The sequence below is a fragment of the Triticum urartu genome, chromosome 5 (assembly GCF_003073215.2).
Source record: "Triticum urartu cultivar G1812 chromosome 5, Tu2.1, whole genome shotgun sequence".
NCBI classification, from domain to species: Eukaryota; Viridiplantae; Streptophyta; class Magnoliopsida; order Poales; family Poaceae; genus Triticum; species Triticum urartu.
Genome location: NC_053026.1, coordinates 465,547,054 through 465,619,142, shown reverse-complemented (window position 1 = coordinate 465,619,142; position 72,089 = coordinate 465,547,054). Strand labels below are relative to the sequence as shown.

At 45.1% G+C, this 72,089-nt stretch overlaps 1 protein-coding gene and 2 long non-coding RNA genes across 3 annotated transcripts; 2 read left to right on the top strand and 1 right to left on the bottom strand.

Annotated features, from left to right (window-relative positions):
- Positions 1–33,203: 33,203 nt before the first annotated feature.
- Positions 33,204–36,988, top strand: LOC125556304. The gene is made up of 7 exons (XR_007305053.1): positions 33,204–33,420; positions 33,494–34,050; positions 34,140–34,568; positions 34,726–34,917; positions 35,012–35,137; positions 35,240–35,366; positions 36,829–36,988. It is a non-coding gene; the product is annotated as an uncharacterized LOC125556304 (long non-coding RNA).
- An 8-nt stretch (positions 36,989–36,996) lies between these two features.
- Positions 36,997–38,504, top strand: LOC125556305. Its single transcript, XR_007305054.1, has 4 exons — positions 36,997–37,285; positions 37,375–38,064; positions 38,137–38,212; positions 38,292–38,504. It is a non-coding gene; the product is annotated as an uncharacterized LOC125556305 (long non-coding RNA).
- Positions 38,505–39,545: 1,041 nt separating this feature from the next.
- On the bottom strand, positions 39,546–40,682 carry LOC125556303. Its single transcript, XM_048719062.1, has one exon. It carries the CDS (start codon positions 40,502–40,504, stop codon positions 39,617–39,619), a length of 888 nt encoding a protein of 295 aa, XP_048575019.1. The 5' UTR covers positions 40,505–40,682; the 3' UTR covers positions 39,546–39,616.
- Between the last annotated feature and the right edge of the window lie 31,407 nt (positions 40,683–72,089).

Below are 72,089 nucleotides of genomic sequence, written 5' to 3'. Positions count from 1 at the left end.
CCCCCCCAAGCAAGGGTGGCGCCCCCTTTAGGGTTCCCCCAAACCCTAGGCGCATGGGCCCTAGGGTGGGATGGCGCCCAGCCCACTAGGGGCAGGTTCCCTTCCACCTACAGCCCATAAGGCCCTCCGAGGCAGGTGGACCCTCCCGGTGGACCCCCGGAACCCCTCCGGTGGTCCCGGTACAATACCGACATACCCCCGAATATTTCTGGTGACCGTATGATGACTTCCCACATATAAATCTTCACCTCCGGACTATTCCGGAACTCCTCGTGACATCCGGGATCTCATCTGGGACTCCAAACAACATTCGGTAATCACATACAAATCTTCCTAATAACCCTAGCGTCATCGAACCTTAAGTGTGTAGACCCTACGGGTTCGGGAACCATGCAGACATGACCGAGACAACTCTCCGGCCAATAACCAACAACGGGATCTGGATACCCATGTTGGCTCCCACATGTTCCACGATGATCTCATCGGATGAACCACGATGTCGAGGATTCAAGCAATCTCCTATACAATTCCCTTTGTCAATCGGTACGTTACTTGCCCGAGATTCAATCGTGGTATCCCAATACCTCGTTCAATCTCGTTACCGGCAAGTCACTTTACTCGTTCCGTAACACATCATCCCGTGATGAACCCTTTAGTCACATTGAGCTCATTACAATGATGTCTTACCGAGTGGGCCCAGAGATACCTCTCCGTCATATGGAGTGACAAATCCCAGTCTCGATTTGTGCCAACCCAACAAACACTTTCGGAGATACCCGTAGTGCACCTTTATAGCCACCCAGTTACGTTGTGACGTTTGGCACACCCAAAGTATTCCTACGGTATCCGGGAGTTGCACAATCTCATGGTCTAAGGAAAAGATACTTGACATTAGAAAAGCTCTAGCAGACGAACTACACGATCTTGTGCTATGCTTAGGATTGGGTCTTGTGCATCACATCTTTCCCTTAATGATGTGATCCCGTTATCAATGACATCCAATGTCCATAGTCAGGAAACCATGACCATCTGTTGATCAACGAGCTAGTCAACTAGAGGCTCGCTAGGGACATGTTGTGGTCTATGTATTCACACATGTATCACGATTTCCGGATAATACAATTATAGCATGAACAATAGACAATTATCATGAACAAGGAAATATAATAATAACCATTTTATTATTTCCTTAGGGCATATTTCCAACAGTACGGTGGTGAGGCTTCGTCCGGTGATCCGCCTCACCTTTGAAATGCTTGCCTTTCTTTCTTACGGGATGCCTGCTCGGAAGAAATCGACGATGTCCCAGGTACACATTCTTCTTACAATTCGCCAAATATATACCGTCGGTATCGTCCAAACAGTGCGTGCATGCGCAGTATCCCTTGTTTGTCTGTCCTGAAAGGTTACTGAGAGCAGGCCAATCATTGATGGTCATGAACAACAACGCCTTTAGGTCAAATTCTTCCCCCATGTGCTCATCCCACACACGTACACATGTTCCATTCCACAGTTGTAAGAGTTCTTCAACTAATGGCCTTAGGTACACATAAATGTCGTTGCCGGGTTGCTTAGGGCCTTGGATGAGCACTGGCATCATAATGAACTTCCTCTTCATGCACAACCAAGGAGGAAGGTTATACAAACATAGAGTCATAGGCCAGGTGCTATGGTTGCTGCTCTGCTCCCCAAAAGGATTAATGCCATCTGCGCTTAGACCAACCATACGTTCCTTGCGTCATCTGCAAACTCCTTCCCGTACTTTCTCTTGATTTTTCTCCACTGCGACCCGTCAGCGGGTACTCTCAACTTTCCGTCTTTCTTACGGTCTTCTCTCTGCCATCGCATCGCCTTGGCATGCTCTTTGTTTTGGAAGAAACGTTTCAACCGTGGTATTATAGGAGCATACCACATCACCTTGGCAGGAATCTTCTTCCTGGGGCGCTCTCCCTCGACATCACCAGGTTCATCGTGGCTGATCTTATAGCGCAATGAACCGCATACCGGGCAAGCGTTCAAATCCTCGTACTCACCGCGGTAGAGGATGAAATCATTAGGGCATGCATGTATCTTCTGCACCTCTAACCCTAGAGGGCAGACAACCTTATTTGCTGGTTCGGTAACCGGCACTAAAGTGTGGGCACTAAAGCCCCCCCTTTAGTACCGGTTCAGCACGAACCGGTGCTAAAGGGCAACCACGTGGCACGAGCCAGCTCCGGGGGCAGGGAGCCCTTTAGTACCGGTTGGTGACACCAACCGGTATTAAAAGGTTGGGGGGTTTTGGGTTTATGATTTCTTTTTCATTTAATTTTGTGTTTTCCATTTAATTCTTTTTCGTTTGCTGGTATTTTACGATACTACATATTGTACACGTTATGCATATATGTAAATAGAATTTCTAGTAGAACCGATCATATATATATATATCATCGAATGTCTCACAACCACCATTAATTCACACATATATACACACATGTATATATATACAATTAAATAGCTATATACAATTTCTCCTAATTGGTGCCTTCGGAGCCAGTGGCATTAGCCTAATTGGTGCCTTCGGAGCACGATGGCAATTGGAAGTGGTTCATGGGGGCGGTAGCGGGTAATAGTATTCTCCTTTGGGATCTATGACCTGGTCGAGCAAAAATCCCGCTATTTCCTCTTGAATTGCTTCTATGCGCTCCTCTACTAGGAGCTGCTCCCGCACCTCTCTGAACTGTTAAGAAGGAGATCAATATGCATGTGTATTAGTTGTGTGACTAGATATCGATAATGGTGTAAAAATAGTGAATAGTGTTCTAACAAACGTACCCAGTCCTGTCTTTGAGATCTGCTCCTTTTGGACGCCATCATGCGAATATTCTCGCAAACATAGTATGCACACAGATTATTCCCCGACGCCTGCTTGAGGGCCTTAACGAGAATGGAATTTGATCAGATAATAATTAATCAAGCATGATAATTAAAGAGATGGCAGCTAGCTAGCTAGTACTACTTAATTACTTACCTTGGGCCTGGAGTGACGCTGATGAACTTTCCCCAAGCCCTGCCCGCCGACAAAGAAAATGAATAAAGGGGTTATTAAATAGTTCATATCAGGAAATGACGAACTAAATAGGCCGAGATATAGTTAATAATGATTGAAATTACCTGTTGACTATCCCAAACAAGATGGTGTAGTCACTTTCTTTTTTAAGTAGTGAGTCCAGTATTTCAAATGTTCCTTCATCAACTTTAATGATTAACAAGATCCAGTTAAATCTGCATGCACACACGTTTGCATGTCTTAATTAAGCAGGCATATGTAAGCAAAAACATGTAGCTAGCTAGTAGGAAAAAAGAGAATTTGTAGTGCAAGACAGTGTGACTCACTCGAAGTTGTAAGGAAGTAGTATATCTTCATTGGTATTGAGGAGCTTGAAGAACTCTAGCATGCTTTCCTCTACACTTTTTTCATAATATGCATCTAATTTCCATGTGTATTCGTGCCAGTAGCGTGAGAACTCCGTGAAGAACAAAGCAGGAGACGGTGATTGTTCGAGTACAGACCAGTAGCGCGGAGTGGTTGTGCTGGCGCCCTTCTAGCAAGGTAAAATTCCACGTCCTTCGCTGATCCGTGTACCTTGGGGGCGTGTGGCTTTGGCGGCGGCATGATCTGGAATTGAGAGGCTGGTTGCCGCATCTGCGGTGGTAAAATTCACCCTCTCTCTTCTAGATCAAGGTGATGGGGCGCTCGAGAGCAGTTGATGAGGACGAATGGCAGGAGATCCTCTCTCTTCGAGACGAATTTGGTGCAGTTCAACAGGAAAACGCAGCGATGCACACTGATGTGTCAAAATACAGGAAGATGTTCAGTCAATTAGTTCCAAACAAGGCGAAATAGTCTACAAGTTGGAGGGATTGAAAGAGCAGTGTTAGATCTGGGAAAGCAATTGTCCATGATGAGTTCGGTCTTGCAGAAATTAGTGGCTCCATCGGGGTCTGGAACTAGAACAGAGAATCAACCTGAAGTTGACAGTGTTGTTAGATCACCAACATTGCAACAGCAATAGCAAGACAGACCTCCTAGCAGAACAGAACTGCTGAGACAACAATTAGAAGCAGAAAAGGAAAGGACCAGACAGCTGGAAGAGTTACACATGCAGCAATTACCTCCAATCAGAACTGGCAGAACTGCAGCACCACCTGGTTTTGGAGCTCATGCTAATTTGGAAACAGCAAGTGCTATTGGAACACCAGTTACACAAAGAAGGGGAGGTCAGACTCCTGTTTTCCAACAGTATCAGCAACCAGCTCGAGACAGACAGTTGTGGCAGGGTTACTTCAGAACCTATGAGCAGGATATGCAGGCTCAGTTCATGAAAGCAATGACAAAGGGTCTGAGGATGGACTTTCCTAGATTTTCTGGTGAAGACCCTGTTGGCTGGATTCGACAGTGCAACAAGTACTTCCAAATGGCAGTAGCACCAGAAGAATATAAGGTATCACTCTCTCAAATGTACATGACAGGAGATGCTGATGTATGGTTAAGGAGATCTGGTTTACTCAAGAAACAATTGTCATGGAAAGAATTTGAAAAAGAAATCATCAAGAGATTTTCTGCTCAAGGCTCTTATGACCTCACTGAAAAATTTACTTCTCTGAAACAAGGAAGCACTACAGTGTCAGAATATACCAAGCTGTTTGAGGATTTAATGGCTGAACTGCAAGAGGAAAATCCTACATTATCTGAACTCTGGTTTGTAAAATGCTATGTGAATGGGATGAGAGATGGAATTAAGTACCAATAGAGGCTTCTTAGACCCACTTCCCTAACTGATGCCTACTGTTTGGCAAAAGAGATTGAACCCTGTCACCCTCCCCCTGTGGCACAGGTCAAGAAGTCAGCAGTTTCTTACAACAACTACTGGCAGAAAAATGTAGTGCCTGCAGCAGGGAAACAAGTGGTAAACACTGCAACAGTTCCAACAATTAGTAACACAAAGAGCAGTGAACATGTTAACAGCCAAATTCAGAAAAGCAGAAAAGCAGGTGAATGTTACAGGTGTGGAGATAAATGGGTCCATGGCCATAAATGCACTCTAGTTCCTAATGTGCACATGTCACAACAAGAAATGGAAGAAACTGGTCTGTATGAAACAGACACTGATCAGCAAGAAGTAGTAGAGGAAGGAACAGAACAGCAAGAACAAGCAATGTTTATCTCTGCACATGCTATGGGCCAGCAGTTTGCTGTATAGTCTCCTACAGTAATAGTGCATGTCAATGGAAAAAGAGTAGTAGCACTGCTGCATTCGGGCAGCTCAACTTCTTTTATAAGTGAACAGTTTGCTATTAAATCACACTGTCTATTGCTGCCTGTCAGGCCTAGAAAGGTCTCTATAGTTGGAGGAGGCCTGCTGCTTTCTGCTGCTGTGCCTCTCAATTGTGCATTTCAACTAGCTAAATTGAAGTCGGAGCATTCTTTCAGAATTCTCAATCTTCCTAGTCATGATATGATTTCAGGATATGATTGGTTTTCCCTGGTCAGTCCTGTGGCTTTTGATGTGCCTCACAATCAGTTCAGCTTCACTCTCCATGGCACAACAACAGTAACAACAGCAGTCTACAATTCCAATGAGGAAATTTTGGAGATACCAGCAGAGCAAGCCACTAAATTATTGGACAAAGGTGTAGAAACCTTTCTTCTCCAAATTCACAATATAGTGGCTCAAACTCCTGAAAAACACTATATACAAGCGGCAATAAACAAACTGTTGCTGGAATATGATGATGTTTTTGCAGAGCCAACAACATTACCTCCCAAAAGAGAATTAGATCACAAAATTCCTTTAATGCCAGGAGTTGAACCACCCCATGTCAGACCATATAGAGTACCTCATCATCAAAAGGAAGAAATGGAGAAGCAAATAAAACACTCACTGGACAATAACCTCATAAGAAGTATCCAGAGTCCTTATGCAGCTCCTGTTCTTCTAGTTAAAAAGAAAGACAGTACTATGAGGCTTTGTACTGATTTCAGAAGGCTGAACACTGTGACAGTGAAAAACAAGTTTCCAATACCAGTAATTGAGGATTTACTAGATGAGTTGCATGGAGCTAAGGTTTTCTCCAAAATTGACTTAAGGTCAGGATATCATCAGATAAGAATGGACCCTGCAAACATTCATAAAACTACATTCAGAACCTTTCTAGGGCATTATGAATATTTGGTCATGCCCTATGGATTATCTAATGCACCAGCAATATTTCAAGCTCTCATGAATCTTTTATTTGCTAAATACAACAGAAAGTTTGTCCTGGTATTTTTTGATGACATTCTAGTATTCAGTAATCCTATAGAAGAGCATGTGGAACATTTCAAGCAAGTGTTGCAGATCTTGAGAGAAAGTCAGCTATTTGCAAAGAGGTCAAAATGTGCATTTGCAGTTCATCAGGTGGAATATTTGGGACATGTACTTTCTGCTGCAGGGCTAGCTACTGAACCCGGCAAGATCAAAGCAATTATGGACTAGCCTACACCTACTGACATCACTAAATTGAGAAGTTTCTTGGGTCTAGCAGGTTACTATAGGAGGTTCATCAAAGATTATGGGACAATCTGCAGACCATTACATGATGCTCTTAAGAAAGGGAAATTTCTGTGGACAAATGAACAAGACAAAGCTTTCAGAAAATTGCAACAAGCCATGGTCACAGCTCCAGTTCTGGCTCTTCCCAATTTCAATGTTCCTTTCACCTTAGAAACAGATGCATCTGGCTATGGCATTGGGGCTGTACTTATGCAAGAGGGCAGACCATTGGCATATTACAGCTCTTCACTTTGTCCCAGAAATGCTGCTCTATCTACATATGAGAAAGAAGCCCTTGCAATTTTGGAAGCTTTAAAGAAGTGGAGGCACTATTTATTGGGCAACTCTGTCATCATCAAAACTGACCAGCAATCTTTAAAGTCCATTACTGATCAAAAGATTACTGAAGGAATACAATACAAATTAATGATGAAGTTGTTGGAGCTTAATTTCACAATTTAGTACAAAAAGGGCAGTACCAACAGGGTAGCTGATGCCCTGTCCAGAGTACTCCCAAAATGCATGTCTATGTCAACTGTTACTCCTGAGTGGGCAAAAGAATTACTCGCTAGTTACCAAAATGACCCCACCACAAAGAAATTGCAGGAAAAGTTGCTGTTGCAATCCCCTGAAGACAAATCTGATTACTCCATACATGCTGGCATTATCAGATTTAAAGGGAAGATTCTGGTGGGCAATGACAGTAAATTGAGAGACAGACTAATTGGTTCTCTACATAATTCACCTGTGGGAGGACATTCAAGTATGAGAGCCACATATCAAAGAGTCAAGTGAATTTTTTATTGGCCAGTCCTTAAACAAATTGTGGAACAATTCATAGCTACTTGTCCTATCTGCCAGAGAGCAAAACATGAGAATTGCTTACAGCCAGGGCTCCTAGATCCTCTACCTGTAGCTGATATGGCATGGCAGCACATATCCATGGATTTCATAGAGGGCCTACCCAATTCTCAAGGAAAGGATGTGATATTAGTGGTAGTTGACAGATTCACCAAATACTCTCATTTCATACCCCTCTCACATGCTTATACAGTACAGAGCGTGGCTCAAGCATTTGTAGATAACATAATCAAGCTCCATGGTCCTCCAACACTTATTATCTCTGATAGAGACAGAATTTTTACAAGTCAACTATGGAGAGACATCTTTACGGCATACAAAAGTGAACTGAGATATAGTTCAGCCTACCAGCCACAAACTGATGGCCAAACAGAGAGGATAAATCAGTGCTTGGAGACCTACTTGAGGTGCATGACTACACAAGAGCCAAAGAAGTGGTTAGCTTGGCTGCCACTAGCTGAATATTGGTACAACACCAGTTATCATACAACATTGAAAATGAGTCCTTTTCAAGCATTATATGGATTTCCTCCTCCATTAATTGCTGAACTAGCAGTGCCTGGACCTGATAATGATGAAGCCCGGGATTTCTTAACAGCCAAGCAGAACATGTTACACAAGTTGAAAGAAAACTTACTTCAAGCTCAAAATAGAATGAAGAAGTATGCTGATGTAAAAAGAGTGGAAAGACAATTTGAAGTGGGGGATTTGGTATATCTCAAAATGGCACCATACAGACTGGCAGCATTTGGATTCAGAGGAGCACTCAAACTCCACAACAAATACTATGGGCCATTCTTGGTTATCCAGAAAATTGGCAACAGTGCTTACAAGTTGCAATTTCCAGCTGATGTGCAAATCCATCTAGTTTTCCATGTAAGTCAGTTAAAAAAGCTCTTGAGTCACAAGTCCATCCCTAGCCCACACCTCCCAATGGTGAATGCAGACAGCACCATTAAGGCCTCTTTTGGTCCATAGGATAGGATTATCGTAGGAATAGGAATTTTGTAGGATATGAGATGGCTTCTACATCAAATCCTATGAGTAGGAATAGGAAAGGAGATTTCATTTGGTTGACATCAAAGGAATTTTTCCATTGAGTCTAGGTTCTTTTTTATTTTCCTACGAAATGTGGAGGATAGGAACCAATCCTATGTAGGAATAGGAATCTATTCCTATTAACCAAAGGGCTCTAAAGGAAAAAATCCTATAAGAACTCTATCCTTTGAAATTCCTATGAAATTCCTGCAAACCAAAGGAGGCCTAAAACAGAACCAGCTCAAGTCTTGGATGTTAGACAAGTCCTTGGTATCTGAAGATTAATCTTTAGTTAACTGTGTCCATTCTGGCACATACTGTCAGGACCCTGATTCCAAGTCACATCGATCTAGCCGGTAACACCTCATATCACATTGCCGCCTCACGCACGGTATCCCCACGGGTGTCGCCTTACCATGGCCCGGGGCTGTTTGCGCCTTTTGGCTCACGTATATGATAGTGTCGCTAGCATCCATATGATAGAGAACTCGGGCCGACATGGCTAGTCGTGAACCCAAAGCGGCACAGACCTATGGGGACAGGCATACATGAATCACATCGAGCATGTCGGTCATCAGCGAGTGAATCCGGGCTGTAGCACTGGGCTAACAGGACTCCGGGGAACCCGGGCTGTAGCAGGCTAGGCAAGACTCCGGAAGTCACCGCGTGACATTTCCCCGAAGGGACAGACATAGGAACGAAGTGAAACACATGTCGGCCAGTCAAGTGTCCTGAGCAGTAGTGCTGGGCTAGCAGGACTCCGGTGAACCGGGCTGTAGCAGACTACTATGGCTCAAGGAGCACTATACTACATTTCCTCATAAGAGAGGCTGCCAAGGATAAACAACTAGATTGTCGGATCCCACACATACCAAGCATTTCAATCATACACACAATATGCTCAATATGTGCAAATACAACATGGCATCACAACAAAACTCTACGACTTAAGTACTTTATTTAAAGGCTCTAGAGAGCCATACATAACATGTTCATACAGGTAGGGGTCACATGACCCGACACTCAAGTCAAACAAGCATACAAGCACATGCGGAAGAAAATAGTCTGGGTACAGACACTAGAAAGAAAGAAGGCTTGTCGACGCCTGTCTATCTACATAGGGCCCTCCATGGCCAGGATCACCACCTGGGTGGCAAGTTACTCATCGACATCGAGGTCTACATAAAACCCATCGGAGGGGGCAGTGTTGTTTTCTGAAAACAGTAATTAAAGCAACATGAGTACAAAGGTACTCAGCAAGTCTTACAACAGAACCTACTATACATGCTCATTCTCAAGAATGTGGTGGAGTTATTGCAGCAAGCCAGCTTTGACTCTTGGCTAACCTATCCTACAAGACACCACTAGTAAAATAGTTTTCGCACACGAGTCCACTAATCACCCACACAATACTCCACCAGGGATCCTCCCTCGTCATCCTACGAGATGGCCATCCTCGGTACTCACACTTATCTTGAGTCTTTTAGTAGTAACCATTAACTTGTCTGTGAACTGTATAGGCAACCAAGTAGTCCTTTACCGCGGACGCGACTATTCAAATAGTTTTATACCCTGCAGGGGTGTACTACGTCACACATGTTTTCACCACTTAGCGTCTGCACACGACATGTGCTCGGCAGACTTCAAGCGAAGCCGATGTGGGTGTAGACCATGATCTGACTAACCGCACAAGTCTCTACTCCAGGTTTATCGCCTATTCTGGTTCCATCCGCAAGGAAATCCGGCCGGGGTGTCCTCAACGGCCCCAAACGATGTGTACAGGGTCCCGAGACGCCAAACGGGCGCCCGGCATACCCGGCCACAGTGTATCTACCGCATCATAGCCCACCCCTAGGGTCAGCGCTATGCACGGCCGCCAACACATAACCTACAAACACCAGAAACTAGTTGCAACTCCTGGACAGAGGACGAGAGGGGTCAGTAAGTCGAGCGGGGTCATATTTCAGGGCCCAATGTGTGGTAGTAGCTGAATCTTAAATCACGCATACAGATCTCAATTCTTATGGACGACCTCAATGAAACAACCCACCATGTACTCCTACATGGCCTCTCATCGATACCCTTACCAAAACATGTTCAACACATCCCTCACATTACCGACATAATCATTTCACTCTAGCCCATCACCCAGATGAACCAGACCTGACCCAACTCTAAGAATAGCAGGCATAGCAAGGTAGGAAACACAGACATGGCTTAATCAACTCCTACACATGCTAGTGGGTTTCATCTAGTTACCTTGGCAATGACAGGTCATGCAGAGGATAAGGGTTCAACTACCGTAGCACACAGCAGTTTGAAACGTTGTTGTCTTAATGCAGTAAACGAGAGCAGAGGCGAGAACATGGGATTTTATCGATATGATCAATGGGGCTGCTTGCCTGATGGAGTGGTAGTAGGGTACTGCCCTTCAGCTGGATACTCGGAGATATCCTCGGAGGCAGAACCTACCATGAAAGACACCACAGAATATAATCAACACATGGCAATATGCAACAATATGATGCATGCTATGACATGGCAAAATGAGGTGTCCTGCCTAATGCAATGTGAAACAAGTTGAAATGGGTCCATTTGAATCAAAGATTCAAATGGAAGCTTAAGTTCTTATGCTTAATAAGTGTATTAGCTTGTTTCACCTAAACAGCAAGGTTAGAGTGTTTTGTCATGCATGAAACCATTACAGATGGAAATATTGAATTTTTTTGATCATTTTTCATATATAATTTGTTTGATTTGGAGCTATGGTTGATTTTCTATGATTTTTAGAAGTTTTGGCTATTTTCTAGAATTTCCTATATAAGAATAAATCCAGAAAATAAATAACTGCGTCAGCACTGCGTCACTGTGACATCAGCGGTCAACGGGGCTGGTCCAGGTCAAACTAACCTGTGGGCCCTGCGTGTTAGTATTAACTAAACTAACTAAAATTAGTTAGTGCTAACCCTAGGTTAATTAGCAGAGGGGGCCCACTTGTCATAGACTCTGGGGGAATGATTCTGGGCCCACCCAGTCAAAGTTAACGGTTCAAACCCGCCGGCGAGGCCAGACACGGCGGTGGAAGTGCATCTACGCGTTCCGGCGACCAAATGGGCGGCGGAGAGCATCAACGCGTTGCTGGGAGCAAGCCGCAGCGTTTGGTGGTAGTGGTTGGGCTCGGGGTTGCCGGAAACGTCGCGAGCGACGAGCTGTGCGGCTGCCGGAGTCGGGTGAAGATGAACCCGAGGCTACAGGGCACGGCGAGGCATGTGGGGTGGTGTGTTAGGCTCCTAGGGATGTGGTGAGCACGTTGGACACAGTGGTGTGGCCAGTGGGTGGCCGGAGCATCGTCGGCAACGAGCTCCGTGGCAGCGCGTGCGGGTGAGCTACATGCAGTCGCTACAGGGCTCGAGAGGGAGGACGGAGAGGATAGGGAGGTGGCCAGGCTCATGGTGGTTGCAACGGAGCTGACGGCGAGGTCGGGGACGGCCTGTTGCGATGGTGACGGCGAAGGGGATCTCCGGCGGTGGTCGACGAAGATGGGGTCAATGGAGGTGGTGCAGGGCGTGCGAGTGCTCGGGGCTCGGCCTGCTCGACGTAGTCGACGACGGCAGAGCGAACAGACACGATGGCGCGGCACGGGGACGACGTAGAACGCGACTATGACGGCGGTGCGGCTGCGGCGGCGGCGGCCATGGTGCGGGAGAGCGAGGGAGAGGAGCTGGGGAGGAAAGGGCGTGTCTGCGAGCTCGGGGGAGGAGTGGGTGACCGACCCAGGGCGGCAGAACGGCGAGGGGAGGAAGCAGGGCGGCGAGCAGCTGCGTGGCACGCGCTGGTGCCGGCGTCGAGCACCTGGCTGCCTGCCTGGCCGAGCCAAGCAGCTCGCTGGAGCGGTGGCTGGGCTGGGCCGGCAGGTGGGCGCCAGGTAAGCCTCTGCTTTGCTTTGTTTTTCTTTTTCTATTTTTCTATAAGTTTGTGGCTTTATTAAAAATAGTTAGGCACTTACAAAAATCCTGAAAATAATCATAGGCTCTGTTTAGATTATTTCCAACAGCCCACACTTATTTCCAGAATTATTTGAGCATTTAAAATATTTTATAGCATTTAAATGCCCAAATGCAAATACTATATGGATTAAGCCAATGACCTTAAGATGTCCTAGAAAAATGTGCACCATTTTTGTCAAAGGTTTTAACCCAAAACAAAAAGGGTGGACTTTTTAGAAGGGCATTTCAGGTTCATTGAAAAAGTTTTTAGTAAACCCTAGTTGTTCCAGGGGGTGCTGGGGGTTCTATCATCCCCATTTCATCTTTCTGGGAAATTTAGACATGAGGCAATCACTCTAATGCATGAACTAGCTAGGGTGTGACAATTCACCCCCACTCAAAAGAATCTCGTCCCGAGATTTAGGATCTGTTGGGAAGAAGGTGGGGTACTCGAGTCGAAGATGATCCTCCCTTTCCCAAGTGGCTTCCTTTTCGGAATGGTGTAACCATTGAACCTTGAGAAACTTGATGTTATGGTGTCGAGTGGTACGCTCGGCTTGATCAAGGATACGAACGGGATATTCCCGATATGAGAGATTATCTTGTAGATCAAGCGTTTCGTGGTCCACTCCACGGATAGGATCCGCGAAGCAACGCCTGAGTTGAGAAACGTGGAAGACATCGTGGACTCTAGAAAGATGCGGAGGTAGTTCCAATTGGTAGGCAACTTCTCCTCGTTTGGCAAGAATGCGAAAGGGTCCAGTGTAACGAGGAGCCAATTTGCCTTTGATACCGAAACAATGGGTTCCCTTTAACGGAGTAACCCGAAGGTAAGCCTTCTCGCCGACTTCATAACTCATGAGCTTATGTTTACGATCAAATTGGCTCTTTTGACGAGATTGGGCTGTTTTCAATTTCTCACGAATAACGCGAACCTGCTCTTCTGCTTCCTGAATCATATCCGGGCCAAAGAGTTCTCTTTCCCCGGTTTCTAACCAGTTAAGAGGCGTTCGACATATTCGTCCATAGAGAACTTCAAAAGGAGCTTTGCCCAAGCTAGCTTGATAACTATTGTTATAAGCAAACTCCGTGAATGGAAGACATTTCTCCCAGTCCATTCCGAATGAGATGACAGAAGCTCAGAGCATATCTTCCAGAATTTGATTTACTCGCTCTACTTGACCACTGGATTGAGGGTGGAAGGCAGTGCTGAAAGAGAGACGAGTTCCCATAGCATTTTGGAAACTTTCCCAAAATCGAGAGGTGAAGAGACTCCCACGGTCTGAGTTAATTTCCAATGGGACACCATGAAGAGACACTATTCGGGAGATGTATAAATCAGCTAGCTGGCTAGCGGTGATACTCTCACGAATAGGTAGAAAGTGGGCCACCTTGGAAAGACGATCGATTACGACGAAGATGGCATTATTCCCTCTTTTGGTTCTGGGAAACCCAGTAATGAAATCCATACTGATTTTATCCCATTTCCACTCAGGAATAGCCAAAGGTTGAAGGGTGCCAGCAGGCCGTTGATGCTCTGCTTTAACACGATGACAGACGTCGCAACTAGCAATGTATTGAGCAATTTCTCTCTTCATCCTAGTCCACCAAAACCTCTGGCGTAGGTCTTGATACATTTTAGTACTACCAGGATGAATGGTGAGAGGGGATTCATGAGCTTCCTTAAGAATCAACTGGCGTAGATGTTGTTTCTTGGGAACCACCAAGCGGTTCTCAAAGAAAACAACACCTCGCTCATCCACGGAAAAACATTTAGCAACTCCGCTAGTGATGTTTTCCTTAATCCGGGGTATGCCCTTATCACGCTTCTGGGCAGCTATGATTTGATCCGTAAGGGTAGGCTTCGCCACCAGGGTGGATAGGAATCCTCGAGGAACAATGTGAAGATTAAGCTTACGAAATTCCTCATGGAGAAGTGGTTGACTTTGTTGTAACATCAGGTTGTTACAATAGGATTTATGACTTAGCGCATCAACCATGACATTGGCTTTGCCCGGGGTGTAAGTTATTCCTAAGTCGTAATCCGAGATCGACTCGACACAACGTCTTTGCCTGAGATTCAAATCCGGTTGGGTGAAGATATATTTCAAACATTGGTGATCGGTGAAGATCTCGCAACGATTACCGAGAAGGTAATGTCGCCAAGTTTTAAGTGCATGGACTATAGCTGCAAGCTCTAGATCATGTGTCGGATAGTTTTCCTCATGGGGGTGTAATTGTCGTGAAGCATAGGCAATTACCTGACGATTTTGCATGAGTATGCAACCTAGTCCTTGTCGCGAGGCGTCACAATAGGTAATAAAGTCCTTGGAGAAATCTGGTGGTACTAGTACGGGAGCAGATGTCAGGCGTCTTTTCAGTTCCTGAAAGCTGAACTCACACTGTGGGGTCCACTCAAACCTTTTATCTTTCTTGAGGAGTTCAGTTAGAGGTTTAGCAACCTTGGAGAAATTCTCGACGAAGTGGTGACAATAACTTTCTAAGCCAAGGAAGCTCCGAACTTGCTTGTCTGTCTCAGGTGGAGTCCAATCAAGGACGGCTTGAACTCGCTCGGGATTGATAGCAATACCCTTACCATAGATTACATGGCCTAGATAGGTCACTTCTGGCAACCAGAATTCACACTTGGAGAATTTGGCATAAAGGCGATGCTCTCGAAGTTTCATCAATACCAGCCTTAGATGTTCGACATGTTCCCCTTCATTCTTGGAGTAGATGAGTATGTCATCGAGGTATACTACGACGAATTTATCCAAATACTCCATGAAGACCGAGTTCATTAACCGAGAGAAGGTGGTTGGGGCATTGGTTAAACCGAAGGACATGACAGTGTACTCGTATTGGCCATAGCGGGTAACAAAGGCCGTTTTGGGAATGTCCCCGTTTCTGATTTTGATTTGATGGTAGCCCAACCTCAAATCCATCTTGGAAAAGATTGAGGATCCAGTGAGCTGGTCATACAGATCATTGATCCTGGGAAGCGGATACTTGTTCTTGATAGTGACCAAGTTGACAGGTCGGTAATCTACGACCATCCGATCCATTCCATCCTTCTTCTTGACGAAGAGGACGGGGCAAGCCCAAGGGGAGGAACTAGGACGGATGAAAGCCTTTTTCAAGGACTCATCGAGTTGGTTCTTAAGCTCGGCTAGTTCTAAGGGTGCCATCTTATAGGGTCTCCTAGAAATTGGAACGGTTCCCGGAACAAGGTCTATCACAAAATCGACATCACTGTCAGGTGGAACACCTGGCAGTTCTTCTAGAAAGACATCCGAAAAGTCTTGGACTACCGGAATATCTTCAAGGTCTGAAAGGGGGTCTGCATTTAGGGAGTAAAGCTGGCGCTTGGCCACTCGAGTTAAGACATTGGCTGTCTTGCCCGATGGGTGAGTAAGTTGAACGGTTCTAGTGGCACAATCAATCTTAGCATAATGAGCTGACATCCAATCCATACCCAAGATGATGTTTATGTCCGAGGACTTGAGAGCTATTAAGGATGCAAGGAAGACAAGTCTATCGACAAGAATTTCATTCTCATGGCTTACTCTAGAGGCATCTAGAGCCAGGGGTTTGAATTTCCATGGTAGTGGGCATGTCACAGAATGTCGTGTTATGCAATCGAGCATAGCTCTCATATACGAATGAATGAGATGCTCCAGTATCGAAAAGAACAGATGCCGGATGGCAAATAACAAGGAGCGTACCAAGGACGATGTTAGGATCCTCATGAGCCTCCTTAGTTGAGACATAATTGACATGGCCACGTGCAGTGGTGGCTAGCTTGGCGTAGAATGTCTTTCCCGCTAGCTTACCACGACCAACGGACTTTCCAGACTGATTGGGGTTGTTGTTCTGGGGACACTCTCGACTGTAGTGACCCAGCTCTCCACACTTGAAACATGTCACAACATTGGGGCGTGGAGCAGCATTAGCAGCGGGGCCACCATAGGGCTTAGACGGTGCAAACTGCTGGTTGGGGCGAGGCGCCTCAAAGGATGGCCTCGGAATGAACCTAGGTGGCAGTGCCGTGCTTGGAATCCACAACCGGCGCTTCTGAGATCCAGAGCCGGATGAAGAACCAAAATCACGAGAGTGCTTGCATGAAGCGTCATAGTCAGACTGGCCTGTCTCAGCACTGATGGCTTTATTGACCAACTTCTGAAAGGAGGTGCACTCGTGCAGACGAAGATCGCGGTGAAGCTCGGGGCTAAGTCCCTTGCGGAACCTTGCCTGCTTCTTAGCATCAGTGGATACCTCTTCAGGAGCATATCGTGCTAGATTCCCAAATTCATGACTATATGCATCCACAGTCAGTCTTCCTTGGGTGAAATTGCAGAACTCTTCCCTCTTGCGATCTATGAGACCTTCCGGGATGGGATGCTCACGGAAAGCCTCACTGAATTCAGCGCAAGTAGTGATTTGGCCGACCGGGTGCATAGCCTCAAAGTTTTCCCACCAAAGGCTAGCAGGGCCTTCGAGGTGATAGGCAGCATAGGTAACCTTATCAGCTTCAGCTATGTTGGCAGAACGTAGCTTGTGTGTGATGCTGCGGAGCCAGTCATCCGCGTCGAGGGGCTCGACAGAATGATTAAACTTTGGTGGGTACAACATGATAACACCAAGTCATTTCGCTGATGGCATGCAGTGTTCTGCTCAATCCGCTCCAGCAAGTGGTTAGTCTCACACTTGTTTCTTTCCGCCTCCAGCATAACTTCGGCCAGAGAAGGCGGATGAGGCAGATTTTCACCCCTAGCTGCACTGGCTTCCCCCTGCTCCGGGGCAGCAGGGTTGCTGCGGGTGTTGACCATCCTAGGGAAAACAAGACAATGGTTTAGACAAGGATGGCACAAACTTAGCAAGGAAGTGCAGAATGTAATGGATAACATGGAATGCTAAGATGTTCATTGCACGACATGGTAATATAGAAACTGCCATATATATACCATTGGTCATACACACCGTACATAGTTTAGTACAAGCCCATGCTAGAGTACAACTACGGTGAAAGACATTACATCTCATCGGAGGCATTCCAAGCTCCTATACATTATTTTTCTACACCTCTGGAGCGTGATACACACACAGTCGTATCCCACGGGTCACGCAGGATGTGGAGAATACAACTATTACAGTACTAGTGAAACTACTACTAGCTCAGACGGCTCCGTAGTAATCCTCATAAAAGTCACCACCAAAGCCTGGAAGTGGAACATGATCATCTGGGAATAGACGGTCCTGCGGAGCCTGCGGACCATAGGGACTCGGATGTGGCCTTGGTCCCACAGACGGTGGCAGACGGGGACCACGAGGAGGGGTGATGCCTCCTACATCATGCCACTCCATACAATCTGGCAATCCAGACCGCACAGGGTACAGGCCCCTCAGGTCCATGTATCATGCCTGTACCGCAGGTGCAAACCGAGTCAAAGTGGCCCAGTGATCAGCACGAGAGTTGAAAAGCTCCATGCGCAAGCTCGATTTTCGCGGTCCTTATCCTCGAGCATCTCGGCAGTGGTGCGGAGTAGTGACTCCTCATGTGTAGAGTCATAGTACAAAGCCTGATAGTACCCCTGTGCTCCAGGAAGTGAGGCTGGCATGTAATGGAAGTCGGTGTTCTGAAGCAAGGCAGTCCTGGCTCGAATGATAGTCATCATTGAGTAAGCTGCATCCTGCACAGACATCTCAATAGTGACCCCAAGTCCATAGGAATAGTGAAGGGGCTCAGTGGCTCCAGGATAAGAGGGATATATCCTGACGGTACAAAGGTACTGGCTCTGGTTGAAGTCTCTGAACTGCTCCTCGACGGTATATTTCGGATACCACTGATAGCCTGACTCGACCATCACTCAAACCAACATGGCCGTGTGGCCGGGCACGTTGAGGCACCGGGTCAGATGAACCACTTGGTTCTGGGAACGGGTGGCCATCTGAAAGCACAGAATAATGCAAAGGCATTAGAATTTTCTAGGTGAAATCGGACAGCATAACGGCTGTAAATGCTCAGAAAAAGATTTGAGACATCCACAACAGTTTGCAACACCACTCAACAACATCATATCAAGGTTCTGATTCAACTGACAACATACTAAAAGTAGTAGAAACTGTACTGAGGCTTGTAACAACAATCCTATAAGCTACTAAGGATTAGTAACACGTGAACCTGATAGAAAGAAGAGAGCCTAGTCCTTAACCCACGTAGAATGAGAAGAGAATGACTCAGATCAGAGGGCATAAGGTAAAGGAGTAAAAGAGCCTTACGTTCCCTCCCACAATCAATTCCCCTACATATAACTAAAGCATTTCTAGACTCGACATCGACCAGTTTGGCTCAACGAACCTACAGGCAGTCCGGCTCTGATGTCAATGCTGTCAGGACCCCGATTCCAAGTCACATTGATCTAGCCGGTAACACCTCATATCACATTGCGGCCTCACGCACGGTATCCCCACGGGTGTCGCCTTACCATGGCCCGGGACCGTTTGCGCCTTTTGGCTCACATATATGATAGTGTCGCTAGCATCCATATGACAGAGAACCCGGGCCGACATGGCTAGTCGTGAACCCAAAGCGGCACAGACCTATGGGGACAGGCATACATGAATCACATCGAGCATGTCAGTCATCAGCGAGTGAATCCGGGCTGTAGCACTGGGCTAACAAGACTCCGGGGAACCCGGGCTGTAGCAGGCTAGGCAGGACTCCGGAAGTCACTGTGTGACATTTCCCCGAAGGGACAGACATAGGAACGAAGAGAAACACATGCCAGCCAGTCAAGTGTCCTGAGCAGTAGTGCTAGGCTAGCAGGACTCCGGTGAACCGGGTTGTAGCGGACTACTATGGCTCAAGGAGCACTAGACTACATTTCCCCATAAGAGAGGCTTCCAAGGATAAACAACTAGATTGTCGGATCCCATACATACCAAGCATTTCAATCATACACACAATATGCTCAAATGTGCAAATACAACATGGCATCACAACAAATCTCTATGACTTAAGTACTTTATTTAAAGGCTCCAGAGAGCCATACATAACATGTTCATACAGGTAGGGGTCACATGACCCAACACTCAAGTCATACAAGCATACAAGCACATGCGGAAGCAAATAGTATGGGTACAGACACTAGAAAGAAAGAAAGCTTGTCGAAGCCTGTCTATCTAAATAGGGCCCTCCATGGCCAGGATCGCCACCTGGGTGGCAAGTTACTCACCGACGTCGAGGTCTACATAAAACCCATCGGAGGGGGTGGTGTTGTCGTCTGAAAACAGTAATTAAAGCAACATGAGTACAAAGGTACTCAGCAAGTCTTACAACAGAACCCATTCTCAAGAAGGTGGTGGAGTTATTGCAGCAAGCCAGCTTTGACTCTTGGCTAAGCTATCCTACGAGACACCACTAGTAAAATAGTTTTCGCACACGAGTCCACTAATCACCCACACAATACTCCACCAGGGATCCTCCCTCGTCATCCTACGAGAGGGCCATCCTCGGTACTCACACTTATGTTGAGTCTTTTAGTAGTAACCATTAACTTGTCTATGAACTGTATAGGCAACCAAGTAGTCCTTTACCGCGGACGCGGCTATTCGAATAGTTTTATACCCTGCAGGGGTGTACTTCATCACACATGTTTTCACCACTTAGCGTCTGCACACGAAATGTGCTCGGCAGACTTCAAGCGAAAGCCGACGTGGGTGTAGACCACGACCTGACTAACCGCACAAGTCTCTAGTCCAGGTTTATCACCTATTCGGTTTCCATCCGCAAGGAAATCCGGCCGGGGTGTCCTCAACGGCCCCAAACGATGTGTACAGGGTCCCGAGACGCCAAACGGGCGCCCGGCATACCCGGCCACAGTGTATCTACCGCATCATAGGCCACCCCTAGGGTCAGCGCTACGCACGGCCGCCAACACATAACCTACAAACACCAGAAACTAGTTGCAACTCCTGGACAGAGGACGAGAGGGGTCATATTTCAGGGCCCAATGTGTGGTAGTAGCTGAATCTTAAATCACGCATACAGATCTCAGTTCTTATGGACAGCCTCAATGAAACAACCCACCATGTACTCCTACATGGCCTCTCATTGATACCTTTACCACAACATGTTCAACACATCCCTCACATTACCGACATAATCATTTCACTCTAGCCCATCACCCAGATGAACCAGACCTGACCCAACTCTAAGCATAGCAGGCATAGCAAGGTAGGAAACACATACATGGCTCAATCAACTCCTACACATGCTAGTGGGTTTCATCTAGTTACTGTGGCAATGACAGGTCATGCAGAGGATAAGGGTTCAACTACCATAGCACACAGCAGTCTGAAACGTTGTTGTCTTAATGCAGTAAACGAGAGCAGAGGCGAGAACATGGGATTGTATCGATATAATCAATGGGGCTGCTTGCCTGATGGAGTGGTAGTAGGGTACTGCCCTTCAGCTGGATACTCGGAGATATCCTCTGAGGCAGAACCTACCATGAAAGACACCATAGAATATAATCAACACATGGCAATATGCAACAATATGATGCAAGCTATGACATGGCAAAATGAGGTGTCCTGCCTAATGCAATGTGAAACAAGTTGAAATGGGTCCATTTGAATCAAAGATTCAAATGGAAGCTTAAGTTCTTATGCATAATAAGTGTATTAGCTTGTTTCACCTAAACAGCAAGGTTAGAGTGTTTTTTCATGCATGAAACCATTACAGATGGAAAGATTGAATTTTTCTGATCATTTTTCATATATAATTTGTTTGATTTGGAGCTATGGTTGATTTTCTATGATTTTTAGAAGTTTTGGCTATTTTCTGGAATTTCCTATATAAGAATAAATCCAGAAAATAAATAACTGCGTCAGCACTGCGTCACTGTGACGTCAGCGGTCAACGGGGCTGGTCCAGGTCAAACTGACTTGTGGGCCCTGCGTGTCAGTATTAACTAAACTAACTAAAATTAGTTAGTGCTAACCCTAGGTTAATTAGCAGAGGGGAGCCCCACTTGTCATAGACTCAGGGGGAGTCAACCTGGGCCCACCCAATCAAAGTCAACGGGTCAAACCCGCCGGCGAGCCCAGACGCGGCGGTGGAAGTGCATCTACGCGTTCCGGTGACCAAATGGGCGGCGGAGAGCATCTACGCATTGCTGGGAGCAAGCCGCAGGATTTGGTGGCAGTGGTTGGGCTCGGGGTTGCCGAAAACGTCGCCGGCGACGAGCTGTGCGGATGCCGGAGTCGGGTGAAGATGAACCCGAGGCTACAGGGCACGGCGAGGCATGTGGGGTGGTGTGTTGGGCTCCTGGGGATGCGGTGAGCACGTTGGACACAGTGGTGTGGCCAGTGGGTGGCCGAAGCATCGTCGGCGATGAGCTCCGCGGCGGCGCGTGTGGGTGAGCTACATGCAGTCGCTACGGGGCTCGAGAGGGAGGACGGAGAGGATAGGGAGGTGGCCAGGCTCACGGTGGTTGCAACGGAGCTGACGGCGAGGTCGGGGACGGCCTGTTGCGACGGTGACGGCAAAGGGGATCTCCGGCGGTGGTCGACGAAGACAGGGTCGGTGGAGGCGGTGCAGGGCGTGCGAGCGCTCGGGGCTCGGCCTGCTTGACGTAGTCGACGACGGCGGAGCGAACGGACACGGTGGCGCGGCACGGGGATGACGTAGAGCGCGACTACGACGGCGGTGCGGCTGCGGCGGCATCGGCCATGGTGCGGGAGAGCGAGGGAGAGGAGCTAGGGAGGAAAGGGTGTGTCTGCGAGCTCCGGGGAGGAGTGCGTGACCGACCCAGGGCGGCAGAACGACGAGGGGAGGAAGCAGGGCAGCGAGCAGCTGCGTGGCGCGCGCTGGTGCCGGCGTCGAGCACCTGGCTGCCTGCCTGGCCGAGCCAAGCAGCTCGCTGGAGCGGTGGCTGGGCTGCGCCGGCTGGTGGGCTTGCCAGGTGGGCGCCAGGTAAGCCTCTGCTTTGCTTTGTTTTTCTTTTTCTATTTTTTTGTAAGTTTGTTGTTTTATAAAAAATAGTGAGGCACTTACAAAAATCCTGAAAATAATCATAGGCTCTGTTTAGATTATTTCCAACAGCCCACACTTATTTCTAGAATTATTTGAGCATTTGAAATATTTTATAGCATTTAAATGCCCAAATGCAAATACTATATGGATTAAGCCAATGACCTTAAGATGTCCTAGAAAAATGTGCACCATTTTTGTCAAAGGTTTTAACCCAAAACAAAAAGGGTGGACTTTTTAGAAGGGCATTTCAGGTTCATTGAAAAAGTTTTTAGTAAACCCTAGTTGTTCCAGGGGGTGCTGGGGGGTTCTATCATCCCCATTTCATATTTCTGGGAAATTTAGACATGATGCAATCACTCTAATGCATGAACTAGCTAGGGTGTGACACATACCGATTCGACCAATCCAACGGTCCAAGAGACTCCTCAAGTTACTTTCGTCGTCAGCCGTTAGATTTACTTTCCGTTTCCGTTACGTTTCACGCTCCTCTGTTTACCGCGAGGCAACCACCTACTTAATAGCCGGGTTGTGGCTGAGTTGGGCATTGAATCTTCCAGCATTCCTCTCAAGGATGAACCCTAAACATATACAGCACATCTGATAGTAATATAAGCCCAGATTGGGGCCTCTTTCCTCACAATTCTCTGAAATTCATCCATACAGATCTCTTCTCTGATGTTGTTGAGTAACTAGGTCCTGACAGACGGGCCAAGCCCTGCGCGCTCCTCCGTCGACCGTGGCTGCCGGTGACGTGCGCATGGCGTTCCATGACGAGGTTGTGGAGCCGAGCGGCAGTCACCACGACATGAGGAGGAGACGGCGACGTGCGCGGATGGGTGCATCTTTCCGCGCGTCGTCCGAGGGACGGCGGCGTTGCCGGCATTGTCGTCCTCATACAACAGTGCGATAGTGCAGATCCTGAAGGCCTTCTCCATCCAAGGTAACCCCCCACCTTTTCTTTGATTTCTGCATTTTGGGCTTCAAAATTTGGGGATTTTCGATCTAGGGTTAGGGTTTTGTATTTGGGGAAAATTGGGGATTTCATAAATTTGCAAATCCCACTCCTCGTTGCTTTCCAAAACGTATAAAGTGCCAATCCATCATAAACATGAAGTATAGTCCCTTAATCATGATCAGATAATCAATCACACAGAATACTTATGCCCTAAACATGTAACTGAGACCATTATGCTTGGACAAAAAACCATTTGTATTGCAATCATATCGAGGGGTGAAACCATTATTGTTAGAATTTAACCGAAATAAGTTAGCAGTAAAACATGAACGTTGGGTGCTAACTGTAAACCATTATAATTTAATCATGATCAGTTAGCACTAGCATCTGAAATTAGACCGTGGCATTAGCAATTAGCATCATGGTCTACCAAACATGCTCATGATACCAATATTAGTATGAACTTTTTAGCTTAAAATCATTAGGATCTAGACCCTTAATTAAGCATCTAGAAATAGGCACTGGTGCTTCAGAAAAACCTGGTTTATTTTTTAAGCACCTCCCTCAGCATCTAGCATTGTACAAGGCCTAAGCGTAGCGGAATATGATGTACTTATCGTGATTTGTGGGGACCAGTAGAGTATAGCCCATGATGGATGCACCTTGGGGTCTCCAGCAAGGGGAGATGACTGGGGAAGAAAGGCAGCAGTAGGGTAGATGGCAGTAGGAAGCCACCGGCACAGCCTTGCGGTTTCCGGCAGTGGATGTTGGTCTTTTGATCTCCTTAGCACCCTTTTAGGATCGGCGGTTAAGAGTTTGTTGGGGTTTAACCCATGTATACCTGTGTATATTTGCCCAAGGGGCACAACCTCCTACTTTTATATCTTATATATCCAATAATCGAAAAGCAGGATGAGCCTACACAAAATTACCTCCCATCAAACAAAGAGAAATATCCTAGACGGACCTACTCCTACATATCTACACTGATTTTCTTCTGCACCTGCTTTTGCCATTCATGGTAAATAGAGAAATGCTCAGATAGAACATTTGGATTGAATTTTGGGTATATGATTATCAAACAAGAGAAAGCTCCCAGATTTTTCAAATTGCAGAATACCAGCAACGAACACAGCGTTTTTCTGGCAGCCAGTGTTTTTTCTCGATGGCCCTGCCATGGAACAGAGTTTGGCTCGTTCGCCTGGTATTCGTAGGAGTTTGGCCCTTTCCCCAAGTGTACTAGGATGCTATTTCTTTTACAGACCAGAAAAAGGGGGAAATATAGTTACATGGGAATTGAATCTGCACACGCAGAAAACATGCAAAACAGAATCTATAGTTACTATTAAAAGACCAAACATTACTTCCCCTACGTGCACCCCACAAAGTGCACACATGATAACCCCGCACGTCCGATCAAACCCACTTAGATGCATCCAACAGTTCACGTTACATCCACCATAATACAAACAGATCTACGGTTCAAAACCAATGTTCTGCCGGCAGACTCCCCCGTCCAGGATGCTACACAGCCCCACCACACCAGAATCCTCCACGATCAATGCCGCCATCACGCCACGAACCTCGCCTCGGCCAGCCGTCCTCGACCTGCCTTGCTTCCCTACCTCTCCTCGCCCCGTCGTCCTCGACCTGCCTTGCTTCCCTACCTCTCCTCGCCCCATCGTCCTCGCCACGCCGCCCTCGCCCTGTCCGCGACGTCCTTGAGCCGCCTTGCTTCCCTACCTCTCCTCGCCCCGCCGTCCTCGCCACGCCGCCCTCGCCCTGTCCACGACGTCCTCGACCCGGTGGACGTCCTCAACCCGGCACGCTACCCTGCCTGCGGTGTCATCACCCCGTGTGGGTAGCACCATCTCAACCTGCCAGGGCCACAGGTTAGATCAAGTTAATTTGCACGTCTTATGATCCGACAAAAGAAAAAGGAAATTGCTCTTTCAATCTGAGTCTGTAATTTGTACTATGGTGGATGATACTTACAGTAGATCATGAAGAAACTGAGTTGATAAAAATTGATACTTACAATATATCATGAACAAGCTGAGTTGACGAAGGGTTAAATAAGTGTTTCACAAAAGGAACCATTGAAAAGACAATATGTCATCCTCTCAGCGTAGTGGGATACGTACTCCCTTTCAGGACCTGACAAATAACAATAATTCAGGTAAATACATATATCACCTACTCTTACCTACTTTGATCATTTTAATTAAGTGTTCTTTTCGACAGGTTTTGACACTTTGGAGAGGCCCAGTGCGCAGTCTGCTGTCACCCAGCAACGACACACACCAGCTGCGGAAGGTCATATCGGCATTTGTCTGTCAACAACTAACATTGTGCATACAAATTATGATGCAGGCATACCTGTTCATGTGATAATGAGTGATCTGACTCCACCTCATGGTCCAAATTCATTAAGAACACCAGATATCACCGTTTCTAACAAGGAAAATGTCAATAATATCGACTCTGCCATTTTCTCCTCCCAACTGACTATGTTACCACCGCCACCTCAATCCTACAGAGGCACCAGTTCATATGGTAATCAATTGTTGCTCATATTAACTACCATACAGAGTAAAAACAACTCTTGCTCTTGTTGTCTTGTACCAAATTAACACTTATTGTACATAAGCAAAACAAGCACTTAAGCGGCAGAGGGAAAATGCTCGCTATGAGCAACATAAGCAAGTGATATTGCAAAGCCTACGTGACAAATGGCGTCGAACCAAATCGTCAACAGTACTCCTTACTACTGCAGAACAAAATCAATCCGATAAAGGTGATGCCAGCTACATGGAACACTGTATATCCAATCTTTGATTTCCTAACTGACGGTCACTCAATGTTTCTTTAGCTGATGAAGATTGTGATTGGCTACACACAAATGATGCATACCAGAGACAAGACTTTGGAAGGAGGATGCTGCGAGACAACATACTCACTGCGTCGTCATGTGGACACAATCCCATCGACAAATATAATGGTGATTTAATTGACTACTGCTTAGGTTCATACCTTTCATTCATAGCTCATACCTGCCCATTTTACCTGACTATGCTGTCAGGAAATGACCACGAAGATGATGTATATGGAATACTGGAGCCCGATGGCAACACAAACAACATTGATGGTTCGCATTAATGCATATATGGTTCTTTGTTTAATTTACGATATCTTGTACATTATTACAAACTAATATTTGTCTACTATAGGCTGCTTGGGAGACGGAAACCAAGTAGAAGTTGAATACCTTGAACCTGATGAAGAAGCTAGGATGTTCTCCCACCAAGGTAGGAATCAAATTCTGTTAGTGTTGTTTCTGCATATCAAAAGATGCCTGAATATTCAAATTCTGTTCCAGGTGTTGAATTTGAATCCTACCGAGTTGAACGATGTCACACTGATGGAACAAACACAAATGATCCTCATGATAGGGTTTACATTAACCTTCCCAGAAATCACCACGTCCTTAGGGAAGTTAGGGACTGCCTCCACTATGGAGCATTGCGGTTTCAATACGAGGGACCTGCATTTTGTTGCAGAAAGGGGAAAGTAGGTTTATTTACACCCGAGGTTCCGGACGAATTGAAACGGCTGTTCACAAGTCAATGTGATGACGATGCTACATATTTTCAAGACAATATTCGGTATTTCAACTCTCACTTCTCATTCGCAAGTCTTGGAGTCACCCTTGATCGTCGAGTAAGCACTGCGACAGGAACCGGCGTATATACCTTCCGTGCATGTGGGGGGTTGTACCACGCTCTTGATGATCTGGTGCCAGCTGATAATGGCCCTAGGCATTTGCAGCTCTATATTTATGATACAGATCATAACTTGGTGCACAGGGCTAAGAGGTCTCCAGATCTAAATATAGATCTCATACAGAAAATTCTGCTAATACTAGAGTCGAACCCTTATGCGCAGGCTTTCAAGAGCCTTGGTTATGTTCCAAATCTAGATGAGTACAAGATCTCACTCAACACAGATATCAAGTTGGATCAGCGTAGGTACAATGCCCCAACGACTTCTCAGGTGGCAGCAATATGGGTTGAGGGGAGGGACCCACAAAATTGTTTTGACAGGAGTGTTGTCGTGCATGGTAAAAAAGGAGAATGTCGGTGTCAAAACCGGCGGATCTCGGGTAGGGGGTCCCGAACTGTGCGTCTAGGTCGGATGGTAACAGGAGGCAAGGGACACAAAGTTTTACCCAGGTTCGGGCCCTCTCGATGGAGGTAAAACCCTACATCCTGCTTGATTAATATTGATGATATGGGTGTTACAAGAGTAGATCTACCACGAGATCAGAGAGGCTAAACCCTAGAAGCTAGCCTATGGTATGATTGTATGTTGTCATTGTTTTCCTACGGACTAAAACCCTTCGGTTTATATAGACACTGGAGAGGGTTAGGGTTACACAAGGTTGGTGACAAAGGAGGAGATATCCATATACGTATTGCCTAGCTTGCCTTCCACGCCAAGTAGAGTCCCATCCGGACACGAGACGAAGTCTTCAATCTTGTATCTGCATAGTCTAACAGTCCGGCCAATGGAGATAGTCCGGCTGTCCGGAGACCCCCTAATCCAGGACTCCCTCAGAGACCGACCCCTGTATATTAGAGCCTACTATGGGTTCTATGACCCATTGTCATATCCACTGTTTTTCCCACGTGGGGAGACTGGTTGGAATCGCTGGATGTCGTATGTTCAGGCCCCCGATGCCACCACCCAAGATCATGCGCATAATTCTGGACTGCAAGAAAACCGGGCCTCTCAACTACATACAGGTATTATGTTCATTACTAATGTGTTAACTACTTACTATCTTTAAGAATATAAAAACAGTTGTCTTTGTTCACCTCTCAAACAGATGGAAACTTGGTTAATGGAAGGGAACAATTTGGGAACTTTGTGCCAGCTAAAGACCGAGGCACTGATTTACATACATGTATGATGTTCATTATTAATTTTTTATTATCTACTTACCATATTTGTGAATAAAAACTTATGTCTTGGTCGACCTATCAAACAGATGATAATTTGATTAATGAAAGGGAACAAGTTGGCAACTTTGTGCCAGATGAAGACCATGCCACTGGTGTACATGCAGGTATCAGTCATCTTTGCTTATTCTTAAGCAAATCTTATGTTGTCAAACATTATGAGTCAATCACAATTCTACTGTTATTTATCTTCGATATTGTAGATGATAATGAGGATAACCAAGATGAGGATCTTGGTGACAATGAGGTGAATGCAACACAATCCAGGAAATTTGTTAGTGCGAGGGAGTACTACTGCTTCAAGCTACAGGTTAGGAAGAAGCTTTTTAACATCATCTTGTTCGGTGGGTGCCTTTTCCAACAGTGGGCTGTTGACATGTATATCAAGATTGAGACTATGAGGCTGGACTGGTACTCAAAGCCAGAAAATCAAAAGGTTATACGAGCTGACCTCTACCAGGTATCGTGCTTGTGGTTATTCCAATACATCCTAATACAACGACTTATTGAAAATCATGCCTTTTCCATAACCTTGTATACTATTACAGGGTCTTGTTGACACCATCGTTGCCGGCGAGTCACGCGGTGATCGAATTGGCAAGAGAATCGTGCTTCCACGTACGTTTCCTGGTGGTGATCGTGACATGCAGCGGAGGTTGCTGGATGCAATGGCAATAGTCCAACGGTCGGGTAAACCGGATTATTTTATCACAATGACTTGCAATCCATATTGGGAGGAGATAACCCAGAATCTGATGCCTGGACAACTGCCACAAGACTGTCCAGACCTTGTGGCAAGAGTATACAAGGCTAAACAGCGAGATATGATGGACTTGCTAACTAAGGGTAAGCATTTCGGAGAAGTCGCAGCTTATGTACATGTCACGGAGTTTCAAAAATGAGGCCTCCCTCATGAGCATATACTTTTAATCATGAAAGCAAATAGCAAGTTAGCGACACCAGATGACTATGATCGGGTGATATCCGCAGAGATACCTGACAAAGAGAAACACCCCGTCCTACATGAGCTGGTCGTCAAACACATGCTGCACGGACCCTGTGGTGAATTGAAAAAAAGTTGTCCTTGCATGATTGATGGACAATGTAGGTTTCATTATCCGCGAGATTTTTGTGATGCCACACAACAAGGTAAAGACTCTTATCCCATCTATCGGAGGAGGGACGATGGGCGTGGAGTTAGGATCAGAGGAGCAAATTTGGACAATAGATGGGTGGTCTCTTACAACCCTTCTCTGCTTATGCGATACAACTACCACATTAATGTGGAAGCATGCTTGAGCAACAAGGCAGTCAAGTATTTGTTCAAGTACATCTATAAAGGCCATGATCGGGCGTCCTTTGCATTCGAGCAGGACATAATCAATGATGGTGAAATCATCAATGAAATCCTGCAATACAGGGATGCACGCTATGTATCTCCTCCGGAGGCTATTTACAGGATTTTTGGTTTCAAAATGTTTGGTGTCAGTCCATCAGTGCTGCAGCTCCAGCTTCATTTGTCGAACATGCATACAATTGCATTTAAAGCTGGTGAAAATCTAGAAGATGTTGTTGCTCGACCATCTTCATCCAGGTCCATGCTTACCGAGTACTTTGAGATGAACCGGAGAAATCCGCAAGCATGGAAATTGTTGTACATAGAGTTTCCAGAGCATTATAGATGGATAGCTGGAAAAAAGAAGTGGCAGAAGAGAAGAAATAACAGATCACAGATTGGAAGACTTGTCTATGCACACCCTGCTGAAGGAGAGAGGTACTACTTGCGTGTGCTGCTAAGTCATGTCCGAGGTGCCACTTCATTTGATGATTTAAAAACAGTAAATGGCAACCTATGCACTTCCTTCAGAGAGGCATGTGAGCACCTAGGCCTCATTGAGCACGACAAGACTCTTGATGATTGCATGACAGAGGCAGCCACATTTCAGATGCCTTGTGCCCTAAGACGGTTGTTTGCGACTATATTGGTATTTTGCGAGGCAACAGGAATCCGACAATTGTGGGAGAAACATCTACCATCAATGTGTGAGGACTACCGCCGTAATGAATCCAACGAATCAGTACTTGAGCAGATGGTCCTTCGAGATATTAGGGATATGTTGCAATCCATGGGAAAGGATATTAAAAGCTATGGACTTCCGGATCTGGTTGAGACCGATGGTTCTTATGATAGTGAGTACAGAGAGGTAACAGAGGAGAGGCAGATCACTGCGGACAAAGAACATCTAGATCTATTTAGCAGTTTGAACAATGAGCAGCTAGCTAGTTTCAATGACATAATTGATCATGTGATGAACAAAAAAGACAGATATTCTTTGTTGATGGTCCAGGAGGCACTGGGAAGACATACCTGTACAAGGCATTGCTTGCAAAGGTGCGTTCCATGAGCCAAATAGCAATCGCAACTGCTACATCTGGTATTGCAGCATCGATAATGCCTGGAGGACAGACAGCACACTCCCGATTCAAAATTCCAATCAAGCTCACTGACAACAGTATGTGTGGTTTTACAAAACAGAGTGGTACAGCAGAGTTGCTTAGACAGGCATCCTTGATAATTTGGGACAAAGTCGCTATGACAAAACGACAAGCAGTTGAGACGCTTGATAGATCACTACAGGATATAATGGAATGTTCTTTGCCGTTTGGAGGAAAGGTTGTTGTCTTTGGTGGTGATTTCAGGCAAGTCCTACCCGTTGTGACACGTGGGACAAGAGCACAGATCACGGATGCTACGCTTCTGAGATCCTATCTTTGGGAGAAGACCCGCAAGGTACGTCTCACGCGCAATATGCAGGCACAGGCTGATCCTTGGTTCTCAGAATACCTACTAAGGATAGGCAATGGAACTGAAGAGACAATTGGCGACGATTATGTCCGTCTCCCTGACGACATTGTCATTGGCTATACCGATGATGAAAAAGCTATTAACATGCTCATCGAAAATGTCTTCCCATCTTTGCAGGCCAATGCAAGATCGAGAGAGTACATGAGTGCACGTGCTATTCTTTCGACCAAGAACGATCATGTCGATGACCTGAATGACAAGATGATCTCCAGGTTTCCAGGCGAAGAAAAGTTATACCATAGTTTTGACTCAATCGAGGATGACCTGCAGAATAATTACACAATTGATTTTTTGAACTCGATCACACCAAATGGCTTGCCCCCTCATGTTTTGAAATTAAAGGTCAACTGCCCGGTCATTCTGCTCCGGAACCTCGACCCTCATAATGGCCTATGCAATGGAACACGGCTTATGATCAGAGCCTTTCAGGATAATGCAATTGATGCGGAGATTGTTGGTGGTCAGCATGCTGGAAAGAGGGTGTTTATACCTAGGATCCCTATGTCGCCCTCGGAGGACATCTCACTTCCTTTCAAACTTAAGAGAAAACAGTTCCCCATCCACCTGAGTTTTGCGATGACAATTAACAAGGCACAGGGTCAGACCATCCCAAATGTCGGCATTTACCTTCCCGAGCCAGTATTCTCAGATGGTCAGCTCTATGTTGCATTGTCAAGAGGAGTGTCGAGAGAGACGACGCGGATTTTGGCCAAGCCAAACAAAGGTGTTGATAAATCCGGGAAAAGCACCAAGAACATTGTCTACAGATATGTTTTGGAGAAATGAGGTAGGTGCATTATTCCATTATTATTTCTTTTCACCTACTATGTCACTTTCAAAACCAACTTATGTAAGCGGCTTCTTACAAGCTTATCATCCTTGTAGCCGTATGTCATGTCATGCACTAATCACTTCACAGTTTTTGTTGATTCAGGTTTGACAAATATTTCGTGTTCAGGAGAATTGAGGCTTTGCTGTGGTTATTGGTCTCCACATGTCCCAACTTGTAAACCTATTTGGAAGAGAAGAACATGGTGGAATGATGCTACGACATGGTGTCAGATCATCCATAATAAGGAACACTTTTTGTTGTATTCTGTACTAGCTAAATTTATCCTTCCGAATTCTGTTCTGTTAAAAGATATTCTTCAACACCTAAGTGCTATGCGCTATGATATATTTGTAATGAAAACTGGAAAAGTCGATGAGATTTCTGTAATATATTGAAGTTAAAAGGCGTTATTACTACTATCTTGCACATATGCCGTTCCCGGATCTATAGCACACGAGCTCACATGCTTTCTTTTTCAGAAAAAGAAAATTGAAAATAATATAGCGTACAGTGTTCAGAAAAGAAGATAAGGTATGTAACAGGCTAAAATGATGGATAACCACACTGTACGAGAATACCTCTTCCAACATGCATCAAACCAGCTTCTTCTTCACCTCTTCACTGATTTCCCCCTTGGCTGGCTTGCTCATCACCAACACATAGCAGGTATGCCTGTTGGTAGTCCCCCCAGTCGCAAGCTCATGTACAAGAACGCAACCACCATACATCACCTTAATTTCAAATGAAACGGAAAAATAAGTTTCTCAAATATTTAAAGGCTGTGCCTTTTCTGAATTACACAAGGAAGGTGGGCCAAACCCAATATTTATGCATATAAAGTGTACTACGAAAATAACTCCATAATTTTGTGTGGGGGGTATAAAAAAAGTGGGGCCTCAGATAAATCCGGGGATGATAGCAATCAGGAGTCCCCAATTATCGCGATAGTAGTTTCCTTTCTCTCACGATTCTTCCTTATATTGCGACATACCATTACTTTCGACCTCTCCTCCATCCTCCCTCGCGAACTCTCAGCCGCATCCCAACATACCTCCACGACAAGTCTCTCCACCTTGCCACACACATCTGCCCTTGGTGCTACCTCCACGACAAGTCTCTCCACCAAGCCGCATACATCTGCCCTTGGTGAAGCACCATCATCGTCCATGTCTGCTCCACCATCACCGGTGCCCCATGCGGGTCAATCTCCAACCAGATCCGGTACTATTGTCCATGCTATCGACACGGTAATAACATATTATATCTCTGTTCTTCCTATGCAAGGTTTCCTATCTAAAAGTGTCATGCTTGGGTTTTCAGGAAAACATCAACAAGGTAGCAAAGGATGAGGATATAAATAATATGCAGATTGAAGAGGAGATAAAGAAAGACGAGGATACAAACACTGAGTCGGCAGAGGTGATACAAGAAGAATCTACAATGGAGGATACAGAGAATATGCAGATTGAAGAGGTGATAACCGTACAAGAGGATACAGATCCCAAGTCCACAAAGGCTACACAAGAGTCCATTACGAAGGGTCCACAAAACATGCTTTTTGATGCTGTCATAACCAAGGCTGGAGGTACAATCCCCGAATCGACAGAGGCAAGTTTTCTTTCCACATGTCATTACTATTCAATTAAAATGCCACAGGTCAGTTTGTAATATATTAGTACAATATCATATAAAAAGATATTCTCTCTATTACAATATTGTACTACCACGTGTTTCAGCTACCGAGCGATGACGAATCAAGTGAAATACTGAACAATAATGAAGTGGAGGAAAGTAATTGCATGAAGAGCTCAGAATATACACCTATTCTTGATGAAAACATAGCAAACAGAGAGGCCAAATATTCTGAACATACACAGGTGGCTTCCCCTTTCCAACTATTTCTTCCAAAATCATTCTAATTATATTATATCCTGCATATGGGTAATTCTTTTAATATTGTTCTCAGAAATTAACCCACAATGAAACAAGTCAACAAATGGTGGTAAATGAGGACAAGGAATTGGCACAAACACCCGGCACGGAAGGTCTTCAAACTATAGAGGACAAGCTAACAATGCTCGTGCATATAAAGAAACATATACGACGGCATAACAAGCCTAAGATAGCACGAGACTATGTTGTTTCTCCACAAGGCACAGAACAAAACCTTCAATGTCCTTGTACTGCTACATTATTGTTTTTGTGTTCATTATCATTAAATGTTATCATGGCCATCATGACAGATTATGCCTGCACTGGCGATGATTGGTCCGTTATACAAAATATCAGATCCGAAACCAGCAAAGAAAGAAATTTAGTGAGCATCGGCGACACATTTCTGAAAAAAAGACATTTACTATCTCTTCTAACTCCCGGAGAATGGGTTGGCGACGAAGTAAGTATATTATTATTATTATTATTATTATTATTATTATTATTATTATTATTATTATTATTATTATTATTATTATTATTATCGCATTAGGACAGGAAGATACTATTTGATTATGAGTATGTGTCATCTAATATACTATGTATACTTTTAATTGTAGGTAATAAATACGTACATAAATTGCATGACTGCTACGGAGCATCTACAAGTAAGGTCAGGTGGAACCGTGTTCTTAGAGAATGCATGCATCTCAAAGATGATAAAGATCGGTAGCTATCTGCCCTCAGATGACACGGATGCTGCACCAGCATGGGTATTACACAGAGCCAAAGCGTATTTGGAAAATGATATGGTTAGTCTTAGTTTTCTACATATTTCTATGAATTACAGCGAGAACGACCAATTCGTCCACATACGAGTACAACTAAAATAATCATTTTCTTCAGATACACATTCCAATAAACATGGACGACGTTCACTAGTACCTATGTGTTATAAATGCCAAAAAACAATGTGTTCAAGTGCTCGACTCGCTAGGCCCATACATGAACCGCAAGGACCTCATTGATACGGTTAGTCCTTAGTCCTACTGCCCCATCGTTTCTACAAGCTTTTTTTTCTTATTTCTTGCTTGTGATGCTTATACTTTTTCCATTTGTTGGTACAACGGCTAGAAGGACTAGAGGATTTATTCAAATATGCATCCAAGCACATGGAATTAAAATCCGACAAGTGGACTAATCTAGATGTTACAACATGGAAAAGAGAAGAATATATTAATAGCGGTCTTCAAACGGATGGGTACGCCTCCTAATATAACTCAGAACATTTATGCTTAACAGGGCACATTTGGTATGCTATTATGTTTGCTTTATCACTACATAGCATTCCTGAAGGACATTTCATCAACAGATCTGGTATGTCAATGCAATTCTTTACCTTATTGTATGCCAATGCAATTGACACAACACCTCTCATGACATCTAGTCTAAATAATGGAGCTCGAGGCGATAGATTTCATTGGGCTGCATATAGTATAGAAAATGTGTTACAATTTCTGGATTTGAACAACAAATATGTTACTACACACATGGAAAGAAGCAGATAGATGGCATACCTATATGCGTTTCACTAACAATCTTCCACTACACTATATCATCCATGCCAACATAGAGAAACATCTCACATATGAATGACAATGTGGCGAAGGCGCCTGTTGTGCATACAATGGCATAAGCATCAGCAAAGGAAAGATGTCAAATGATGTAGTCACATGTATTTCTGATACAAACTATACAGATATCAACTTGGTTGTTACCCTAGAACTCTCAGTTACTTAGTGCCAGTAATAATGTGACATTACAACATGAGAATACCACACAAATCAAGCAACTGCCACAAAAAGCAACGACTCGACATCAATTATAGATAGCTGATCGTGACAAATTAAGCCACCCAGAATACAAATCCATAAATAAAAAATGTCACCTGACTAAATCCCCACTGATAACCGTAGGTGCACTAATAACATCTAATTGAACAGCATACCTTCAGCAACTAAGCACGTATGCGAGCTGTGAACCCCTTCCTGGAGCGACTATGTGAGCCAAGCACGAGGGGCGATGATTGCGGCGGAAGCGTCAACACACTGAATCTCGGTCCAATTTGAGATGCCTCCTCCCACATCGTGTCCAGCAGCTCGCATCTCGATCTGCTTTGGGGCAGTAGGATGGCGGCGGCAGAACCGATCTAGGGAAGATCCGCGGGGTTGGCGGAGAAAGCAAAGTGACGAGTGGAGAAAGAAAAATGAAGTGATGACTTCCTGTGTCTCACGGTCTCACAGTGGAGAAAGCGAAGTGCAACCGGTGCTCTTTCTTTTTATTTTACTTCTCAGCTGCTGCTTGTGTTTCTCTGGTTACTTGTCAACGCACGAGTGAAATCTGAATTAAATTTTATATGAACCCATTTGGTGAAGTAATAATTATATTGGTCCTCTAAAAAAATGATGCGTCTATAAATTCATTTTTTATTGATAACCCTTTTGTTCATTCGATTTATATTAAAAATTATGCGTTCACAAATTCAATTCTTTTGTTCATAGCCCTTTTGCTCATTTCATTTATATTAGCAGCAAATGTTGTTAAATTCTTTTTAATCGACCATCTCCAGTATGACTGTGTGGTTCAATCATCATCATTTTATAATACTAATATTTTTTATTAATATCTTTGTTATTAATCACATCAATATTCCTATCATCCAGGTCATCTTGTGGTCTCTGGATGTTAAATTATATGGAGTACTTCACGGAAGATAGTTTGTCCGACACTCTCGAACAGGTATATCTTGCATCGTATCATGATACTAATTATTTCATGTTGTGTCATTATTTGAAAACTAAGTCTTATTATTACTACTTCACTTTAGGTTTATATGACAGATTTTAGAACAAAATTAGCTGTCATTTTAGTCGACTCGGAATTCAATGATGACAATATAAGAAACCGAGACATGGATGATGATGAAACCAACACGGATCCCAACGATTGTATGATTGTTGAAAGACCTCCTAACAAACCGAGAGCATCCAACTCATCGTCACAAGTTGAGCTCATGTCGCAATCATTTATCCTTTCACCGTTTGTCACTCCAACAAACGACAACTTAATAGATGAACTTTGCTTGTTCATCAGCATGGTTGATGATATCCCGTTGCTAGAGTAAGACACGTTTTTTTTCAGTTTATATTTATTTCTAATAAACTATTACTCTTGTATAATTATAATTGACATGAATTCCCATTACACAGGAGCGAATGGGTGAAAAGCTCTCAACCTTATCCTATTAGTTTAAACCTGAGACAATTAAAGAACATATTAAAATATGATGAGTACATGGATGCCGATTGTTTTAACATGGCTGTGAGGATACTAGCATGCCACGATGCCCAGCTTGCTAGAGATGTGCCAGTGCACTATATGGATCTATGATTCTGTGTAAGTTATTTTAATCACATTTTACATTTTGCCTCAATTCTACTAATGTTTTCTTACATTATTGTAGTCCATGTCCCACTATGCACGAATCCCAAGTCATCGTGACGGTATGGACATTGCTATGTCGGCACAACTGTTTGATAACTGGCCTGACAGCAATGAGTATCATATCTCAGAATGTGATACGGTAAGATTTGAATTCAAAATTATTGTTTATTTAGTTTTAATGAATGATAATGATTGATGTATTTCTGAATGCATGCATCATTGTAGATTTTATTGCCTTGTGATATTCTTGGGTTATTTTTATTGTTCGTCTTGGACCAACATAAAAAGGTTGTTTCTATTCTGGACCCGCTTTCAATACCTACTTTCGGAAAGCATATATTTAAAACTATGGCCAATGATCTAAACCTTGCACTCCAAGTTGCAAACCCTGCCTTCAAGGATGACATTTTAATATGGGGATGCAAAGTTCCTAATGTTCCCACAAACTCATACGGGTAAGAATCTTGTCAATACATCACAATCTTAATTGATTCATTCAACTCACATGTAACATTTCATACATGCAGTCCCATGTCTGATTATTTGGTTTTCAATTTAATGCACTCATGGCACGATGAGACGCTACATTTTCCGGTACCCAAGGTAAGTATTGCCACCATGCTCATTTCTACACACATTACTCATGTGTTTCAAATAACATTGTTATATAATGCATATGTAGGATGATTTTGAACTGAGGAAGCGATTTTTGGTTCATATTTTGAAGTATGAAGAGAATGAAGTTCTAAACAATATCCCAGTCTTAGAACGAACCATTATAGATCGTATCAAAAGATGGACCTTCCAGAGAGGATCATCATCAAATAATGATTACTAGATAATGTTGCTTAGTTGTTATTTTTAAGTATTTTTGTAATAAGTAACATTTACAATATATTTATGTGATCATTTATTTCTATTTGAAGACATGTGTTTTGGTCTTGTGTTACATGCGTGATTTTTTTCATTTTATTTTTGGAATTTTGGGATCACAACATTTCAATAATGAAAGTCTTTCACCCGTCAAACAGGACCAATGACTTGATCTAAAATAAATTACTATTTTGGAATCATTGGCCGTGACATGCATTTAAATGTCCAGGTAAAAACATAAGACGGAGTTCATATTTTTATTGTAGTAAGATTAGGATACGTGCGTTGCATGTGCACGCTTACTAGTCTCAGTAAAAGCTGTCAAAAGCTATACTCACATATCAGCTAGCTGCCCAAAACATCAGGCTAGCAAGGAGCCGAAACAAGGGAAACAAATAGTAGTACTGTGTTGCCAGAAGAAGCACCAGCAATCTTCAACAAAGAACGCAATTCCTTCGGTTACAGCACCACCCTTAATAGATTAGTCTTTGTATCGTACATTTGCTTCATTAAACACCTCCCTTGCCACCTACTCCAAACAACTTTGTTCCCAACAGCAGCAGCAGATTTTGCATCTCCTCCTTTAACCACAGCGAAGACCAAATTATTATGAAGCCAATGGCTCATCAGTTTAACAACTATTACCTCCGTCCGAAAAAGCTTGTCTTCGATTTATCTAGATACAAATGTATCTAACCATATCTAGACAAATCTAAGACAAGCTTTTTGGGACTGAGGGAGTATGTTGGAAGCATGCTCTGTTTTTAGTATTCCAGACCGACAATAACACAGCTGCTAGTCCAACCAGAACAAGGCACTTAGTGTTGCCAGTAAAAAGAATGAACCAAACTTGCGAACGGACTGAATAATTACAGTTTTATTAGTAGTAAGAGAAAAAGAGATACAAAGTAGTGGTCCACTGAATTATCCGACTTTACAATGGTGATATCCATCATAAATCAGCTCTTAACAAGGATTCATGGGAGGAATAAGGTTGATGATCTGAAGTGACAAGACATACGTGTTGGTGTTGGTGTGGTGTTTAGACCATTCAAACAGGGGAAGCTCTGTTGCTGCTCCAATACTGATTCGGTTACTTTCATATAATAAGATGGTCGGTGAAGATCTAGTACCTTACTGGGCTTCACCCTTCAAGAAGGGTCTTCTGGGACAGAACCATGAATACGCCGTCCAGTGATTGCTTCTGCCGGCGCCCTCCATCTGCTCTCCGGGATATGGAATTTGTTGGAAAACATTTGACCCCAAGTCTAACACAACAGCCCAATCTTGATGCTTGACTGTATCGTGCTCTACAAAGTAGACACAATTTCTCCGGATCATAGTAAAGTCCTTTGCACAGAGGGCAAACGCGTCACCGCGGCCCAAGAAGAGCGAGTACTCGCCGAGATCCGTCACCTTGTCCCGCAGCTCCAGGCGCTCCGCTGCCCAGTCCGGGCGGTAAACTTCGACAGCCTTTATGTCGGGCGCCCGGTACATCACAACAAGCAGCAACTCGCCATTGAATGCGACCACGTACCACGTCGGCCTGCCACCGCCAGGGAACTGTCGAAATCCATGGCGCGCTCGCAGAGCACTGTAAAGGTACGTGCTCCGGACAAGCTTGGGAGGGGAGCTGTCAAGATCATAGGCGTGAAGGGTCCACCCGACCTCGGTGAAGTAGAATTTCCCCTGATGGAATGCCGCGCTATCGATCCTGCCGTTTGGCCGCTCGAGCTGCGTAGTCCATGCGGCATCTCCAGGCCGCCAGAAGAAGAGTGTCTGGCCCATGCAAGTGCCAGTAGTGTAGAGCTTCTGGCTTGCGATCGCCATCCAATCAGGCGAGGTGAGCGGGTCTCCAGAGAGGAAGACTTGGACAACGGCGGGCAAACAGGGCAGAAAGATCTCAGCTTCGGAGAGGGACTCCCGGAGGACGAACCGCGTTGGGGATTGCAGGTTGTCCATGAGAGCAAGCCAGCCAAGGGGCGTGCCGCAGCAGTATGGTAGGCCCGCCGGCGTGCCCATGTAGACCCGTTGGCCGCCAAGGGGCAGCCAAAACGAGTGTTCGCCGACCGGGCCAACCAGGCTCCATGGTTCGCGGCCGGCGACGATCCATGGACGGGCAGGCGGCTAGCCGGGAAGTGGATGCGCGCCAGTGGGGGCATACCTGATGGATGTGGATCCGGTCCGCGTCGCCTGGCAGGCGGTCGGACGATCGTGTGTGGTCCAGTCGGGATTGAGGTCCAGCCGGCCATCTTTTGAGGGGTAGCGACTAGCGAGGTGATGCGTTGGACGATCGTGCGTGGTTTCTTGGTCTTTTTATTAGGGCGCGCGTGCGTGGTACGTCGTATCCGAGTCAGGAACGCTGGCGATGGTGCGTTTCGATTGTACGTTGGCTCGGCTTATCGCTATAGACGGGTTTAGGCTTAGCTAGGCTGGAAGTGCACTCTAACAGATTTATGTACTCCCTCCGTTCCATAATATAAGAATGTTTTTGACACTACACTAGTGTAAAAAAACACTCTTATATTATGGGACAGAGGGAGTACAGATGAGCCTTTCGAGCTGAATATTTGAGTGCACTTATTGTTTGAAGATTTTGTTCGCAGCAGCAGGTTGACGCCCGCAGCTGTTTGGCATCAAATTCAAAAGATATACGGAACCTAAGAATGAAACAATGCTGAACCAAAGGGTTGTATACCCTCCTTTATTATTTTTCCATACTATTTGTGTTCTTCAGGTCCCAATAATTTATTCAGTCTATCTTTTGAGATAAAACACAAGTATTGACTTTGAGCCCCTTCTCCACCACATGCAAAGAGACGGCGAGGTCAAACCCCAACACCGTGAAGGTACCTTGGCACCAAATCATCGCGAGAAGGGAATGTGTTGTTGTATATGAGGTGTTAATAAAGTTTTGCATTCTTTTTTCTTGTGGATTTGGTGCGCTGGGTTTGTTGGGAAATGTAGTAGAAAAAAAATTGGCCTATGATCTACCAGGAACACTACGAAGATGTAGTAATGGTTTAGATCAAATTGTTACCAACTCCGAGTTACAGCGGAAGAAGACAAGTCGATGTAGATCATACTTGAAGTCCATTGAACTGTTCACGAACGATCCCTCAAACGGAATACCGAAAGTACAGACTCTTCACAATTTGCAAGCGTACGGTCTTCATGATCCGGCAGGGATTTGACGTCCAGACCTAATCGTTGCCAGAGAATTAGAGGGATGAGATTAAAATCACACTGGACTTCTAATTATGAGGATTAGAGAGGATCTAGATCTAGCTCTAATTGAATCAACTAGAACTAGATAACTAGAGGAGTCTTTAAAAACTTGTGTAGAAAAGTGCCCCGAACCTCTAGTATATATATAGGTTGGAGGAGAGGAAGGGGTGCCACGAGGGGGGGAAGGAATCCTCCTCTTAGCCAGCCGAGAGGAGGGGAAACCCCCTCCAATTCGGCCTCCCCTTTCATTCTCCAGAAGAAAGGGGGGCGCCTCCCCTATTGGGCCCAAGTGGCTCAATATCTTTCCATCCTTGGCCTTTAACACCCGTTCATATTTAATTAAATATAAAAACCTCCTAACTATTATTAAAGCATTTTATTATTAATTTAACATCTCTGGAAACATTTAAAAAAATCTTCAGAAACATTTTTCATATATATATTATTTATCGGTATTACACGGTAAACCTCAAAATCCTGGTGACCTTGGAATGCTTCCGGTTCCTCCCGAAACTATTTTAAATATTAATGAAACTATTTCATACATATTTCCTCATTACTCATGTCCTACTAACACATGATTACCTTAAGCTTGTGACCCTGTAGGTCCGGTAAAACATAGACATGAACAAAACCCCTTTCATTCAATGACCGATAGTGGAACCGTGAACGTCCATATCGATCCGTATGAGTACGCGAATGATATTTGAGTGAACCTTTGGTTATCATGTGCTATTCCCTTTGCTTCATGGTACTTTGCAAAACCCGAGGTGAGATGTATCGATGTCCTTGAGTCATTCTCATGCTCACTATACCGGTCTCCTCGTTACCAATTTTGTTCTTTTTTCTCGTTGACATGTTCTGGCATTCCTATGACATAGTCACCTGTGTCTGGCCAAACAATGATGGATGTTGTCACACCAAGAGGGGCCCCTAGGAATATCTCTTCATTGCCGGAGGAGCAAATCCCACTCTTGAGCTATCTACTCTCTTCTCAAACTTTACTATGAACCTTTAAGTTGTCGTTACGATCACCGTGTTACAGATGACGTTTGAGCAACCCCAAAATCCATTGTACAGTAAGAAGTGACTACGATACTTTCATGGTCTAAGGAACTAAATCATATGTTAACTCTCCGTGTTATAACGATTGACTCATGACGATAGCTCTCAAAGTATAATAATCAAGTTTGGGTCAATTCAATATGATCGTTTTTCTAACATCATATTATCAATGTTGTTTTTAGACTATCGTTACACTTAACGATTTCTGAAGATCCGGAAAACATGATCTCAAACAACACTTGAACTAGTCTTATAGGCGAGACTAGGAATTAGATTTTTACCGTTTATTATTCCACACGTGCATATGAGATTTTCAACGAATCGCATATTCCAGGATCGTAGCAGTTATCACATAGAATATAAACTCTTAATTATAAACATAAAAATATAATAATACAATACTATTGCCTCTAGAACATATTTCCAACAAACGCTCACTTGCACTAGAGTCAATAATCTAATTAGCACATTTTCTTTAACACCAGTGACAATCCGCTGTTTCTCCATGCTTTGCTTGTGGTATAACCTTTATCCTATCAGATCTTGACAACTTCAGTTCTGCGTGTATCATTTGCATTTCTATGCATCTATCATGATTTCACAAGAATTTTTTTTTGTGAAATTGACTTTGTATGTATTGAATCATTGGTAGGACCTTTGATTCCTTAGATTGAGCTATGGAACCACTTTTGAGAATAATGCTCCATTAGCACAATCATCTAGAAACCATACCAAGCCCACAAATGAACTTTTGATTCATCATCCTCCATTGTTGCTTCTAAAGCGACAATACTTAGCCTTCTGTTATAGAATTCACCATAGTAAATTTCTTGGCCCAATTCTAACTTACTGTGCCACCATAAATCTCTTAGCTGAAATCGAAAACCGCTTGGAGCACCGACGAAGATTTTTGTCGATGTACTACTTACAATGATCATGTATTGATGTAGCTCCTTACAACAATCTCTTCGTTTTCTCCATATGCAAGAAACATGTCGTCAGTACTTAACGACATTTTCACTATTTCCTATGATCAACGATTTAGCCATTGTGGTAACTTTACTTACTTTGAGTACTAGACATAACTGGTTGTTTGCATGCCACAGAATATAATTAACACAAGTGTGATTGAAATCATGTATTTTGCTCATCAGTCTTTCAGGATACCGATTCTTGCTTAAAACTCCTTACATGTGACTTCGACTAGAAAATCTTCTTGGCATTTTTATACTAAAGTTCTTTAGTATCTTGTCAATATCTATTTTGGCTAAACCCAATTAGGCACTACTACCTCCATAGGTTATTATGCCTAATACCAGTACTTTACTAGAAAACTATTTTAATGTTCTTATTTTGTGTCAAGAATATTTCCCAATCAACAATGTGTCATGCACATATAGTTGTTTCAAAATATTATTATGCTCCCACTTTCTTTCTTGTAAATACAAGCATCTTCGCTTCTATCGATGAAATCATATTATTTGACTATTTCATCAATACAAAGATTCCAACTCCATTATGCTTGCTTCAGTCCATTATAGGATATCTGGAAGTTTGCACACTTACTAGCATCCTCTAGATGAGAAAATTACCTCATGCCATATCATATATACAACGGTTCTATTTTCATCGCATGGGAATCCTGATGCGGAGCATCCTATGGACATCACCATGTCAAGAGTCCGTTCGGCGGGTGACACGTGCAACATCTACTTCACATACATAAAGGTGAATCATCTCCTTTACACGTGCTCACTTGACCCCTTCGAGGATGGTATACTACTTGACACTTCTCCCGTGTGCATGCATAGGTATTGTCGGAGCTTCACGGATGTTGAGGAGGAGTGCAAGCGCCAAGGAACAACTACACCATCCGCGAGGGAAGCCTGGAAGCGACGACGGAAGAAGACGACGCTGCTGAAGCTACAGCGGCCGGACATCCGGGCCAGAGGCCGGACATCCGGCACCTGTGCAGCCGCCCAACTGCTGCACCAACAGTCGGCCGAACAAGCCTCAGCGGCCGGACATCCGGCGCCAACCCCGGACATCCGGCGCCTCCCGACAGCCCGGACATCCGGCATCTCCCCCGAAAATCCGGCACCGACGTATCCAGAGAGCAGCTGAACCTCCACTTCATCCCGGACATCCGGCCGCGACCCCGGACATCCGGCTCGTCCCAAAGCCCCGGACATCCGGCCCCCAGCCCGGACGTCCGGCACCTGCACGTGCCTAACCGGGCCAAAGGCCCATGTATCCCCTCCTCACTTACCCCTTCGTGGCTCTAGACTATATATACTCCTCCACCTCCTTCTAGTTAGGGCTCATTTGTGAGATAGAGCTTCGCTCATCCATATCGGATCTACTCCACGAGAGAGACCGCGGCCCCTCTACGGAGAAGATCCACCTTGGATTCAAGACCCCTCACGGGAAGATCCCTTTGTGGATTCAAGACCTCCTCACGGAGAAGAACCAGTTACCTCTTGTATCGTCCGTTGTTGACTTTGGATCTTGTATCTCTCTTTGTGTTTCGAGGATCTAGCACATGTGTGATCATACTTGTTGGTTTGAGTGTTCTCTTGTGTTCCCCTCGTGATTTTCCCCTCGTTTCCCTCCTCGTGTTCTTCGCGTTCTTCGCGGGATCCGCTCCTTTCGTGAAAGATCGGGCCACTAGGGTTCTACGCTACATCATCTTGGATCAGAGCCAGCTTGTCTCATGATATCATCTTGGTATCATGAGCCACGTTGATCACGATTTCGGAGCCTCCCTGTTGTGTTTTCTAGCCTAATTTTGTTGTGTTCTTCCCCAATTTCGAAAATCCCCACAGAAAATAGCCCCAATTTTTTTTGTGATTTGTTGGTTTGACGAAGTTTTGTTGATTTTGATCCATGGATTTGCTTGGTTTCAAGTGGATCTAGCATATCCCCAAGTTTCCCCATCTTTTATCCACGAAATCCATCAAATTTTGCCCTTAAAATCATCAATTTCCACCCCCAATTCAAAAATTTCCGCCCCAAACGAGATCTAAAATCGTCGGGCCGGACATCCGGGCCTCAGGCCAGACATCTGGGCCATCGGGCCAGACATCCGGGCCCCAAGCCGGACATCCGGCTCCTGGAGCGCCAAATCTGCACGGTTCTGGACATCAGGTCTCGGATTTCCGGCCCCGACCCCGGATGTCCGGCCCCTGACATCTCAGCCACCCCCGTTTCACCGTTTTGTCCATAACTAATTCATCCGGAGTCCGATTTTCGCGTTCTTTAGCTCGTTGAAAAGCTCTTGACATCCCCCTTCCCACAAAAATACTACCATCACCATTTGACTCCATCAAAATTTTTAAACTTTGGCATCTTTGCCTAGGGCTTACACCACATCATCCGCTACACCACCACCGACTTCTGCAACCTAACCAATTTTGTTCCCCATCGCATTAGTGGTTGCTTGAGGAGTGATTTGAGTCTCCTAAGGTGTTTAGGCTACTTAGGGACGGTTGCTTCTTCATCAACCACCACCATAACTTCCGCATAGGTTTGACCACCATACACTTCCACCAACCCAATTTAACCCAATTTTTGTTTGTGTTGTGAGTTGTGTCTCCTAAGGTGTTTAGACTACTTAGGGACCGTGCTTCCAACTTCGACACCGTGTATAGTACACCACCTTGCCCTCCATTTCCACATTGTGTACTCCGCAACCCATCATTGCCATTCCACAATTACATTGAGCTTCCGCCACCACCACATCCTGCTACCACCATTTTGACATTTGACGTTTGAGATTTTGAGTTCGCGGTTTTTCCGTTTCCTAAGGTGTTTCGGCTACTTAGGGACGAGTCTCCATCATCTTGGTATCTCCATCAAGATCACCGCCACTCATCATCGCCAAGGATGGTAACCTCCATATCAACTTGGTATCATGGTATCCCTCCATTATATATTCCCTTGCCATTGCATTGTTAATCTGACTCCCCGAGACCGATATGCCAGGTGTCTTCCAGTTATTCGCCGACGTTGCCATGTCATTCGCTTGCGTGTTGCATCTTGTCATGACATCATGTGCATTGCATCATCATGTTTTCAAAACTTGCATCCGTCCCGGTCTCCTCGTTCTTTCCGTTGTCCGTTCTGAGCCCGACCACACTTGCACGCGCCCGCGGCACGTCCGAAATATTATTTTATAAGTGGCCGGAAAATGTTCTCAGAATGGGTTGAAAGTTGGCGTGCGGTCTTATTATAGTGTAGATAGACCGCCTATCAAGTTTCATCGCATTCGGAGTTCATTTGATAGCCCAACCATTAAACTATAGCGGCATTATAGCCGGTCTAACGTCGAACGTTTTCGGTCTCCGAAAACAGTCGCCGGGCCTCCCTCTCTTCTCTTCTCTCAGCTCGAGACCGTCTACACAACCCACTACCTACCGCTAGGCCCAACATAACCTCTCTCGTCAGCCCGCGGCCCTCCTCGTGCGCGCGTCCGAAAGTTGTCCCGGACTCGACCCAGACAGTCGTTACCGTTGTGTCCGGATCATCCCCAAACATCTACAAAACGTCACCGTTTTCTTATTTGAACCCCCTAGCTATTTTATTCGCGATCATCCGATTGCGATCGGAGGGACGATATAGCCCCTAACCAAACCCACTTGCTATATATATTAGCCTAACCTAGACCAAATCCCTAATTCCTAGGGATCCATCCCACCGCCGCCACTCACTTCCTCGGATTCCACGCCGAACCAATCCCTGCATCCCTCTCGATCCAAACCTCCACCAATCAGATCCACCTCGCAGACGAATGCCTCCGCATCACCCATCGCCCGAGCCAGCCGAGGGCCTCGTCCCCGAGCCGAGCTCCATGGAAGAGATGAGCGTCCCCCTTCCTCTCTGCATCGTTCTTCCCTTGCTCCTCCTGTATTCCCCTCTCTCAACTCTCTCTCTCTCTCTCTGTGTGTGTGTGCCTCGCAGGACGCCATGGATGCCCGCTAGCTCCTTATGCCTTCGCGCCGTGGGCTCATTCCCTGTTTCATCTCGTCCGGGGCCTCTACCTCGCGCGGATTTGTGAACCAGCGTCGGCCGCCGTCGTCCCGTTCGTCTTCCAGCGAGACGACGCACCGAGCACGCCGCCGTCTGCCAAGCCTCTGCGCCACCCTTGCCAAGTCCTTCGTCTCCGGCCCCTGCTCGCTCTGCTCGAAAGCAGAGGAGCTTCGCTCGTCCCGCTCGAGCGCCTTGACCCTGCCTCGCTCCCGTTGACCCACGCAGCGCCACTCGACCCCGCGCCTGGTCCGCCGCCTCGCTTTGATCTGGATTTGGCCCGGCACCGCGCCCATTGACCTCCAGATCCACCGGGTGGGCCACCCCGCTGCAGGCCCAGCTCGCCTCACCCGGCCTACCCTCTCATCCGACCGGCCTGCTTCCCCTCCAGCTGGGCCGAAGCCCATGGTGAGGCCACTCCCAGTGCCCCCTCCTGTACACGGTTGGGCTAGCAGATTCGGCCCATACTGGTTTTTTTCCCGTTCTACGACTTTCCTAATAAACCAGTGCACTGCATATTTACAAATTGGACCCTATACTTCATGCATATAATAACTCTCAAACCATGTATCATATGTAAAAACTTTATATATGAAACTTGTTTAGAATTTTGTCTAGATTCATAATATCTAACTTTCATCTACATTTAAAATGCTTAAGCTGCTGTTTGTTTAAACTTCCTTAATTAACTTGCTAAAATGATTTATTTCATAACTAAATAACCGTAACCCGGATTTTAATAAACTTTATATGTAAATGGGGTGGAAAAATGCCTAGTTTAACATGGTGTACTTATTTTGCATGTTTAATAACTCTAAAATTGTGTCTAGGGCAGAACAGTACCAAACCTAATATATGCATATGAGGTTTTTCCGGACTTGTTGTTTGTTGTTCCGGCCTCATTTAAACTTGCCTAGATAGTTAGTTTTCATTTGCTTCACCCCTTGCCATGTTAATCAACATTTAATATTGTTGGGTACATAAACAAGATCGAACTAAATAACTTGTCGTGGTGTTTCGTCAATATGCAACGGAGTTGCATATTGAGCTCCACTTAATTTATAGGATTGCTTGTGTACTTTGCCATGCCATGCTTCATTAAACCGGACATGCATCATACTCGACTGTGTATCATGCCATGATTATGTGATGGTTGTTTACTTTATTGTTTGCTTTCTTTCCGGTGTACTTCTTCTCGGTAATCCGGTAATGTCGTGTTGTGAGGATTCGTTCGACTACGTCTGTTTGTCTTCTTCATGGACTCGTTCTTCTTCCTTGCGGGATCTCAGGCAAGATGACCATACCCTCGAAATCACTTCTATCTTTGCTTGCTAGATGCTCGCTCTTTTGCTATGCCTATGCTGCGATACCCACCACTTGCTATATCATGCCTCCCATGTTGTTAAGCCAAGCCTCTAACCCACCTTCTCCTAGCAAACCGTTGTGTGGCTATGTTACCGCCTTGCTCAGCCCCTCTTATAGCGTTGTTAGTTGCAGGTGATGATTGCAGTTTGTTCCTTGTTGGAACATGGATATTTTTGTTGGGATATCACAATATCTCTTATTTAATTAATGCATCTATATACTTGGTAAAGGGTGAAAGGCTCGGCCTTATGCCGGTGTTTTCTTCCACTCTTGCCGCCCTAGTTTCAGTCATATCGGTGTTATGTTCCCGGATTTTGCGTTTCTTACACGGTTGGGTTATAATGGGAACCCCTTGACAGTTCGCTTTGAATAAAACTCCTCCAGCAAGGCCCAACCTTGGTTTTACCATTCGCCACCTAGCCTTTTTCCCTTGGGAGTCGCGCATCCCGAGGGTCATCTTTATTTAACCCCCCGGGCCAGTGCTTGTCTAAGTGTTGGTCCAAACTAGAGCCCCTTGCAGCGCCACCTCGGGGAAACTCGAGGGCTGGTTTTAGTTGTACAGATTGCTTATCCGGTGTGCCCTGAGAACGAGATATGTGCAGCTCCTATCTGGATGTCGGCGCATCGGGTGGTATTGCTGGACTTGTTTTACCATTGTCGAGGATGTCTTGTAACTGGGATGCCGAGTCTGATCGGATTGTCTTGGGAGAAGGAATATCCTTCATTGACCGTGAGTGCTTGTGATGGGCTAAGTTGGGACACCCCTGCAGGGAATTGAACTTTTGAAAGCCGTGCCCGCGGTTATGGGCAGATGGGAATTTGTTAATGTCCGGTTGTAGATAACCTGAAGTTGATCTTAATTAAAATACATCAACTGCGTGTGTAACCGTGATGGTCTCTTCTCGGCGGAGTCCGGGAAGTGAACACGATGTTGGAGTTATGCTTGACGTAGGTTGTTACAGGATCACTTCTTGATCATAGTTTCTCGACCGTGCTTTTTCCTTCTCTTCTCGCTCTCATTTGCGTATGATAGCCACCATATATGCTAGTCGCTTGCTGCAGCTCCACATTATACCTTTTACCCTTCCTATAAGCTTAAATAGTCTTGATCGCGAGGGTGTGAGATTGCTGAGTCCCCGTGACTCACAGATACTTCCAAAACCAGTTTGCAGGTGCCGATGAAACCGTGCAGGTGACGCAACCGAGCTCAAGTAGGAGCTCGATGAATATCTCGTTCATTGTGTTGTTTGGTTTCAGTTGATCAGTAGTGGAGCCCAGTTGTGATGATCGGGGATCTGTGTAGCATTTATGGTAGTCTTCTTTTATTTTGGTTCTGTAGTCGGACCTTGAGTGTATTTGGATGATGTAATGCTTTATTCATGTAATTGTGTGAAGTGGCGATTGTAAGCCAACTATGTATCTCTTTCCCTTATGTATTACATGGGTTGTGTGAAGATTACCTCACTTGCGACATTGCTTTCAATGCGGTTATGCCTCTAAGTCGTGCTTCAACACGTGGGAGATATAGCCGCATCGAGGGCGTTACAAGTTGGTATCAGAGCCTTCCCCGACCTTAGGAGCCCCCTACTTGATCGAATCGTTGGCGTTGTTGAGTCTAGACAAATGTTTTGAGTCATTTAGGATTATATATATCGGAGAGTAGGACTTCTTTTTACTCCTCGGTCCCTTCGTCGCTCTGGTAAGACCTCCTGGAGTAGAGTTTTGACTCTTCTCTTCTCGAATTTCACTAAAAAAATTTGTTTTAGGATCACGCGGGTATCTTGGAATCGTTCCGATGGTTTTGTGACGAGAACATTGTTCTTGGTGCCTCCTGAAATTTAGGGGTTGTGGCAGTGTCCCGGGGAGTTGAGCTCCGAGGTGTTGTCATCACTATTTTATCATTGCAGTTCTGGAATACCTGAGTTTCGCCGACATCGAAAATCTCTTTTATGCAGTTGTTGGTGAGATAACCTCGACGCCACCCAGTACTGGGGCGGGAGTTCGGGAGTATTGCCATAACTTGTATAACGGATGCTTTTCGAAGGTTGAGGTAAACGATTTCCGAAGGTTTCTTGGTTATGTGTTGAAGGATGGATACAACTGGATGTAGGATTTGCTAGTTTTGGGTGAGATATTATGCTTCCCCTGTATCCCCAACACCTGATTGCATAACCGGAAAGTTTTGGGAGTTTATAAGTGGGAATTCAAGTAGCTCCTAGGATATATTTCCGACAGATGTATGATACGAAATTGGGGTTCGACGTCTAGTGGTCCGCCTATCCACGGTTGGTTTTACAGTAGTCTCATTGTGTCTTAAAGAGTCCTTGGCTATGCTGACTCGGGGACGCTTCGTATGTCATGTGCACTGCCTTGTACATGATGGTGCTGTACGATCGAGCCCGTGTAGGCCCCACCACAAAAACTTCGGATGAAATCTCTATCATATGTTTGTTCCGGCTTATTCTGCAAGCCAATCCTTTGTTTTTTGTTTTGAGTTGTGGTATTTGAGTTGCTTCGAAGTCAAGTGTTGATTCCATACCTTCCCCAAACGGTGTTCCCATATTTCTATGTGGATACTAATCCTTTATGATAATCGAGATTGTCATGTCAATCCTTTTTAACCGGCGTGTTTCTCTTCAAGTGGATCCGATCATTTCAACACCAGCAAAGATCAATTATCAGTTCTTCTCAATGGTGTTTGCTTCATCTATTCCAAGTTGCCTTTGTTTTTTCCCCCCCCCCCCCCCTTTTTTTTTTTTGGATTCGGATTTCTTAATCAAGCATCCCTTTATTCTTGTGAAGTCTCTTCATTCTTTTCTTTCAATGTTTATCTGGTGATTCTCATGAAGATGCTCTACTAGTTCATCATTCTTCGTTCTTTTTCTTCTCCGGTGGACGCAAATCAAGCCTTCAGTGTTGTTTATATCCCTTTTTCCTCGGTTTAAATACCTTCTCATGCCGGTGCTCATCATATTCATTCATTTCTCGCTATTCAATTATTCCGGAGTACTGAAGATATCTCGGAAGGCTCATCTTTTCCTTCAAGATCCGTTCAAACCTATTCCGAGGTTGTTATCTCATTCAAGCCATTTTAATTCAACCGGTGCAATCTTATTTTCAAGCAATCATTCAACGATGCTTCTTTTGAGTGGGCCCTAACCCACAGGTCTTTTTTCCAGGATCTTACCTGTCTCTTCTTATTCTCCTGGAGTTATTCTCAAATTCATTTCAAGTATGACGTAAGGATGAATTATCATCAGTCATAGGTATTTCTCCAAGATCTGTCAAATTCTTTTAATCGTTGGCTCAACCTGTTCGTTTTGATTCTTCCGGAGTGTCTAAATAATTCATGGTGGTGTTTCTCGTCGTCAATCTTGGATTTTGAAGACCGAAGAAGAGCTTCTCTTTAATCTTGCTCCTTTCTCTTCAACATTCATGGCTCTATCTTCGTGCCATCCTCTCATAATTATTTTTGATTGTGAGATATTCTTTTCACCCTTCTGGAGTAATTCAGGAGTCTTTTCAGTTTGATTCTCCGGAGCCCATCATCTCAGAATTTTCATTCCCAGCTTTCAGTTATCATTCTCCTAATCTTACCGGTGCATCATTAAAATATCCTCTAATCAGCTCGTGATCTCTTCGTTCTCTTGTTTCTAAATCCTAGCAAGTATCTTCATTTGTTCTCTAATTCTTCCCGGTGTTTCATTATCTTTTATTCGTTCTTTTTCAATCCTTACGGTGGTTCATTTAAGATTTCTCTTTCTTCTTTATCATACCAATTCATTCGTTGTTTCGATTCCACCGGTGGTTCGTTGAAGACCTTCTCAAGTTGGCGCCATATCTATCCTAATCCTTTCTTCGAGAATAAGTTGTATGCAATTTGTTTGCTCGTCATCAATTTAATTGGTGAAGGAGGAGCATAACATAATTCTTATTCTTGATTCACCCAAATGATTAATTCTTTATTCCGGAGGCTCATCAAATTCTCGGTTCGAGATGCTTTATCTATTCTTTTCCCGGAGTTCCAAGTTCTCTCAATTATTTCATCGCGAAGATCCATCTAATCATTGCAAGGATTCACCTTGTGTTTTCAACTTCTCTTTCCTTTCGTTTGATCATTCTTTTATTACCTGAGTTCTTCATGAAGGTTCTACATGTTGGTTAATAAAGGATTTAATTCCGTCTAGAAGTTTTTCATTGAGATTCTTTTCTGAGGAGCTCATGCTTTCTTCATCCTGTAATCCGGAGTGCAATTGTTTCTCCCTTATCTTTTGAGGTGGTAATATATCGTTCTTCATTCACAAGATTGAGATATTTAAACCCATCAATCTCTTCATTGCAATTATCTTGGGTTATATTTCACCTAAAGTTTTTCCCTAAGGATTGTTGCTATTTATGGTGCTTATAAAGGACCCAAGTTCTTCTTTCATCCTCCCGGTGAAATAGTTTCTCGTCTCCTTGTGGATATCAATCCAATCTATCGTTTCCGTCAGTGGAAGAATTTTCACCTCAGTTTTGAGATGTTTTTTTCCATAAGCCCACAACAAGTTTATTCGTTTCGTTGTTGATAACCCAACAACTCCGGTCTAGCATTTGTTGTAAGCGTGCTCTACCAAGATCTTGTGTTCTCCTCCGTTCATTCCTTTCCATCCTCTCATTTCTTTCAGAGGCTTTGCGATATTGCTTTCTCCAACCATTATCTCGTTCTATCAAAGATCATGTTTCTTTTCCTTGCTTATCCCGTTTAACCGGAGTGTGTGCCCGCTGCTCAAGTTCTTTTCATCTTATCAAGCTTCATATCACTTTTCAACTGGAGTTCTGCCCGAGATTATTCTTCTTTGATCTTTGTTTATCTCATTTCAACCAGAGTGGTTTCAATTCCTTCTTGTCCTTTGCGCTCGTCATTCTTAGCCTTGCAATCTCAAGGTTTCCGTAATGTTCCTTGTTCCTCTTTTCCAACGGAGTGTTTTTAACTTTGTTCATCTTCGTGGCATTCCTCCTTTCTTTTTGTTCAACCTCGCAAGGTTCTGTGGTTTCACTCGTTTGTCAAAGAAGCAACTTAGCTTTACCTCTTCTCTTTCCCTTCCGTTTTCCCCCGGTGCCATTCTAGATCTCGGGACGAGATCCTCTTGTAGTGGTGGAGCGTTGTGACGCCCCAAGACCGATGTGCCAGGTGTCTTCCAGTTATTCGCCGACGTTGCCATGTCATTCACTTGCGTGTTGCATCTTGTCATGTCATCATGTGCATTGCATCATCATGTTTTCAAAACTTGCATCCGTCCCGGTCTCCTCATTCTTTCCGTTGTCCGTTCTGAGCCCGACCACACTTGCACGCGCCCGCGGCACGTCCGAAATATTATTTTATAAGTGGCCGGAAAATGTTCTCAGAATGGGTTGAAAGTTGGTGTGCGGTCTTATTATAGTGTAGATAGACCGCCTGTCAAGTTTCATCGCATTCAGAGTTCATTTGATAGCCCAACCGTTAAACTATAGCGGCATTATAGCCGGTCTAACGTCGGACGTTTTCGGTCTCCGAAAACAGTCGTCGGGCCTCCCTCTCTTCTCTTCTCTCAGCTCGAGACCGTCTACACAGCCCACTACCTACCGCCAGGCCCAACCTAACCTCTCTCGTCAGCCCGTGGCCCTCCTCGCGCGCGCATCCGAAAGTTGTCCCAGACTCGACCCGGACAGTCATTACCGTTGTGTCCGGATCATCCCCAAACATCTACAAAACGTCACTGTTTTCTTATTTGGACCCCCTAGCTATTTTATTCGCGATCGTACGATTGCGATCGGAGGGACGATATAGCCCCTAACCAAACCCACTTGCTATATATATTAGCCTAACCTAGACCAAATCCCTAATTCCTAGGGATCCATCCCACCGCCGCCACTCACTTCCTCGGATTCCACGCCGAACCAATCCCTGCATCCCTCTCGATCCAAACCTCCACCAACCAGATCCACCCCACAGACGAATGCCTCCGCATCACCCACCGCCCGAGCCAGCCGAGGGCCTCGTCCCCGAGCCGAGCTCCATGGAAGAGATGAGCGCCTCCCTTCCTCTCTGCTTCGTTCTTCCCTTGCTCCTCCCGTTTTCCCCTCTCTCAACTCTCTCTCTCTCTCTCTGTGTGCCTCGCAGGACGCCCTGGATGCCCGCTAGCTCCTTCTGCCTCCGCTCCGTGGGCTCGTTCCCTGTTTCATCTCATCCGGGGCCTCTACCTCGCACGGATTTGTGAACCAGTGCCGGCCGCCGTCGTCCCGTTCGTCTTCTAGCGAGACGACGCACCGAGCACGCCGCCATCCGCCAAGCCTCGCGCCGCCCTTGCCAAGTCCTTCGTCGCCGGCCCCTGCTTGCTCTGCTCAAAAGCAGAGGAGCTTCACTCGTCCCGCTCGAGCGCCTTGACCTTGCCTCGCTCCCGTTGACCCACGCAGCGCCACTCGACCCTGCGCCTGGTCCGCCGGCTCGCTTCGATCTGGATTTGGCCCGGCGCCGCGCCCGTTGACCTCCAGATCCACCGGGTGGGCCACCCCACTGCAAGCCCAGCTCACCTCACCCGGCCTACCCTCTCATCCGACCGGCCTGCTTCCCCTCCAGCTGGGCCGAAGCCCATGGTGAGGCCACTCCCAGTGCCCCCTCCTGTACACGGTTGGGCTAGCAGATCCGGCCCATATTGGTTTTTTTCCCGTTCTGTGATTTTCCTAATAAACCAGTGCACTGCATATTTACAGATTGGACCCTATACTTCATGCACATAATAACTCTCAAACCATGTATCATATGTAAAAACTTTATATATGAAACTTGTTTAGAATTTTGTCTAGATTCATAATATCCAACTTTCATCTATGTTTAAAATTCTTAAGATGTTGTTTGTTAAAACTTGCTTAATTAACCGTGAGAGCTTGTGATGGGCTAAGTTGGGACACCCCTACAGGGAATTGAACTTTTGAAAGCCGTGCCCGCGGTTATGGGCAGATGGGAATTTGTTAATGTCCGGTTGTAGATAACCTGAAGTTGATCTTAATTAAAATACATCAATTGTGTGTGTAACCGTGATGGTCTCTTCTCGGCGGATCCGGGAAGTGAACACGATGTTGGAGTTATGCTTGACGTAGGTTGTTACAGGATCACTTCTTGATCATAGTTTCTCGACCATGCTTTTTCCTTCTCTTCTCGCTCTCATTTGCGTATGATAGCCACCATATATGATAGTCGCTTGCTGCAGCTCCACATTATACCTTTTACCCTTCCTATAAGCTTAAATAGTCTTGATCGCGAGGGTGTGAGATTGATGAGTCCCCGTGACTCATAGATACTTCCAAAACCAGTTTGCAGGTGCCGATGAAACCGTGCAGGTGACGCAACCGAGCTCAAGGAGGAGCTCGATGAAGATCTCGTTCATTGTGTTGTTTCGTTTCAATTGATCAGTAGTGGAGCCCAGTTGGGACGATCGGGGATCTGTGTAGCATTTGGGGTAGTCTTCTTTTATTTTGGTTCCATAGTCGGACCTTGAGTGTATTTGGATGATGTAATGCTTTATTCATGTAATTGTGTGAAGTGGCGATTGTAAGCCAACTATGTATCTCTTTCCCTTATGTATTACATGGGTTGTGTGAAGATTACCTCACTTGCGACATTGCTTTCAATGCGGTTATGCCTCTAAGTCGTGCTTCGACACGTGGGAGATATAGCCGCATTGTCGGGACCCCGATTCTAAGTCACACCGATCTAGCATGTAACACCTCATATCACTTTGCGGCCTCACGCACGGTATTCCCACGGGTGTCGCCTTACCATGGCCGGGACCATTTGCGCCTTTTGTCTCACGTGTATGATAGTATCTCTAGCATCCATATGACAGAGAACCCGGGCTGACATGGCTAGTAGTGAACCCAAAGTGGCACTAACCTATGGGGACAGGCATACATGATTCACATCGAGCATGTCGGTCAGCAGCGTGTGAATCCGGGCTGTAGCACTGGGCTAACAGGACTCCGGGGAACCCGGGCTGTAGCAGGCTAGGCAGGACTCCAGATGTCACCGCGTGACATTTCCCCGAGGGGACAGACACAGGAACGAAGCGAAACACATGCCGGCCAGTCAAGTGTCCTGAGCAGTAGTGCTGGGCTATCAGGACTCCGGTGAACCGGGTTGTAGCGGACTACTATGGCTCAAGGAAGCACTAGACTACATTTCCCCATAAGACAGGCTGCCAAGGATAAACAGCTAGATTGTCGGACCCCACACATAGCAATACACGTCACACGTACGCATAACATGCAAGTATGTGTTGTACAACATGGCATCACAACATAACGCAAACTCATATAGATAAAGGCCCAGAAGAGCCACATAGCATTAAATACAAACAGGGGTCACATGACCCATCATTTAGAGCATACAAGCAACAGAAGCATTACATGTCTGAGTACAGACAACTACAAAAGAAAAAGGCTGAGAAGCCTGACTATCTACAAGCCCCTCCCAAGGGACCAAGATCGTAGCTGAGGTAACAAGCTACTCGTCGAAGTCCAAGTGGTACTACTAGTGAGACAGATGTCTCACCTGCAAAACATAATAAAGCAAACGTGAGTACAAAGGTACTCAGCAAGACTTACATCAGATCCTATCATACATGCATTTGTATCAAGAAGGTAATGTGGGGTTTAGTTGCAGCAAGCCAGCTTTGACTCAGTGGCTATCCTGTTCTATGACAACGAGAAACTTCTTTGAGATGAGGCAACGCACACGAGTCCACTAATCACCACATCAATACACTACTATGGATTCATCCCCGTCTCCTTACAAGAAGGCCATCCATAGCACTCACACTTGTCTTGAGCATTTTAGAGTATCCACTTTAAGTTGTCTATGTACCACGTAAGCATCCAAGAAGTCCATAACCGAGGACACGGCTATTCGAATAGATCATGATAACCCTGCAGGGGTGTGCTTCTTCACACACGCTCTCACCACTTATCACCATATACACGTCATGTATCTCGGTAACCTTCAAGCGGAAGCCTGGCGAGGGTGTCGGCCACGACCTGACTAACCACACAAGACTTTAGCCCAGGTTTATCGCCTATTCGGGTTCCATCCGCAAGGAGATCCGGCCGGGGTTTCGCTCACGGCCCCAAACGATGTGTACAGGGTTCCCGAGCCCACCATCCGGGTGCCACTCGATACACCGGGCCTCGTGTGCCTAGTCTGTCCCAAGTCCACCCTGTCGGGTGCCACTCGGTAGAAAAATAGCACTACCTACAAACACCAGAAACTATTTGCAACTCCTGGACAGAGATCAAGGCAGTTAATAAGTCGAGAGAGCTTGGAGCGCCCGGAGCCCAATGTGTGGTAGTAGCTAGTCATTGGACAACTTACACAGAACTCAGTTCTTAAGGACGGTCCCAATGAGACAACCCACCATGTACTCCTACATGGCCTCTCACCGCTACCTTTACCAAATCGTGTTCACATGCTTAACTCTCAGCACCGGAACATATCGTAACACTCCAATTCATTCCCAATGAATCAGACCTGACATACTCTAAGCAATAGCAGGCAAAGCATGGTAGGAACACATCATGGCTCAATCAACTCCTACACATGCTAGTGGGTTTTAACTATTTACTGTGGCAATGACAGGTCATGCAGAGGAATGGGTTCAACTACCGCAGCATAAAGTAGCAGTTGAATCGTTGTTGTCCTAATGCAATAAATGAGAGCAGGAGCGAGACAGTGGGATTGCATCAGAATGAACAAGGGGGGTTTCTTGCCTGGTAGATCAACAGGGGGGGCACTGCTCCTCAGACAGGTACTCTCGAACACTCTCCGGAGCAGGACCTATCGAGAAGGAATGGTGTCGGAAATCAATACACAAGCATATGCAACAAATATGATGCATGAACATGGCATGAGGATGTGATGTTGTTTGAGTTAATGCAACTAGCATTTATTTGGTTGAAGTCCATTTGAACCAAGGGTTCAAATGCAACTCCAAATTAAGCTCTTGAATATGCCATTTATATGTTTCCTCATATACAGCATGTATAAGTAGGTTTGTCATGCATGAAAATGGTACAGATGGATAGATTGACTTTTTCTAATCATTTTTCATATATAAATTATTTCAATCTGAGCGATGGTTGAATTTCTATGAATTTTTGAAGTTTATAACATTTTCTGGAATTCCTGATTATTTTAAATCCAGAAAACCATTACTGCGTCATGCCTGCATCAGCAGGTCAACGGCGCTGACCAGGTCAAACCTGACGTGTGGGGTCCACACGTCAGTGTCTGTGGCTAATCCTAAATTAAATTAAACTTAAACTGGTTTAGTTAATGGGGTTGGGCCCACGCGTCAGTGACCCAATTAGTTAATCCGGGTTTAATTAGTTGTTAAACTAATCCTAACTAAAAATTAACAGGGTCGGGCTCCACATGTCAATCACCCATACGGGTTAGAACTAGTCAACTGGGGGGTCAAACACGGTTAACCCGCCGGCGTTTAACCGTCGGCGAGGCAGGACGCGGCGGAGGCCTCGGATTTGGTTCTCCGGTGACCATTTGGGCGGTGGAGGCCACGAGCGAGGAGCCAGAGCTCGTCCGCGCCTTCTGGGGCAAGTGGGAGAGGCAGGGACGGCCGGAGCTCGCCGGAATCGAGCTCGAGGCGGCGGCCGGAGCACGGCTTCGAGCGGGAATGGCCTACGGGGCACGGCAGGGGCAGCGGAAGGCGTCTACGGCCTCCTGGCGTTGCACTGAGCATGACTATGTGCTCGGGTGCTAGCTACGGTGGCCTTGGCCACGGCGGCGACATGGCCGGCGGCGAGGCGCTCGCGGTTGCGACGGTAGCAGGGCTACGACACAGAAACAAGGGGGAGAAGAGAGGGGAAACGGGGAGATGCTCACGGGGATCACGCGGAGCAGCACAGCGGGCTCGGGGGAGACCTGGTGACGGCGAATCGACGGCGGCGGACGGCGGAGCCCGAGGAGGAAGACGACATCGAGGGCAGCTCTGTAGGGCATCCCGGCTTGCATGAGTCGTCTGAGAGGTCGAGGAGGACAGCGCGGAACTAACGGGCTTGTCGGAGAGGCGAGGCAGTGACGGTGGCCGTGGCAACGGCGAACGGCAGCGACGAACGCGCTCGGTCGCTGGGAGAGGGAGAGATCCAGGGGAGGAGGGAGACCACGGGAGAGCGAGAGAGAGGTGCGGGGCGGCGCGTGGCGTCGCGCGGGGCATCCAGGCGACGCGGGGGGGAGGACAGGTAGGCAGGAGGCGTGGCGCCCATGCGCGCAGGCGGTGAGCGCGTGCCTCTCGTCCTCCTGGCGCCAGGAGGACAATCACTGGCGCTGCCAGTCGGCTGGGCCGGCCTGTTGGGCCACTGGCCAGGCCAGGCTGCACAGGTAAGCATTTTTCCACTTTTGTTCTCTTTTCTATATTCTGACATTTGTTTCTGCTTTTAAAATAATACTAAACTAATTTATTTAATTCTGTCAAATTTTGCAGGGACCTAAGGAATTAACCCAAAGCCCCACACCAAAATTCAAAATTTTTGGACATATATTATATATATAGCAAATATATATCCAAAGCAAATAATTACTAGATTAATTCCAAATGCCCAAAATAAATACTTATGAGCTCTTAAAAATATTGATTTGATTTTTATCTCTACCCAATATTTTCTGAGAGCAACATGAGCATTTTCTAGGACCCTTTTGGAGCAATTTTTTTATTTGGGTCATTTCCAGAATGATTCTGAGGGTGTCACAAATCCCCATTTCAAATTTCAATGAAATTTAAACATGATGCAAACATGAAGGCTAGCCTAGGTCATACCAGAACTAGGGATGTGACAACTCGCCCCCACTTGAAAGAATCTCGTCCCGAGATTCAGGAGTTGTCGGAAAGAAAGCGGGGTACTCAAGTCGAAGACAATCTTCACGCTCCTAGGTAGCTTCTCTCTCGGAATGATGAGACCACTGAACCTTGAGAAACTTGATGTTATGACGTCGAGTGACACGCTCTGCTTGATCAAGAATGCGAACAGGGTACTCTCGATAAGTGAGGTTACCTTGGAGATCAAGCGTTTCGTGGTCCACTCCGCGGATGGAATCCGAGAAGCAACGCTTGAGTTGAGAGACGTGGAAGACGTCATGAACTCGAGAAAGATGTGGGGGTAGTTCCAACTGGTAGGCAACCTCTCCTCGTTTAGCGAGAATGAGAAAGGGACCAATGTAACGAGGAGCCAACTTGCCCTTGATACCGAAACGATGGGTACCCTTCAAAGGGGTAACCCGAAGGTAAGCCTTGTCGCCAACTTCATAAGCCACTTCCTTATGACTACGGTCATACTGGCTCTTTTGACGAGATTGGGCTGTTTTCAAATTCTCACGAATGATGCGAACTTGCTCTTCTGCCTCCTGAATCATGTCCGGTCCAAAGAATTGTCTTTCACCGGTTTCTGACCAGTTCAGAGGTGTTCGACATCTTCGTCCATACAGAACCTCAAAAGGAGCTTTCTTGAGGCTGCATTGGTAGCTATTGTTATAAGCAAACTCGGCGAAGGGAAGACACTTCTCCCAATCCATACCGAATGAGATAACACAAGCTATAAGCATGTCTTCGAGAATTTGGTTGACCCTTTCCACCTGACCACTTGATTGAGGGTGGAAAGCGGTACTGAAGGAAAGATGGGTGCCCATGGCAGTTTGGAAACTCTCCCAGAAATGAGAAGTGAAAAGATTACCACGGTCTGAATTGATCTCTAGTGGAACACCATGAAGTGACACTATTCGAGAAATATATAAGTCAGCGAGCTGACTAGCAGTGATACTCTCCCGAACAGGTAGGAAGTGAGCCACTTTGGAAAGACGATCAATGACTACGAAGATAGCATTATTCCCTTTCTTGGTCCTGCGAAAGCTGGTGATGAAGTCCATACCAACTTTATCCCATTTCCACTCAGGAATAGCTAAAGGTTGAAGGGTGCCAGCAGCTCTTTGATGTTCTGCCTTAACGCAATGACAAACATCACAGTTAGCAATGAACTGAGCGATTTCTCTCTTCATCCTAGTCCACCAGAACCTCTAGCGTAGGTCCTGATACATCTTAGTACTACCGGGATGAATCGTGAGAGGAGATTCATGCGCCTCCTTAAGGATTAATTGTCGAAGATGTTGATTCTTGGGAACCACCAAGCGACTCTCAAAGAAAACAACACCACGATCATCTATAGAGAAACTACCACCAACTCCCTTGTTAATGTTTCTCTTGATCCGGGAAATTCCCGTATCCTGCTTCTGAGCAGAGATGATCTGATCCACAAGAGTAGGTTTCGCCACCAAGGTAGAAAGGAATCTATGAGGAGCGATGTGAAGGTTTAGCTTACATAATTCCTCATGGAGAAGTGGTTGGCCCTGTTGCAACATGAGATTGTTGCAATAGGACTTACGACTTAGCGCATCAGCCATGACATTCCCCTTGCCTGGGGTGTAGGTAATCCCTAAGTCGTAATCTGAGATCAACTCCAACCAACGTCTTTGCCTAAGGTTCAAATCTGGTTGGGTGAAGATATACTTGAGACTCTGGTGGTCGGTGTAAATCTCGCAACGTTTACCGAGAAGGTAATGTCGCCATGTCTTAAGTGCATAGACTACGGCTGCAAGCTCTAAATCATGTGTAGGATAATTCTCCTCATGTGGATGCAACTGTCGAGATGCATAGGCAATCACATGGAGATTTTGCATAAGAATGCAACCTAGTCCCTGTCGTGAGGCATCACAATAGATCACAATAGATAACAAGAACTCATGGAGGCCAAAGCTTCTCCACTCCAAGCTCACTTCGCGACGACCAAGCTCCATGATAACAAGCATGAGGCTAGTACCACCACGATGTCCAAGCCCGACGAGCTCCAAGACGACGCTCCAAAGTTCGACTTCACCGCCATCCCTCTTTGTGGCATTGATGATGCCGAGTCCTCCATGACTCTTTTTCAAGATGGTGCGGCGACGACTACGACTACGGAGACCATCAAGGACCAAGCTTTGGAGGCGAGCGACATGGTGACGAGCAAGGATGATGCTTCCATATTAGGAGGCGAGAGTGATGATGTGCCATCTTCGGCCTTCATCCACGGCGATGGCGATGAGATGGTTGAGCATGGGATTTTTCCCTTCGACCACAGCGACTTATGATGACTTGAGTGACTTTAGCCACCATATTGAGAGTGAGAGTGACTTCACCACTAGCCCCATATATGATGTGTTGCCCCAATTCCCATGTGGGGAGAACCGAAACCCCCACCTCTTGAGTGAGATGAGTGACTCCACCATATGTGAGTTTGAGTGCACCTATTTTGAGGGAGTGAGTGAACCACCACATAGAGAGAGTGAGATAGTTGATAGGTCATGTGAGGCCACTTTCAACACTAACGACTTGACCTCTACCTCTATTGTGTCTTCTCATTTGGTGCTAGGTCCCATCTATGATGACGTGCCGATTTGCGATGACTACGTCCTACCTTTGGACAAGACGATGGCCATGGTGGAATATGATGCAACCCCACATGGTTCCATCACGATGATGATCTTGACCACCATTCAGTCTTACCCACCTCACCTACACCACATGAGTGGAATGACAAAGGTAACATAGGTGAAGGTGATGCTCTTGTCCCACTAGTGGACTATCATGACATTGATTGCTTGCATGATGTTGATCCCCCTATTGACATGCTTCATGTTAGTATGATTTCCCCATGCGATGATTTACCCATTTATGATGAGTATGATGATTGCATGTGGAGTCTATTAGTTGTGATACCATGTTACATAGGATTTCTTGTGACAATTCTCTAGGTCACATCATGTTTGACAATCCGATTGACTTGTCATATGCTATGCATGAGATCAACAATATGTCATATTTGCAATCTCTTCATGGTGACTATGCATATGCTATTAAAATAAACCCAATTTGCACATATGGCATAGATGACAAGCCCATGGTTATTGGCATTTGTTTTTCTTGTGATGATATTGATATGCTCCCATTGCATCATTTATCTCATATGCCATGCCATGAACACCTAGCTTCGGATATGCATTGTTTTGGGTGTTGTCCATATTCTCCATATGATGTTTCCAATATTTCTCATGAGGAGACCCCCATAGTTTCCTCATACATTTTAGGAGATTTTGATTCATCCCATTCATTGCATGATCCCAATACTTGTGTGCACCATATGCTTCCCATGAATAAACATGCTATTGATGTGCCATATACTTGCATTCTCAATTTGTGTCCCCATCGTGTTATAAAGAATAACACTAGTAGAAAAAGGGTCTAATGTGAAACTCATTAGTCCCGGTTTGTAATTGAACCGGCACTAATGTGATCATTAGTACCGGTTCCAACGGCTAGGCGGGCGGCGCTCATTAGTACCGGTTCGTGGCGAACCTTTAGTACCGTTCGTGCCACGAACCAGTACTAAAGAGGTGGTGGCCTTTAGTACGGGTTGGTGGCTCCAACCGGTACTAAAGGGGGGGTCTTTAGTACCGGTTGGAGCCACCAACCCGTACTAAAGGCGTACTAAAGACCGCCCCTTTAGTACCGGTTGGAGCCACCAACCGGTACTAAAGGTGGTGTGCTGCCATCCGCAGTGCACAATGTTTAGTCCCACCTCGCTAGTTGAGAGGAGCTCGCACCGGTTTATAAGCCCCGCCGCGGCTACCGTGTCGAGCTCCTCTCTAAGCAGGCCTTTGTGGGCCTATTGCAAGTCTTCTGCCCTGTGGGGCCTACTGGGCCGTACGGGCCTGCATCCTGGCCCAACTAGAGATTGGGTTTCTAGTCGTATGCAGGCCGTGCCGGCCTAGTAGGCGGGCTGTTTTTGCTTTATTTCAAAAATAAAAAAATTTAAAAATCCTTACCAATCAGGACTAAAGGTTCCCCAGACCACGCCGCGCCTCGTGCCACGTGGTGGGCATTTGGTCCCGGTTCGTGTTGAACCGAGACTAAAGAGGGGGACCTTTAGTCCCCACTCTTTAGTGCCGGTTCCAGAACCGGTACTAAAGGTCCTTACGAACCGGTACTAAAAGTCATTTTTCCACTAGCGTAACTATTCTTTCATGATGGATGACATGTTCTTATACCATGCATCAAATTTATTTGAGCGATGTTTATCTTGTGCTAACTCTCACGTGCACATACACATAATGATGGATGATGTGTACATTTACCACACACACAATCTCTTTCGTTTGTGTCTCTCTTGTGTAGGCACCCATGAATTCTTGTCAACCTCACAATCGCACAAGTTGACAAAACGAGCTCTAGAGAGCAATGATGACTTAGGATTCCATGGATTATCCTTCCCACCGCTCTCTTCGCGCAAAGACTTCGCGCATTTCTTCTACTTGGCTCTCACTTGGCTATGGGTTATTGTCCATTACATATTATATGCCCATCTTGCCATGTTCACTTTGCATGATATGCTCATTCCCATGCCTTTGCCATGCATTCGTGACCCATGCTTTGCATTACACATGATGATTGATTCGCATACTTGTATGTGTATATGCAAGCTTGGTGGAGATATCACTTGTTATTGCCATGTTTGCTTTGTGCCCCATGCCTATGATTATACTATGATCTTACTTTGTGTTCGTGCTTACGATATGTCATGTGCATTGCCTATGCCTATTATTTACTCACATGACATCATTGCCATGATTTTCTCTAGTGTGTTGCATCTTCGCTCCACTAGTTTGCACGACATGATTCATAAGCTTGCTTATGTTGCATCACCAATGATTCATACTTGCTCATTTCATGCGGTTGATGACAACCATCTACATGCTTTGCACATGATTGTTATTCCTTCTTGTCATATATCTCCATATGTTGCCTCTCTCATGCTAGATGATTTGCCATGTATTGAGTGCAACGATGCATTTCGCCTTGCTCATGAGATTGCCCCCATAGCATTCTCACATCTATTTGGAGATTTTGACATATTCCTTGTGAAGCATGCTTGTCTTACCTCTTTGCACCATATACCTAGTGCCATGAATATTGCCATTGTTGCATCATATTATTCATGCACATGTGTTTCTAATGGTTATGTGCAAGAGAAGAGAACCATCATGATGGATGATGTGTTTATCTACCATGCGCATACGTTCTTTTTGTTGTGTGCATGTGTAGGATACTTGGACTTCGTGTCGACTTCCACGTCACGTGAGTTGACAATCCGAGCTCTTGAGAGTGAACCACCTCCTACCATGACGATTCTACATCGCACTTGCTTGTACTTCGGCATTGTGAAGGACACACAAGGACATGTTTTCAAGGTGATATCCTTCTCTTTTGAGAACCACCAAACCATGAGCATGGATATTGCGGATCATACTACTTGTGTTGCTTGCGCCATGAGACTTGATTGCACACATGTTAGATATCTTGCTTCAACTTGTCATTTTCACGGTTCCATGCATCATGATATGTATACCTTGTGTGTTGCATCCAATTCTTGGATTATTTGCTCCTATCACATGCTTGGTTGCAACAATATCATTTCTTCACATATGCCATGTCTCATTGATTGCTACATGCTTGCCTTGATTGCCTCACACATGATGAACAATTGCTCTTTCTTTTGTGTTGAGTGCCACACTATCTTCACTACACCCTATGCATGTATTGCTTGGATTGTCGTGCACTTGATCCATGTGTTTAGACATCTCACCTTATTTGGTGTTGTGAATGATTCATATGCCTACCATAGACCTTTCATTGATCAATTTCTGAATGCTTGCTATGATCTTGAGGTAGATGCTTATTCTCTTGACACACATATTTGCATCACTGCCTCACAATTGCATACTTGTCCCCATGATTTCTTTGCTTGTGCTCGATTGATATGCTTACATGCCATGTCACAATCCTTTGTCACACCTTATGCTTTGAATGATGACGACACTTGTTTGGTGACTCACCTCTTGAATGCTTGGTTTTGCACTAACGCTAACCACATTTGTTTTTCCAAGTGTTTATTGTCCTTACTCCTTTTGAAGGAATCACAAGACGGTGTGACATTGGAGAGTGCCCATTTCAAGATTCAAGATGACAACTACTTGGTGAACGTCCACTTCTACACGGCGAAGCCATCTCTTTCCCATGGTGATTTGGTTTTCGATCCGAGGTCGGATCTTTCCCAAGGGAGGGGAGATGATGCGGAGCATCCTATGGACATCACCATGTCAAGAGTCCGTTCGGCGGGTGACACATGCGACATCTACTTCACATACATAAAGGTGAATCATCTCCTTTACACGTGCTCACTTGACCCCTTCGAGGATGGTATACTACTTGACACTTCTCCCGTGTGCATGCATAGGTATTGTCGGAGCTTCACGAATGTTGAGGAGGAGTGCAAGCGCCAAGGAACAACTACACCATCCGTGAGGGAAGCCTGGAAGCGACGACGGAAGAAGACGGCGCTGCTGAAGCTACAGCGGCCGGACATCCGGCGCCTGTGCAGCCGCCCAACTGCTGCACCAACAGTCGGCCGAACAAGCCTCAGCGGCCGGACATCCGGCGCCAACCCCGGACATCCGGAGCCTCCCGACAGCCCGGACATCCGGCATCTCCCCCGGAAATCCGGCACCGACGTATCCAGAGAGCAGTTGAACCTCCACTTCAGCCTGGACATCCGGCCGTGACCCCGGCCATCCGGCTCGTCCCAAACCCAGGACATCCGGCCCCCAGCCCGGACGTCCGGCACCTGCGCGTGCCTAACCGGGCCAAAGGCCCATGTATCCCCTCCTCACTTACCCCTTCGTGTTTCTAGACTATATATACTCCTCCACTGCTACCTCTAGAGCACTTCATTGGATTTCCCCGAAGAGGAAGGGATGATGCAGCAAAGTAGCGTAAGTATTTCCCTCAGTTTTTGAGAACCAAGGTATCAATCCAGTAGGAGGCTACGCTCGAGTCCCTCGTACCTACACAAAACCAATAGCTCAACGCAACCAACGTGCTTAGGGGTTGTCAATCCCTTCACGTTCAATTACGAAAATGAGATCTGATAGAGATGATAAATAATATTTTTTTGGTATTTTTGGTATAGAGATGCAAAGTAAATAAAGTAAAAGTAAAGTAAAGCAAAGCAAAAATAAAGTGATGGAGATTAATATGATGAGAAAGAGACCCGGGGGCCATAGGTTTCACTAGTGGCTTCTCTCAAGAGCATAAGTATTCTATGGTGGGTGAACAAATTATTGTTGAGCAATTGACAGAATTTAGCATAGTTATGACAATATCTAGGTATGATCATGTATATAGGCATCACGTCCGAGACAAGTAGACCGAAACGATTCTGCATCTACTACTATTACTCCACTCATCGACCGCTATCCAGCATGCATCTAGAGTATTAAGTTAAAAACAGAGTAACGCCTTAAGCAATATGACATGATGTAGAGGGATAGTTTCATGCAATATGATAAAAAAACCATCTTGTTATCCTCGATGGCAACGATACAATACGTGCCTTGCTGCCCCTTCTGTCACTGGGAAAGGACACCGCAAGATCGACCCAAAGCTAAGCACTTCTCCCATGGCAAGAACAACCAATCTAGTAGGCCAAACCAAACTGATAATTCGAAGAGACTTGCAAAGATAACCAATCATACATAAAAGAATTCAGAGAAGATTCAAATATTATTCATAGATAGACTTGATCATAAACCCACAATTCATCGGTCTCAACAAACACACCGCAAAAAGAAGATTACATCGAATAGATCTCCACGGGAGAGGGGGAGAACATTGTATTGAGATCCAAAAAGAGAGAAGAAGCCATCTAGCTACTAGCTATGGACCCGTAGGTCTGAAGTAAACTACTCACACTTCATCGGAGGGGCTTGGATGATGATGTAGAAGCCCTCCGTGATCGATGCCTCCTCCGGCGGAGCTCCAGAACAGGCCCCAAGATGGGATCTTGTGGATACAGAAAGTTGTGGCGGTGGAATTAGGTTTTTGGCTCCGTCCCCGATCGTTCGGGGGTACGTGGATATATATAGGAGGAAGAAGTACGTCGGTGGAGCTTCGAGGGGCCCACGAGGCAGGGGGCGCGCCCTAGGGGGGGGCCCTACCCTCGTGACCACCTCGTGGCTTTCTTGACGGAGGGTCCAAGTCTCCTGGATCTTATTTGATGAGAAAATCACGTTTCCGAAGGTTTCATTCCGTTTGGACTCCGTTTGATATTCCTTTTCTTCAAAACCCTAAAACAGGCAAAAAACAGCAATTCTGGGCTGGGCCTCCGCTTAATAGGTTAGTCCCAAAAATAATATAAAAGTGCATAATAAAGCCCAATAATGTCTAAAACAGTAGATAATATAGCATGGAGCAATCAAAAATTATAGATACGTTGGAGACGTATCAAGCATCCCCAAGCTTAATTCCTGCTTGTCCTCGAGTAGGTAAATGATAAAAATAGAATTTTTGATGCGGAATGCTACTTGGCATAATTTCAATGTGAATCTTCTTAATTGTGGTATGAATATTTAGATTCGAAAGATTCAAGACAAAAGTTCATATTGATATAAAAATAATAATACTTCAAGCATACTAACAAAGCAATTATGTCTTCTCAAAATATCATGGCCAAAGAAAGCTATCCCTACAAAATCATATAGTCTGGCTATGCTCTATCTTCACCACACAAAGTATTTAAATCATTCACAACCCCAATGACAAGCCAAGCAATTGTTTCATACTTTCGACATTTTCAAAACTTTTTCGATCTTCACTCAATACATGAGCGTGAGCCATGGATATAGCACTATAGGTGGAATAGAATGGTGGTTGTGGAGAAGACAAAAAGGGAGAAGATAGTCTCACATCAATTAGGCGTATTAACGAGCTATGGAGATTCCCATCAATAGATATCAATGTGAGTGAGTAGGGATTGCCATGCAACGGATGCACTAGAGCTATAAGTATATGAAAGCTCAAAAGAAACTAAGTGGGTGTGCATCCAACTCGCTTGCTCACGAAGACCTAGGGCATTTTGAGAAAGCCCATCATTGGAATATACAAGCCAAGTTCTATAATGAAAAATTCCCACTAGTATATGAAAGTGACATAATGAGAGAAGATCATGGTGCTACTTTGAAGCACAAGTGTGGTAAAAGGATAGTAACATTGTCCCTTCTCTCTTTTTCTCTCATTTTCTTATTTGGTCCTTTCTCTCTTTTTTTATGGCCTCTTTTTTTTTTTTTTTTTTCATCCGGAGTCTCATCCCGACTTGTGGGGGAATCATAGTCTCCATCATCCTTTCCTTACTGGGACAATGCTCTAATAATGATGATCATCACACTTTTATTTACTTACAACTCATGAATTACAACTCGATTCTTAGAACAAAATATGACTCTATATGAATGCCTCCGGCGGTGTACCGGGATGTGCAATGACTCATGAGTGACATGTATGAAAGAATTATGAACGGTGGCTTTGCCATAAATACAATGTCAACTACATGATCATGCATAGCAATATGACAATGATGGAGCGTGTCATAATGAAAGGAACGGTGGAAAGTTGCATGGCAATATATCTCAGAATGGCTATGGAAATGCCATGATAGGTAGGTATGGTGGCTGTTTTGGGGAAGGTATTTGGTGGGTGTATGATACCAGCGAAAAGTGCGCGGTATTAGAGAGGCTAGCAATGGTGGAAGGAAGGAAAGTGCGTATAATCCATGGACTCAACATTAGTTGTAAAGAACTCATATACTTATTGCAAAAATCTAGAAGTTATCAAAGCAAAGTATTACACGCATGCTCCTAGGGGGATAGATTGGTAGGAAAAGACCATCGCTCGTCCCCGACCGCCACTCATAAGGAAGACAATCAATAAATAAATCATGCTCTGACTTCATCACATAACGGTTCACCATACGTGCATGCTACGGGAATCACAAACTTTAACACAAGCATTTCTCAAATTCACAACTACTCAACTAGCATAACTCTAATATCACCATACTCATATCTCAAAACAATTATCAAGCATCAATTTCTTCTTAGTATTCAACACACATATACGAAAGTTTTATTATTGATCTTGCATACCAAGCATATTAGGATTTTAAGCAAATTACCATGCTATTAAGACTCTCAAAATAATCTAAGTAAAGCATGAGAGATCAATAGTTTCTATAAAACAAATCCACCACCGTGCTCTAAAAGATATAAGTGAAGCACTAGAGCAAAACTATAAAGCTCAAAAGATATAAGTGAAGTACATAGAGTATTCTATCAAATTCCAAATCATGTATGGCTCTCTCAAAAGGTGTGTACAGCAAGGATGATTGTGGTAAACTAATAAACAAAGACTGAAATCATAAAAGACTCTCCAAGCAAAACACATATCATGTGGTGAATAAAAATATAGCTCCAAGTAAAGTTACCGATAGAAGTAGACGAAAGAGGGGATGCCTTCCGGGGCATCCCCAAGCTTTGTCTTTTAGGTGTACTTAGATTATCTTGGGGGTGCCATGGGCATCCCCAATCTTAGGCTCTTGCCACTCCTTGTTCCATAATCCATCAAATCTTTACACAAAACTTGAAAACTTCACAACACAAAACTTAAAGTAGAAAACTCGTGAGCTCCGTTAGCGAAAGAAAACAAAAGACCACTTCAAGGTACTGTAATGAACTCATTCTTTATTTATATGGGTGTTAAACCTACTGTATTCCAACTTCTCTATGGATTATAAACCATTTTACTAGCCATAGATTCATCAAAATAAGCAAACAACACACGAAAAAACAGAATCTGTCAAAAACAGAATAGTCTGTAGTAATCTGTAGCTAGCTCAAGATCTGGAACCCCAAAAATTCTAAAAT

What these genes read in the sequence shown, in the direction of transcription:
- LOC125556303 (XM_048719062.1), bottom strand. Translation starts at nt 40,504, where the DNA reads ATGGGCACGCCGGCGGGCCTACCATACTGCTGCGGCACGCCCCTTGGC.